Below are 72,089 nucleotides of genomic sequence, written 5' to 3'. Positions count from 1 at the left end.
CCATCTTTCCTTAGTTTTCTGACTACTTGGTTGCCCTGTACCCTCAGCTTTCTGATAGGTTCAGTAAAAATTATGATTTTCTTGTTATTAGGGTAGCAGTGACATTCTTTCTGCCTTTCTTCATCTAAAGCAGAAACAGAATTCTGGGTTATCCATTTTGAATGGGAAGGAGCAACTGAAACTGAGGAGAAACCAGAGTGGAGTCAGACTAGGAGATTTTTCACTAATGGAGAAGAAGGATGTACCAGCAGACAAGGATATGGTATTCCAGGACAAGGATGCGGGATGTCTGCTAAATCACAAGAAGCAGAAAGGTATGATTTAGTTAGCAATTAATATGTATAGCAATTCACTGAGACAGACAGAGCCATGCACTGGGGCTAATTCTGTATGTCAGCCACACAGGGTTAGCCTGTTGGAGTTGACATGGTGAAACCATGTCCCATAGGGTTAAAGGTTAAAACGATCACCAGCAAAAGCCCCACTGACCCCTCCTTCTTCTTCACAGAAATGTTAACCCAATCTTTTAGAGCCAAACAACAGAAGGAGCTCTGGCTGGCCTAGAGCAATTGGAGCTTGACCACTGACTCACACCTGCATAGATGGACAACGGAGTGCCCAACAGTTACCTCTACTTCGTTATAATGTTAAAATCTCCACTCAAAAAGGAGCACAAGCCTCATTAACATAACATAGGGTACATGTAAGGGCATATTTCCTAAGTACACCATGCAAAAACATTATGGCCCCCATTTATATGTGATGACAAAACTCCCATTGCTGAATATTCATCCTAATGAATAAAAGAAACCCACTCACCCTCACTCAAGGAATCATGGCCTTGGAAGTTATTCCCCATGATCTCCATTTGTTGCAAATAAAATTTCCTTTGACAAGTCCCCCTCTTGTAGTCTCTATCACCAAGGAGCAAACTCAGTTTGGTTACAGTGGCAGGAGACTGGTCCCCTGATATGCCCAATGAATGAGAAAGAAGTGGGCAAGTACTGACCTTTGCACAACGAAGGGTGGCTGGCATACAGTACTACATCCCCAAGTGCTCAGCAAATGAACCCTAAAATGTCTTCTCCCCAGCAACTCTGAGACTGCTTTGTGCATGGGGAAATTTCCATCTCATGATTTCAACCACTTCTGGATTTCTGCCTATTCCTCCCCCCAAATATTTTTCTTTCCGTACTCATTTTGGACTCCTTCTTGTCTCTCTGCTTATAATCTCCTCTCTCTCCTTCAGTCCATCCTATGATTCAGCATCACAAAACGTAAAGCATCAATGTCTCCCTCTATTCTCACAAAATGTCAGCAGCTCTCCCTTGCCTGGGCTACAGTCACAAACTCAAATGCTTATGCTGACCAGGCCGGAAGCATGACTAAAAGAGGAAGGTGGGACTGACCAAGAGCACTACATATGCTTCTCAACTCTAGGTTACCCTTGCCAAGTGAGAATACAGGCCATGTGGACAGGTTTTCTGATTTCCAAGATAAGCAGGAAATGTGGATTTTTGTATGAATTTTCCAATTTGTAATGTTGGCAACTAATTTAAAAATTTGTCAAAATAGTGTGTGGGCCAGAGAAAACAATCTGTGGCCAGATATGCCATGACAGCTGCCGGTCTACAACCCCTGGCTTGGAAAATCAGCTCCATGTTTTTCAGCCTGATATGTGAGGCACCACTCACCCCATCACCCAGGCCTATATTTCAAGGCTTCATGACCTGAGCCCATAGACCAGACAACTTTATCTAGTCCAGGGTGTATAGTGGTTAGTCTTCAGACTCACCCAGTTGCTGAATGCCTCTGCTTGAAGAGACCTGCCCTGCAGTTCATATCACTCAACCCTCCCTGACTTCTAGAGGCCGTGTGCCTCCTCTCCCAGTACAGTATCTTCTTTGATAATTTCACAAACTCTCACCTGGCCTTTCTTTGTATCTTTAAATTTCGTTAATGAACTTACTCATTTTAAAAATAGCTTTGTTGGGTTACACAGACCAGATAATTTACTGAGTAAAGTGTACAATTCAACATTGTTTAGCATATTCACATTAACTAATTTGTTATTTATATCCTACTGACTTCCAAATAGGATTTGAGGTTGCTTACAAAATTAAACACAATATAAACAGGACAACTAATAAGAACAATACAGATCCCCCAAATTAGAAATAGACTTTGCCAGGCACCCAAATGAGTTACTCCACTTGAGCACTTATTTTAGCTTAAGTTCCCTAGCAGAGAAGAAGAAAGAGAAATGAATTGTATAATTCTCATTGTCTGACAACACAATGCAGACAAATTTCTCAGGAGAGATGTTCTTTCCTGGCTAACAGTCCAAGGAGGATATTTGCATAAAGAGCCATTATTGGTGACTTTTATTGATACGTAAATGACTTTCATTCAGAACAATACTGACATTTCTCCACTTAAATTATTGAAACAATAGACTGGTTGGCAGAAATAAAGTGTTCAGTTTAACATTGCAGTTAAGAACACAAGCTTCGGAATTAGAAAAACTTCACCAATTATTAGCTGTGTGACTCTGCGCACGTTACTCGGTCTCTATAGGCCTTAGTTGCCTTATCTACAGAATGGGGTTAATGACAGTCTTTCTTTTTTTTTTTAATTTTTTAATTTTTTTTATAAACATATAATGTATTATTAGCCCCAGGGGTGCAGGTCTGTGAGTCATTTACACACTTCATAGCACTCACCATAGCACATACCCTCCCCAATGTCCATAACCCCACCACTCTCTCCCTATCCCCTCCCCAGCAACCCTCAGTTTGTTTTGTGAGATTAAGAGACTCTTTTCTATCAGAGGATTTTGGCATGAGGATTAAATGAGAGAGTAAGGTTAAGGTGGTGCCTACAGCATTTCTCCGATCTAAAGGTTCTATCTCATTCTCTGCTTAATTAATAAGTATCTTTTGAGGAAATACTTTGAGATTATGTAAATATCTTATTATGTCTTAAATTTTAACCCACTAATTTTTGTACTCATTGATGATTCTTATCCAATCAGTCATTACTATGATGACTGCCAAATGATGAAATTTTAATATCATCATTCCATTTGCAGTTATAAGCTGACTTCCTACAGTAAGAAAAAATAAGCTTTCTGAAATTAAAGATTGTCTAAATAAATGAAAAGATGCTCATGAGTCAGAAAACTTAGTATTGTAAGATGGCAGTCTTGGTAATACTCCCCCAAACTGATCTACAGATTAAACACAATCTCTATCAGAATCCTAGCAGACTGTTCCCCCCGCCCCCAGAAATTAACAAGTATTAAGAAGCTGACTCTAAAATTGACCCTTCTCAGGGTCCCAGGGCAGCCAAAAAAATCTTGAAAAGAAGAACAAAGTTGGAGAACTAACACTTTCTAATTTGTACTTCAGAGCTATATTAATCAAGACAGTGTGGTACTGGCATAAGGATAAATACACAGATAAATAGTGTAGAATTGAAAATCCAGGGATAAACTTTAACGTTTATGGTCACTTGATTTTCGGCAAGAGTGCGAACACAACTCAGTGGGGAAAGAAGTCTTTTCAAATATGGTGCTGGAACAACTGGCTAGTCATAAGCAAAAGAATAAAGTTAGATGCCTTTGTTTCCATACCATTCTCAAAATAAAATAAAATAAAATAAAGGAGCAAAGACCTAAATGTCTGAGTTAAAATTAGAACTATTAGGAGGTGCCGGCTGGCTTGGTCTTTGAGCGTCTGCCTTCGGCTCAGGTCAGGTTCGCATTGGGTTCCCTGCTCGGCGGGAGGCCTGCTTTTCCCTCTCCCACACCGTCTGCTTCTGTTCCCTCTTTCACTGTCTCTCTCTCTGTGTGTCAAATAAATAAATAAAATCTTTAAAAATAAATAAATAAATAAATAAATAAAATGATTAGAAGGCAACATAAGAGTAAATCTTCATGACCTTGGGTTAGGCATTGGTTTCTTAGATATGACATCAAAAATACAAATGACAAAAGAAAATATAGATAATTGGACTTCATCAAAATTAAAAACATTTGTACTGCAAATGATGCCCTCAAGAAAGTTAGAAGACCACTAACCCCCAGAATGGGAGAAAATATTTTCAAGTCATGTACCTGATAAGTGACTTGTATCCAGAATACACGAAGAACTTCTACAACTCAATAATAAAAAGGCCAATAACCCAATAAAAAATGAGAAAGATCTGGATGTCTCCAAAGACATATGGATGGGCAATAAGTATATGAAAAGATGCTCAGCATCACTAGACATTGGTGAAATGTAATTCAAAACCACAATGAGATACCACTTCACACTCAGCAAGACAGCTGTCATCAGAAAGACAGATAGTAACAGGATAAGGAGAAACTGGAACACTCATACATTGCTAGTGGGAATGTAAAATGCAAAATGTAAAAGTAGTGAAACTGCTGTGGAAAACAGTTTGGCAGTTCCTCAAAATGTTAAACACAGAGTTACCATATGTCAGCAAAATCACTCCTGGAGAAATTTACCCAAGAGAAATGAAAACATGTATCCACATAAAAATATGTACATGAATTGTCATGAGTTTGCACACATAAAAATTTGGACACATAGTTCATAGCATATTTATTCATAATAGCTAAATGGTGGAAACAATCCATATGTCCATCAAATGGTGAACAGATAAATAAAATGTGGTATATCCATACAATGGAATATTACTTGGCAATAAAAAGGGGTAAAGTAATGATACATGCTACAACATGGATCAACTGTGAAAACACAAAGTGAGAGAAGCCAGTAACCAACGACCACATATTGTATGAATCCATTCACATGAAATGTTTAGAGCAGAAAGATCTACAAAGAGAGAGAGAGAGTAGACCAGTGGTGGCCTGTGGCTGAGTGGTGCGGTGAGAAGTGAAGGTTGAGGAGAAGCGAAGAGTGACAGGGTTTCTTCCTAGGGTGATAAAGATGTTCTAAAATTAGAGGTGGTGATGGCTACACAACTCTGTGATTGTATTAAAACCACTTAGCTGTATACTTTAAATGGGTGTATTATACAGTATGTGTATTATGTCTCCATTAAACTACTGAAAAATCAATATATAAACATAATAAAACCAAACATATATAAAACAGGAGAACTTTTCCTCCCCCTATTATTTATTTATATCAATGTGGACTCATGGATTCGATAGGTTATAATAATGATAATGCCATTATCATTTATTTTGATGCTCAACTTGTCCCCTACTTTGCCACCAGGAACTCCTTCAAGCTAGCTATTGTGTCCTTTGACATATGTTGATTATACCTTGAGCATTTCTTTCATATTGTTTTCTTTCCCTCTTGGCAAATGATAGTTTAGGCTTATCTTGCATTTTTCCTTTCTAGCCTGGGGCCAGCCATTTTTCCAAAGGGCTCTAGTTCCTTGGTGGAGAACAGTATTTAGAAACCAAAATCTGGGCACTAGGTGTGCTCACTGCTGGTGGGGTGTTAGTACGTCTCTCAGCAAGCAGAACTGAGAGAGATATTTGAATCATCATATATACATACACACATGCATGTATAGATATCCATACTCTCACAATCTAGATCCATTTCTATTATGTAACTAGACTAAAACTCACAAATTTACACTCATAGCTCTAATTTCAACATAATATTGTAGGGTTCATTCCACCTTTCTCTCTTTCCATATTTGTAACTCCTTTCTTTGACAGCAAAAAACCTGATATCCATTATCCACAGTAAACTTACTTATTAGCTCAATCCTAGAATATTCAGAAAGTAATTTCAGAATTGCTAGCTCATGCCTCTGAGAAAAATGAAGCCTATCAATTAGAGTTCAATATTTATTTAGAGTTTTTTGTATTTAGCCCAAGGGTATTTACTCCCAATACTGTGTTCAAAAGTTAATTGGGTTAGTTCTTTTTCCTTCATTTCTGCGTGCTCATGTTATTTGTTTGAATTATGGTTCTGTTGTTTTGTTTGTATTCAGTTTTAGAATTCCTCCCCCATCCCTGATGATTTCCTTCCTTCCTCCCTTCTTTCCTTCTTTCTTAAGTTCTTTCTTTCTGTGTGAAATATTGAGGTTGTTCCAAAGGCAGGACTGAACAAAAAGTTACATTCAAGAAAGTGCCTTCTCCTTCTCATTCTGTCTACCCTTGTCTCTTCATTCCCAATCATACCCTGTATGTAACCAGTCTCATTAGTCTCTAGTTTATCTTTCCTGTATTTCTCTTTGGTCAAATGAGCATAGAGATACATATTTCCTAATTTACTCTCTTCTTTACACAAAAGATGGCATACTATAGATGCTTTTGTGTGCTTTACTTTTTTTCACTTAATAATACATCCTAGAAATTACTCTCAATCAATTCATAGAGATCTTCATTTTTTACAGCTGCCCAGTACTCCATTGTGTGAATGTACCCCAGTTTATTCTATCACTCTGCTTTGTGTACAATTAGGTTGTTTCCAGTACTTTCTATTGTAGGAGTGTATCTTCAGGGAAAATTCTCAGAAATGAATTGCTGTGTTACAAGGTAAAAACATACACAGTTTTGTTAGCTAGACAAATTCCCTTTATGAGGGTTGTAATGATTTGTACTCCCATCAGGAATCTGTAAAAGAGCCCATTTCCCTTCAGTCATACCAATAGTGTGTTGTTATGTTTCTTAATTTCTTTCAATCCATCAATGAAAAATGATATTTCAATGTAGTTTTAATTTGCATTTCTCTTATGATGAATGAGGTTGAACATATCTTTATACATATGAGAACCATTTTTATATCTTTTTCTGTGAATTGTTGGTTCATATTTTTGCCCATTTTTCTTTTATGTTTTTAAAAATTTCTCTCAATTTTAAATAGTGGTGTATATATTAGATATATTAACTTATGATCTGTGATATATGTTGAAATAATTTTACAAGGTTGTTAGTTGCCTTTTAACTTTATGTATATGAGGCAGTCTTCTTTCCTTCTTTCTTTTTTAGGAAGGGAGATGTCTTCTTTCATAAATTTTATTAATTTTTCTTCTATCGCATCTAGGTTTTGAGTCACAGTTAGAAGCCTTTCCCTACACCCAGGTTGAAGAGAAATCTATCCATGTGTTTTTTATTTTACTTTTTTAGTTTAATCCATATATATTTATTATAATATTAAGTTCCTGGGACGCCTGGGTGGCTCAGTTGGTTGAGCAGCTGCCTTCGGCCCAGGTCATGATCCCAGCGTCCTGGGATCGAGTCCCACATCGGACTCCTTGCTTGGTGGGGAGCCTGCTTCTCCCTCTGCCTCTGCCTGCCATTCTGTCTGCCTGTGCTCGCTCTCTCTCCCTCTCTCGCTCTGACAAATAAATAAATAAAATCTTAAAAAAAAAAAGATTAATGTTTATAAAAAAAAATATTAAGTTCCTTACTATCCATGTTTTATTTTAGTACCTGTAGGGTTTTATTTAGATAAATTTAGATTTATGTAGCTTTTTAATTTAAAAAAAAATTTAAATTTTAATTCCAGTATAGTTAACATACAATGCTATATTAGTTTTGTATTAGTTTACAATATAGTGATTTAGCAATTCTATACATTACTCCATGCTCATTATAATAAGTGTACTCTTAAACCCCTTCATTTATTTCACCACCACCCCCACCTCCCTCTGGTAACCATCAGTTTGCTCTCTGTAGTTAAGAGTCTGTTTCTTGGCTTGTCCCTTTTTTGATTTGTTCATTTATTTTGTTCCTTAACTTTCACAAATGAATGATATAATATGGTATTTGTCTTTGTCTGACTGACTTATTTCACTTGGCACTATACTCTCTAGCTCTATCCATGTTGTTGTAAATGGCAAGATTTCATTCTTCTTTATGGATGAGTAATATTCCATTGCATATTTTTATATACACCACATCTTTATTCATTCATCTATTGATGGACACTTCAGTGCTTCCATAGTTAAGCTATTGTAAATAATGCTACAATAAACATAGGGGTGCATGTATCTTTTCAAATTAGTGTTTCTGTATTATTTCAGTAAATATTCATTGGTGGAATTACTGGATTATATGGCAGTTCTATTTTTAATTTTTTGAGGAACTGTTTTCCTCAATGGCTGCACCATTTGCATTCCCACCAATAGTGTATGAGGGCTCCTTTTTCTCTACATTCTTGCCAACATTTGTTTTTTCTTGAGTTTCAGATAGCATTTTAGATAGCTGATCCAGTTGGAGTCTATTCTCATAAACGATATGAAGTATGAGGGATCTAATTTTATCTTTATCTTTAAAAAAATCTTTAAAAACATATATCTATTTTTTTAAACAGGTGTGTGACCTGTATCCTCGGGGATACCTATAACTTGTTTACATAGGTAGGTCCTGTATTTAAGTCCAATGTCACAGTGTTTCACAGCGATGCTCCCAAAGTCTGTGAAATGGGTGGTAGCTGTTTGCTTGCTTTATTAAAGATTATGTCTCCTCTCCTTCATGTTTTGTTATTCTTATTTTTGGTGAGTTTCAAGTAAAGGGGATAGAGTAAAAATTGCCTTTACTCTGCCAACTTTAACTGGAAGTCTGTTAAAATATATTTTCATTTTTATTTTATCTTTTAATTTTTAATTTTATTTATTTAAAAAATTTTTTTTTGAGAGCAAGTAGGGAGGGGCAGAGAGAGAGAGAATCTTAAGCAGACTCCATGAGGGCAATGTGGGGTTTGAGCTCATGACCTTGAGATCATGACCTGAGCTGAAATCAAGAACTGGATGCTTAACCAACTAAGCCACCCAGGCACCTCTATTTTATTTTTTTTAAGAGTTTTTTTTAAAGTAATCTCTACATCTAACGTGGGGCTCAAACTCACAACTCCAAGATCAAGAGTCACATGCTCCACCAACTGTGCCTGCCAGGGACCCCTTTTAAAATATATTTCTAAATATGACATTTTAATTTCACTAAAAATAATTAAAAGTACAGTTTGAATTTTTATGAAAAGTAGAAATTCAGTTGGGTGGGAGTAGGGAAGATGCCTCCTGGATTAACAGGGAGAGTGTTAAGTACAAATGAGAGTATTAGAGTGGGATAAGGCAGCTAGATTTATAGTGAAAACAGGCTTCAGGGAGTTCAAAACCCATGGAAGTATGGAAATTTCCAAGTTTCCTCCTACAGTCCTCCAACTGGCTGAGTTAGCTTGTGCTATTCTTCTCAAATTTGCAATATAACCAGACGGTGGAAATAGTAAATAATCACTGAGCAAAATACTTATATTTTTAAAAATTATGTTCTGAATTATAGGCTATCCTTCCAAAGACAAACCATGCAAAAAATATTAATAATATTCCTTTTAGTTAATATACTATGTATTTTTTTAAGATTTTGCTTATTTATTTGACAGAGATCACAAGTTGGCAGAGAGGCAGGCAGAGAGAGAGAGAGAGGAGGAAACAGACTCTCCGCTGAGCAGAGAGCCCAATTCGGGGCTCAATCCCAGGGCCCTGAGATCATGACCTGAGCCGAAGGCAGAGGATTTAACCCACTGAGCCACCCAGGCACCTCTAGACTATTTATTTATTTATTTATTTATTTATTTATTTATTTTTAAGATTTTATTTATGTGACAGAGAGAGATCACAAGTGGGCAGAGAGAGAGAGAGAGAGGAGGAAACAGACTCTCCGCTGAGCAGAGAGCCCAATTCGGGGCTCGATCCCAGGACCCTGAGATCATGACCTGAGCCAAAGGCAGAGGCTTTAACCCACTGAGCCACCCAGGCACCTCTAGACTATTTATTTTTAAAGAATTTATTTATTCATTTGAGACAGAGAGATACACACAGAGAGAGAACATGAACAAGAGGAGAGGCAGAGGGAGAGGGAGAAGTAGACTCCGTTGAGCTGGGAGCCCGACGTGGGGCTTCAATCCCAGACCTGGAGATCATGACCTGAACCAAAGGTAGACGCTTAACCAGCTGAGCCACCCACACACTCCAAAACCTTCTGTTTTAATAGAAATAACCATTGGGTGGGAAAGCATCCTAACTTTTGCTCATTTTTTGTATGAGCCTCTTATTCAGAAAGTCTGGCCATTGGGACCATTAGTAACCTGCTGGAAGTTACTCAAATTTCAAATAGGAAACCTCAAAAGAAAGAAATATCTTTTGTGTGTAAACTCTGTCAAACCCAGCCTATAGTGTGGCCAGTATTAGTCACTAAATCTTAATCTCTAAGACCATACTAACGATTATTTTGTCAGATCAAATGTGCCATCCAGGCAACTTGGGAGCAGTTGGCACAAGTGGGGTAGGAGGAAGACACAGTGAAAACAGGCAAATCTTTTTTTACAATTTTTCTCAATGTGGGCCTTCTCCCAGTTCCAGAAGGATTGTAATTTGTAACTCTTGTGGCACCAAAGAACCGGCTGTGCATCTTCTTCCTTCAAGAGGGGGTTGCCATGTACAGCAGGTTAAGAAGTGCAGGTGACCCTGAGTTGTCATTCTGCCTTTACTCTTCAGCTAAAGAAGGAAGTACGCTGGAGAAGAGCATGTAGAGGAAAAGGTCAAGTGTTCTCATTTTTATTTTCAAGTTTAAGGTGTTTCAGTGTCATCATCCAACCTTTGTGGAGACTTCCCATAATAGAGAGTAGAAAGGGTCTAAATTAGATGAGCAATTGTAGTTTCCAGACAGAGGAGAGGTCATCACTTGGTAACTGGACCCATCTCCCAGCCCACTGCATGACCTCATGGACCAGGGGTCCCCTGAGTTGTCTCCTTACCACTCGCCTGACAAATGCCTACTTTCTACTCTGTGTGCTTGGCCATGTACGAAGTGCCATAATCTTGTGGAAACAGTTTGGGGGATTTTTGCGATGCTTCTATGTCAATCTGCTCTAGCTGCTATGACAAAATACTACAAACTAGGTGGCTTAAATAACAGAAATTTGTTTTCTCACAGTTCTGGAAGCTGAGTCCAAGATCAAGGTGTCTCTGGGGCTGGTTTCTGGTTGAGGCCTTTCCTTCTATTGCAGCAAGTCACCCTCTTGCTGTGTCCCCACATAGCCTCTTTCCTGTTGACATGTGGAAAGGGACAGAGAGATGTGTGGTATGTCTTCCTCTTCTTATAAAGACACCATTCCTTTCAGATGAGGGTCCTACCCTTATGATCTCATTTAATCTTAATTACCTTCTCAAAGGCCTAATCTCCAAATAGTCATATTGGGGGCTTAGGGCTTCAACAAATGAATTTTGGGGGACACAATTCAATCCATAACAGTTCACTTCTGGAATTTTAAGGTTTCTTTTTTTCTTAAATTTGAGTCACAGATATTTTTGGTCTAAATGAGATTTTACTTATTGGATTACACATCCACCCTCACCTAAAGTCTGTGGGATGACTGGGCAGACTGGATTAAGGATTCCTATCCTTCCAAATACCTGGGTGTAAACAAAGAGGTGGATCCACACAGTAATCACACCTATAGGGCCAGACATCAACTTGTAGGGTGGAGAGTCATTTCAACAGTCCTGCCAGAGATCCCTTACACTCCCAGCATGATGCCTTGCACACAGTGGGCACTCCATCTGAATGGGCTGAATGAGGAAATAAACAAATGAGTAAGTGAACAATGATGACTTCTGCTGAATATGGGAAATGCCAAATATATAGGGTTTTAGTAAAAGGAGGCTTGCTATCTCCCTTCCGTCTGTCACTCACACAATCCTGAATTTGAGCCTGGAACACCTTATCTTGAGCTCTGGGTTTATTTTACTTCATGTGCTTCAGGAAGGGCAGGGCTCCCTCCAAGTCTTTGTGAAGTGAGCCTTAGATAAACTGCAGAGGTGTGAAAAGCACCTGTCTAAGAAGATCTCTAAGACGACTCCTGTAGGTCTTTAATCTTGTTCCTCCAGGGTGTGTGGCACTGGTGGTTTATGGAGGTTCAATCAAATACAGACAGGTGGGAATGGATTTCCTCTTAACGCAGCTGGTTAAGATGGTGAGTTTCTTTCTTTTTCTGTTTCACTTTGCACTGCTCACAAACATATTTTGAGCTCTAAGATGGTTGGGACTCCAAAGGATCAGACTAATGCTGTCTGATAATCAAGGAGAAGTTTATTTTAAAAATCTGTTTAAGGGGTGCCTGGGTGGTTCAGTCGGTTAAGCATCTGCCTTTGGCTCATGTCATGATCCCAGGGTCCCTGCTCAGCGGAGAGTCTGACTCTCCATCTGCCCCTCTCCCCTGCTCATGCTCTTTTTCTCCCTCTCTTAAAAATAAATAAATAAAACCTTTTAAAAAATAAAAATCTGTTTAAGGATTCTGCCAATTTAACTTTAAACTACGTATGAGCTGCATTGCTTGGAAAAAGTGTTCAGCCTAGGTCTACTTCACAATGATTATGTTAGTGACAAAATATTTCATAATTTTTTTAGCTATTTGGGATAAATTAAGCAAATTAAGTCTACCTTGCAAAACTGGAATTGAAATAAAGCTATTAAGAGTAGGATTCCTACTCTAGCAAAACCATATAATTAAATGTAGAAAACTTAATAAATATTTGATAAACTCAATTCAGCTTAACATCCACAGAGTGCCTACTATGTATGTATAAGGCATAATGCTCAATGCTACAAGATTTGCGAGAAAAGAATAAAATAATTTCTCAAGTTGCCTTGGCTTCCTAAGTATTTTATGTCACAAAAATATAAAAATATACAGTGTCTTTTTAAAAATCAGCTTGTGCATTGTTATCTTTAAGGACTCATGTTCCCCTATAAACAATTTTAATCCTACTGTACCTCAGAGGAGTTCTGTCAAAATGAACAATTATAAAAAGTTCCGACCTTAAGAATAGCTTGTAAAAATAGTACAGCTTAAGTAATGCTGTTAAAAACATTAATTTAAACAGGGTATTCTAGCTGAGAGCCAAAACAAAAGGCACAAAATTCATTTATGGGCTTCTCTGCCAGGGGTACACATACACACTGTCATTTGCTGATCTAATTCTCTCTTCAGCTTGAAATGTTTTCCCTAAGCTCACACAGAGAAATCTACCAAGAGGGAAGAGAGTTCTCTCACCTATAAAACTTAATCTGGATTCAAGAGCAGACGGATAACACTAGTTCCTCTCAAAAAGGCCCTTATTACTGATAGGATTCTTTCCCCACCCCCTTCCTGCGCTCACCAGAAGGCTCTATAGAAAGTCTCCATAATTTGCTCCTTTGTGTTTCTCATTAGGGCCTGAGAGGAACCCTATTGAGCTTCCCTGACATTATCTCGGTCCACCTGATGCCTGGGTGTTTTGAAATGTCATATTGTTTGAGGGATAATACCAGCCCTGATTATGTCAGTCACAGAGCTGGGCATGGAATAAGTAAGTGAAGAGGGACTACAAGGAAGAAAGTCAAGGTCATTCACACACCTTAAAGAAACTGGGCCCTCCATACTCTCCAGGACATTTGGGGCCAAAATGGCATTGGCAATACAATCCTAGGGTGAACTCTATGTATGCAATTGGCAACAGGCTCCTTGGCCCTGGTAAGAAGTAAGTTTGAGCCCCTTCATCACAAAGAGGGGGATCAGGGGCATTGAAGCCTTGTAACTATGACAACCACAGACAGCAAAAGAGAGCAGTGAGCTGGATCTGTCAAGGAATACACTAGCACAGTCAAGGCTGATCTGCTCCCAGGGGAATGGATTTGAAGACCACAGGAGCTCCCCCTTGCCTCAGTGGGTCACTACAACTGTAGACCCTGCCAGAAAGTACAGGCACTTGCTTCTGCAGGTTCTGACGCTTCCTTCCCGTAGCGTCCTGACCACTGTTCAGAGACTGTGAATGAGAGCTGGGACTCACATCCACTTCCACCTTCCCAGCCAGAACTCTTCACTGCTTCGCTCTCCTTGGCACTGTGGACTGGGCAGCACCAGGCAAGGCCAGCCAAGTGTCTATGATCCCAGGACACTAAGAACATGCAGGGTCAGCAAACCGCTCCAGTTCCCTTACCTAATCTGCCCTCCTAGAGTCTTGCATCTCCTCAGGGGACTCCAGGGGGGAAAAAACACCACTGACATTGAACCTCAGAGATCATTTAATCCCAAATCTGCAATCTCAAAAGCCTGCTGAGATATGTGTCAGGTGAGCATGTAAATGTGTAAATCAGGCTTACAGCAATAAGGAGGTGTGGGCCCTGTGTCTGAACTGGTCATCTTAAAGGAATACAAATTTAATACAACCCCTTAAAAACCAAAACAAAACAGGATGTACAGCCTCAAAATAAAACAAAACAAAAACCCAAAACACACGCGCACGCACACACACACACACACACACAGCCCTGTGAGCTTCCAGGGTCCCACAGGCCACTAATATGCAATTCCTAATCTGGTCTATGCCCTCTTCTTATGGATGGAGAGACCGAGTCCCAGGAGGAAAAGTTATTTGTTCCTGGGCAGGGCTAGAACCTGGGCCACCTAAATTTCCTTCTATAGTTGGTGAACTCACAAAGCCTGCCTCATTATTCATTGGGGGTTGGCAATGGACATTGCTAGACTTCTAAGTCCCAAACCTTCAGATGTGTGGACACTAAGCCCTGCCTGACCAGGACTGCCTGGGAAAGGCTGAGCCGTCCACTGTGGGCAGGGTTCCCACACAGACTAGATGGCCTCTGGCTCAGCTTCTACATCCGTCCTGGAGATGAAACTTCCCAATTTGTTTACTTTCTGTCGCGAGACATTCCTTCCATGAGCTTCCTTGCCTGGAGGATGGGGGTTCTCCAGTCAAGGCTGCTATTAGGGTGTAATGAGCTGATCATGCAAAGTCCTGAGAACAGTGCCTGATGCAGAGTAATTGCTCATTCAGAGTCTGTTAACATTGTGGGGTTCTTGTATTGGTGTTATTATTTGATGTGGTCTAAAATACTATTAGTAGATAAATGAATAAAGAAGATGTGGTAATTATATATGATGGAATATTATTGAGCCATAAAAATGAATGAAATCTTGCCATTTGAAATAATGTGGATGGATCTAGAGGGTATAATGTTAAGTGAAATCAGTCAGAGAAAGACAAATGCCATATGATTTCACTCATATGTGGGATTTAAGAGACAGAACAAATGAACAAAGAAAAAAAAGAGAGAGAGTAAGAGACAAACTAAGAAAGAGACTCTTAACTATAGAGAACAATCTGATGGTGACCAGAGGGGCGGTCGGTGGGGGTATAGGGGAAATAGGTGACTGGGATTAAGGAGCACACTGTGATGAGCTCTGACTAATGTACAGAATTGCTGAAGCACTGTATTGTATACCTGAAACTAATATAACACTGTACATTCACTATCCTGGAATTGAAATTTAAAAATAAATAAAATAAAAAAATAAAACACCATTAGTAAAATTGAAATGTTACACAGATGCCTAACTAATAGGAAATGACTCAAAAGATGCTTCGTATGTGATTCACACAGCATACCAGGGAAAATTGCAAGGAAAGAAATTACATGGCCCATCCAGGAAAAATAAAATAATGAAAACCAAGTAGTGATGCTATCCAGGGTAAACCTTTTCACCAGCCAGGAAGATAAGAATTTGGCAAATTTGTTCTCAAGAAAGATATGGCAGAGAGCTTTCTCTGAAAAAGAAAAATTGAACAATCTGCTTACTAAGTTCTCTTAGGAAAGGAAATTTCCTTCAGTAAATACTTCATATTCAGAATGATCATGAGCCACAAAAGGCATTTTTTCCTCAAGTGAACCGAGGGGCACTTTCCTCAAGTGAACTGAGATAAAGTTTCTTGTAAATTAAAAACTTTCCCAAAAAAATTGAAAGTGGAGGCAAATTCATTTTGAGCTATTAAAATGAACGTACCTTCCTGGCCATTTTAAGCTGTTTGTCGCAGTCGAGTTGCTGTGTGTAGGAAGTGTGCTGGGGAATGTGCACTTCCAAGCCTTTGACTCTTTCGTCCTCATCTGCCACAGTGGCTCAGTCATTTCTGCTTCGCTTGATGTCTGCCAGTGCTCTCTCCAAGCTTCCACGATCTGTCCTGGCAGTATGCTGGCACCTTCTCCACAAGAGTCGCGTGTGGTACATGGATATAGACGTGCCTCCACATCGACAAACTCTCCCTCATGCCGTCTTATGCCCCTCTCCCTGGGTGGTCCAGACCCTCAGGATCCAGTCCCTATGTACTCTTCTCCTGGAGACAGTCACTTTCCTCCTTCGGCAGACCTTCCACTTCCCCAGCTGGCTTGTGTTAAGACTTGACCCCTGATTTTTGTCCGGTGCTGGGAGGGAAGAGGTGTACATTCTGAGAAGGTTACACATTGCAAGGGAACCACTTCTGCATGGTCTTCCAGCTAACCTCCAGCTGGGGCGGGGGCGTGGGCCACCATAGCAGGGTCATGGGGTTTCAAGGGATCTGGGGTTTCAAGGTTTTCAAGTGTATCCACCAGAATGACCCCATCTCAGTTCTCAGGGTGCTTCTTCCCAGCTCAGGTCCTGAGTTGACAGAGCAGACTTGCTAGGGTTGAGAACTCAATCCATTTTGAAGGACTGGGGCTACTCCCATGATGAAGTCCTGGGCCTGACTTTTCCCATCTTATAGATGTGGGAGTTAAGAGTCTCTTCATATGCTGTTGAGGAGGCCCTATGACCTTCATACTCTGCTTTTTATAGTCTTTCTTCAAGGCATCAATGGCACCCATTAAAAAGCATCTCATTTCATTGGGATCATTCATATCACTGTAGTATTATTTTAGGCCCTTAAGCTCTCAAGAGCCAGAGATACTGGCCCTGCCAGGACTCCTCCCCCAACCAGCCCCATTCTCTTTCATGAAGGTCTCCCAGTTTTACCATGACAGCACATCAGATCTCCACCTGCCACTGATACAGCCTTAGGCCACCCCACTGGTCAGTGACTAAGGGCCAAAGTCCCACTTCAGGGGACTGAAGAGGGACCACTCCTGATCCCAGCAGTCTTAGGTACAGTCCCACCAGGGAACAGGCTCTGAGACTGAGATTTGCAATCAGGAAGTTTCCTGGGGAGCCCTAGAGTCCCACACATGTGGAGGACTGCAGGATGAAGGACTGGAGCTGTGATATGGCTGCAACAGGGGCCTCAGCCTATTCCATAGGAGCTCTGGAGCTGGACAGCCCTTCACAGTCATCCTATCCTGCCTTGAGACAAGGCCCAAACCCTGAAACTGTTCCATGGACCAATCACTGGATGTGGCTGCCCAGGGGAGCAGTATGACTTGAGATGAGGTGGCTGAAGACAGATCCTAGAGAGGTTCTCAGTTGAGAACTGAGGAAGGTCACCTCCCCGAGCAGCTGAGGGACAAGTGTCTTGGGCCTGGGGGTGATGTGGAGAGGTGCACACACAGGAGGTGCACACATGGCATACTCTTCTTCTTTTTTTTTTAAGATTTTATTTATTATTTATTTGACTGAGAGAGAGTGAGAGAGAAACCACAAGCACAGAGGAGGGGTCGAGGGAGAGGGAGAAGCAGGGAGAGGGAGATGTGGCACCCAATCCCTGAACCCTGGGATCATGACCCGAGCCAAAGGCAAATGCTAAATGGACTGGACAACCGAGGTGCCCCACACCCTTCTTTTGTTAATGAAGATGGTGCCTCATCACCTCCCTCTTCCCTGGGCCCCAGCATGCTGCAGCGAGGGACCTTTCCAAAATGCAAACCTGATCACACGAGGGCTGACCTGCCTAAAACTTTTTTATGGCCTCCCAATGTCCTCAGAATAATGTCCAGTTGCCCTAACATGGCTCATAAAATTTTGCACGATCCGACCACTGCTTACCTTTGTGGCCTCATTTTTTTTTTTTAAGATTTTATTTATTTATTGGACAGACAGAGATCACAAGTAGGCAGAGAGACAGGCAGAGAGAGAGGAGGAAGCAGGCTCCCTGCTGAGTAGAGAGCCCGATGCGGGGCTCGATCCCAGGACGCTGGGATCATGACCCGAGCCAAAGGCAGAGGCTTTAACCCACTGAGCCACCCAGGCGCCCCTGTGGCCTCATTTTTCAGTGCTTCTCTTGAATGTCTTGCTTCTGACCTTAGGAAGAAAAGAAAAAGAAAAGTTTATTTCTTTTAATTTTTATGGCTGCACCAGGCCTGTGTATGTGTGTGTGCTCATGTGTGTCCGGGGTGGGGGGAGGTGAGGGGTGTCTGTCTGGGACACTCTTTTTATCCCCGCTTCCTCCCTTCCCATGACCACTCCCTCAAGCACCTCTGACTGGCTCCCTCTTCCTTATCCTTTACTCCCTACTTCTCACTTTCTCTTAGAAATCTTCTCTGATTCCCCAGTGTCCGTTAGGTGTTCCTCTTCTGTGTTCCTCAGACTTTCTGTACTTCTCCAGCAGCCATGCTGCTCATACTGTGTTTTGTTTACTACTGAGTCTTTCTGAGAGGACAATGACCATGGCTGTCTTGTTCACTATTGCATTTCTAGGTCCTCACAGGATGCCTGGCACATAGTCTCCTAAACAACTGAATAAATATATAGCAGCCCGGGTGGGGGGCATGTGGACCACTCAACAGAAACAAAAGATGGAAATAAACCACTGAAGGTAATTACACTTTTGGTCAAACGGGCCTAGAGAGAGAATGGAACTAGTTCTCAGTGCAGGCTCCCTCTGAGCACGAAGGCCAGTGGTATCTATCAAGCACGCGAGGAAGGTGAACTCACCCAGCGGAAATGGGATTCAATGTGATGTTTACAGAAGAGCTCGGTGTCATTCTGGATACAGGAATTCAGGGGGAAAAGGCCAGAGATCTGGAAGGAATCTCAAAGAAAGCCAACCAAGTAGTCAGGGAATTGAAGTGATTCCTCCAGAAAGAAAGAGAGATTGGACAGTTTAGGACCCCAGCTTAAAAGGTTTAGGCCAAAGGGCACAGGTTTAAAGTCTCCAGAAGAATACAGGATATGAACACAGACTAATGCACGGAGGCTGAAACACTGGAATTAGAGGTAACTTGGAGGCCTACACGACACTGACATACAGATGTAAGGAAACTTCACATGGCAGGAAGCAGATATAGAGATTTCACTTTCAAGAAGTGCCAGAGGCAAAAATGTGCAGGTGCTTCACGTGGAGAAGGCCTGGATAGTCGCAGCACTATGTCACCTCTCAACAAAGTGGGAGGCATGGGATGGAGGGATCACTCTTCTCCCAGCAGAGCTGCTCCTCACAACAGCCCCACATAGTCAGGGTTGCATCCACAGTAGGCATCTAATTGGTGTTTGCTAATAAGTCCTTCAGTTCCTAAAAAGACATAGCTAATTTGGCAAAGTACCTTGGCCTTGAGTAGGAAAGGAAAAAAAAAAAAACCCTCAAAGTAGGATCCTTTAGAGCACAGAACGCCTTCTAAGGTAACATAACCTCTCTGGACCGCCATCTATTGTTTTGTGCCCATTTCCGTCTCTGTAAAATTAGACTGTGACGAGGATTAAATAACTTACTATACCTAATAATGCAATCTTGGTCAGCCATTTACCTCTCTGACTTCTTCATCTGTAAGAAAGCAAACAGTGATGCCCCACATGGTGTTGTTATGGGTATCAAAGGACAAAGCACCTAAGAAATTTCGGCAGATGTTTTAAAGTACTGTCTGTGAATTAGAAGATCAGGGTGTGTGGGGGGGGCGGGGGAGTTGTTGGAGTATATGTGTTCCTGTAAGCAGTTTATGCTGTATGTCTGTTGTCTTTTAAGAATAACTTCTCAACACTCGAGTGGTGTCTGGTATGTGTCTCCTGAGAGGGGATGAGTGAGCGGTGGGATGCCAAACTGGTTGGATGAGCCCATGTACAGACCCTGAGGTGGGGGCAGCATTTCCACCCACTCTGTGGAGCAAGGGCATAGCAATCTATTAAAAGAGGAGCGATATCACCTCTCTTGTCTGTCACCATTCCCAGTCTCTCAGGCCGTCACTGTTGTCCCCCACCCGAGGACAACAGCTGCGCCCTGCCACGTGCCTCTGTTCTGGCTGACATGGAATCCTTCTCTTCATATACCAGGGGGCAGATGACAAGTAAACACAAAACTGTATGCTTAGATGTGCTCAGTCTTATTTGGGATGTTTTTGTTACCTCTTGACATCAGACGTTTTTATCTGAATTGCTTCCATGACGTTAACCAGGTATTTTGCCTGAGATGTTTTCAGTGTTGCAATGCAATAAAGGACATACTCCAAAGCCATGAATTGCCGTGAACGTATAAGATCATCTCCTAACTCATGCTCCCTCTCTGCTCGTCTCTTAATACATATGCCTGGTATAGACAAATCACACCTATAAACTGTGTACTTGAATCTTTTCGAGATGCTGTAAGTATGATGTTAACAATGAGAAATAGAAAGAGAAGGCTTTCAAACCTCGAAGCTGTGTTTCTGAAATAGTTACAGATAGAGATGTAAGCTATTAGGCCTCTTTCTGAAAGAACATGAGTAGAATGAAAAATCTATCTCAGTATGGATGGAAAAATATTATAGGTTGTCTGTTTTGTTTTGTTTTGTTTTCCTTGAAGAATATTGGTATTATAAGGCGCAAACTGAACCCTGAGCATGTACATGTCTTTGGCATTTATGAGCTACCAAATCCAAGTTGCTCAATGACAACACTTTATTAGACCTCTTCATTTTATTGCTACCACCACTAGCACTAGTATTAATATTACTATTACTACTAATAGTGCCTGTACCAGGCACCATGCCCTTGGCTTAACATATTTCATTTAATCCTCACAACAACTTCATGAGAAGATAGTATCATCCCATTTTACAGGAGTGGAAGTTAAACCTCAGCCATTTGGTAATTGACCCCAAGTTAGAAGAAGGTAGTGATGCCACCAGGATTTGAACACAGGCTATGTGATCTAAATCCAGGATTCTTCAACTCTATAAAATGTCACTGCTTGCTAAGGGCTTTCTCTTTCAGGATCACGTTCACAATTTAACATAGTTTTTTTAAAAAATTTATTTATTTATTTATTTGAGAGAGAGAGAGAGAAAGAGAGCAGGGGAAGGAGCAGAGGAAGAGGTTGAGAATCTCCAGCAGACTCCAGGCTGAGCAGGAAGCCTGACACAGGGCTGATCCCAGGACTCCGAGATCATGACCTGAGTTGAAATCAAGAGTCGGACCCTTGACCAACTGAGCCACTCAGCTATTTTTCAAATTATGAGACGTGCTGGATTCATGGAGACAGAAAACAACAGAGCCCCCCTGAGAAGTGGAGGTGAGCCACTGCCTTGTCTCCCCAGCTAGCAGACTGCTGCACACTGGCTTCAACACAACCATCAGTCACACTTTGGCCTTAACAAAGCGAGATGTATAATGTTACAGACTTTCAGAGTAAAGTTTTTGTCTCCTTATTCACTTGGCCATAAGCCAATGGGTTCCAGCCATTCTTCATCCTTATGCTAGGTAGAGTTCCAGGCTGGAAATAATATTTTCCTTAGCATTCTAAAGGCAATGCTTCACTGCCTTGTAGAGTTAACTGTCACTACTGAGAAGTATGATGCCATTCCAATTCCCGATCCTTTGTGTGTGAATTGCTTGTTTCCTTGAGAGTTTTGCTTCTAGAGATTTCTCTTTGTCTCCGGTATTCTGAAATTATGTGATTACATGCTTAGTGTAGGTCTATTTCTGTACTGGGCTTTTTTGGTGGTCTCCTCAATCTGAGCACTGAGATTTCTCGGGACATTTAGAAAAATAGCTTTATTGAGACATAATCTACATACCATAAAATATACCCACTGAAAGGACACAGTTCAGTAGTTTTCAGTATATTTACAGAGTGGTGCAGCTATCCCCATAATCTAATTTTGGAACACTTCCATCACCTCCAAGACAAACTTGTGCCCATTTGCAATAATTCCCTGGTCTCCCCTACAGCTCTAAGTAACCACCCATCTACTCTGGGGGCCATTCTTTTGAATTATCACTTTAATAACCCTCCCTCAATTGTCTTTGTTCTCTCTTTCTGGAACATCTACTACTCAGGTATTGGATCCCTTGAACTGATGTTTTATATCCATCTCTCTTTTTCTGTCCTGTTCAAGGGATAATTTTTCAACTAAACTTCCACACCCTTTATGGAAAATTGTATTTCCACCAGAATATTTTTAATTTGTGAGAGCTCTTTTTTTTAATTCTCTGAACATTTTTTGGGTAACATCTTGTTCTTTTTTTCATGAATGGAATATCTTCTTTTATCTCTGAAGATATAATTTACAGCTTTTGTGAAGTCTTCTTCTGCTCTTTGCGTTACTTATTTCCTCTGAGTTTTTTCCTTCTGTTGTTTCGGTCTCTTTCATAGTAGAGCTTCCTCAGACATTTGGTGACTGCCAATTCATCCTTAGGAGTGAAGCACTCAAAAGTGTTTCTGTGTGTGTGGCTATAGCTTATTGACTGGTGATCGGCACTAGGAGTGTTTCTCACCCCTGGCCATATGTTTTCATCACCTAGGTGCTTTTAAAACCAGTACAAATGCCAAAGCCACACCCTTGAAGCATCTGATTTAATTGGTTGAGACCTTGTCATTCATATTTTTAAACGCTTTCCAAGTAATTCTATCATACTATAGGGAGAACCTCTACAGAGGGTCAGGGGACTGACCCTTTTACTGGGGAGTCCTCAACTACCAGCATAGGATATATTTTTCCTCTGGGGTAATCAGATCCCTCAGAAAATAAACTTTCTATCTCTCACTTTGTGGGGTAGGCATCTGGCTGCTAACATCCTGGGACCCTGCTGGAAGAAGGGACTGAGGGTCTCCCACTCAGTATGTTAATTACTCATACAATCCTTGTTTTCTGTAGAGTGATTGCACACTTAACTTTGCCCTCATGCTCATGTCTGGAATCAGAGAGGAAATCTCTAGTCCAGTGATTCTCATGGTATAGTGTCCAGATCAGCAACACCTAGAAATTGTTAGAAAAGCAAATTCCCTGACCCTATCCTGACTTGCTCCACCTGAAATTCTGGGAGTGGGGCCCAGCAATCTCCAGGGGATTCTGATGCCTACTCACACTTGAGAACTACTCCTCTGGGCTTCTGTTGGTGGGGGGAGAGCATGCGGTTGTTCACCATACAACGATTTAGGAGCTCTAGTGCAGGCTCTCATCCATCTCTGGAGTTCCTGCACATTCACTTTTAGAAGTACCTGGGCCCCTATTTCCACAGCCTGAGATTCTGAATTGGAAAGCAGTGGTTTGGGGACTTTCTCCAACCTCCAGTTTTCATTGCTCTGGTTTCCTGAGACACTTGCAGCTCCTCTATTTGCTTTCCAGTTCCCAGATTTTATTGTTCTCTTCTCCTTTACTGTGCTCTTTATCCTTGCAGCTCATGTCCTTTTCAGTCCCTTGGCTGCCATTTTAAGTGAGGTTGCAGGAGGGTATTTAATCCACCAGGCTTAACTGAAGTCTCATGATATAGATTAAGTGAATAAAACACAGGGTGAAAAAAAAAATCCTAGTTTCTGTGTTAATAAAGGAAGGAAGAAAAAAAGAACAAAACCACAAGTGAATTCATATATTTGTATGTGCTTGTACATGTATTTTAATACCTGGTATGGACGGATATACTCTCAGCTGTTAATGTTACCTCAGGGAAATTGTGTAAAGGACGTGGGGAAGTGGGGACAGAGAGGAACACTATTGTATTTTTATTTATTTACTCCTGAATTATTTCAATTATTACAAAGAATAAGTATTACAAGTAAAATAATTTTTTTAAATGTTGAAAATGTATTTGCTTTGTACTAACTGACCTTTTAAAATTTACTGTCACTGCTGTGACCTGTGTGACCCATCCAGGGGTTGGAGGGTCTGGATCTCAGGAAAGAAACTATCTACTCCCAGATATTCTGTTAGATTTAGGCTGGGCCTGAACAAAACCATCAAGATCCAAATATTCAAGTACCTGAAGTACCTGCTTCTATCCTTATATTTGGCATGGAATAAAAGAAGTGTTATCACCCCTAACTGCATATTAGACTTGCCTGGAGTACTGAAGAGCAGGAGCACAGCAGAAAAAACAAAACACCTCACTGCTCCACCCCTGCACTAATTAAATCCCCAGGTGATTCTAATGTACAGCAAGGGTTGAGACTCACTTCTGGAGATATGATTTTAATCGCTTTTTAAAATCAGAAATATCAGCTCTCTGATGCCACTCAGATCTTAAAAACAGGTTGCTTTACTAGATTTTTAAAAACTCTTCAGCTTTCTGACATTGCATAGCACAATACCAGGGAAGTTTTTTAGTCTGTGTTTTAAAATACTGCCTGGTTTTGGCTTTGCTAGAACCACAGCAATCAACTGAGCAGTATATCTCATAGCATTTGCAAGCTGGATGCTCTCTCATGGGCCTTAGAGATAATGCAACTCTTCATTTTACAGATGAGGAAATGTCGCCCAGAGGTATTCCTTTACAAATTTACTGTATTGGGCGCCTGGGTGGCTCAGTGTGTTGAGCCGCTGCCTTCGGCTCAGGTCATGATCCCAGGGTCCTGGGATCGAGTCCCGCGTCGGGCTCTCTACTCAGCAGGGAGCCTGCTTCCCTTCCTCTCTCTCTGCCTGCCTCTCTGCCTACTTGTGATCTCTGTCTGTCAAATAAATAAATAAAATAAAAAAAAAAACAAATTTACTGTATTGGGGGGAGGGCAGAGAAAGAGAGAATGTGTGTGTCTGTGTGTGTGTGATAGAGAGAGAAAGAGAGATGGAAAGTGAATGTTGTAAAAGACTTGTATTACTTTTACAAGTTTATGTAACTGGTTTATTCTATATTATGACAGGAACATTCTCTAAGGATCAGTTTTGCTTAACCTTGAAAAAAAATAAGTCAAGATCCAAATGACTTGAAAATTGCTCATCTATTCTTCCTTGTGGATTTGTACTAACTCAAGTCCTGGCCTTGGCCTCTTGCAGAAAACAAAGAATAATTTTCTTTAAAAATATTCTATGTCTTTATCCAATGTGCTTCTCTAAGCTTCTTCTTTGCAGCTTTACTGAAAGTATTTTGTTTCAGAGAGAAATCCTCTTGGCTTAACCTGTAGTGTCCCAGAACAAATGGTGTGCTATATGAACATTAGATTGCCAGCTTCTGTGTCTGAGAGCCATGGAAGGCTTGAGGTCACAATGTTTTCCTTAATTGAGGTCAAAGTGAATAAGAAGAAAAGATAGTTCACAGTAGGAAACAGGTTACTCATGTCATGAGCTAGGACCCTAAGTTCAGGGAGGAGGAAGGAAATTCACACTCACTGGATGAAAATATATTCTTGGGTTTTCTCCATTAAAATCACATTATGTTTCCATGATGGGGCATTACAAATATCCTATCATGTGATATGTTATCTCAAATGTATATTTATGGCTTCTCACGTATATCTGTTAACCTATATTTATACTTTTTATCAGAAGCTTACATTATTTAGATGTACATATTCCCACATGTACAAAAGTATGATCTCATGGACATGATTTCATGACGTGATCTCACATGCACGTTTGTGTTGTTCACATGTGTACATGATCATTGGCATCTTTATTTTTTATTAAGTTTTATTGAGGTATAATTTACACAAAATAAATCTCATGTATTTGAACTGTACAATTTGGTGAGGTGTTTTGTTTTGTTTTGTTTTGTTTTGTTTTGTTTTGTTTGTGGGGGGAGGGGCAGAGGGAGAGGAAGAGAGAGAGAGAGTCTCAAGAAGGCTCCATGCCCAGTGCGGAGACTGACTCAGGCTCGATCTCAGGACCCTGGGATCATGACCTGAGCTGAAATAAAAGAGTCAGACACTTAACCCACTGCGTCGCCCAGGGGCCCCTGGTAAGTTTTTACATATGTATACACCCATGAAACCGTTACCACAATCAAGATAATGAAGACATTCATTATTCCCAAGGATCTGTAATCCTTCTCAGCCCCTCTGCACTCCAATTCCCTCTGCTGACCTGTTTTAATTTTGCGTTTTGCAGAATTTGATATAAATGGGGTTATGAGTATTGGTCTTCTTTCTCTGGCTCCTTTCAGTCAGCATAATCATTTTGAGATTCACCCATATTGTTAGACATAAGGACAGTTCATTCCATCTTGTTGCTGAGTGTTTACCACAATTTATTTATTCATCCACTTATTGATGAACATTTGGATTGTTTCCACTTTCTGGCTATTATATAAATTTTTTTAAGATTTTATTTATTTATTTGTTAGAGAGAGAGAGAGAGAGAGAGCATGAGCACAGGCAGACAGAGTGGTAGGCAGAGGCAGAGGGAGAAGCAGGCTCCCCGCCGAGCAAGGAGCCCGATGTGGGACTCGATCCCAGGACGCTGGGATCATGACCTGAGCCGAAGGCAGCCGCTTAACCAACTGAGCCACCCAGGCGTCCCCTGGCTATTATAAATAAAGCCACTGTAGACATTCATGTACAAGTCTTTGTACGAACACAGCTTTAATTGTCCTTTGGTAAATACCTTGAAGTAGAGTAGCTGGTTCATAAGCTAGGCATAAGTTCAACTTTTTGAGAAACTTTCAAGGTTCCCCACAGTGGTGGTATCATTTTATACTCCTACAGAGGTACACGAGAGTTCATCCTGGCCAACGCTTGTTGTGGTCAGTCTTTTTTAACAGACATTTTAGTGTATGTGTAGAGGCATCCTGTGGTTTAAATTTGCATTTCCTCAATAACTGACTATGTTGTCTATCTTTTCATGTGCTTATTAGCCATCTGTATATCCTCTTTGGTGAAGCATCTGTTTAAATCTTTTGCCATTTATTAATTAGGTTGTTTGTTTTCTTATGATTAAGTTTTAAGAGTTTTTATATACTCTGGATACAAGGACTTGGTCGGATCTATAAATCTGAAAATACTTTCTCCAATTCTATGACTTTAAAAAAATTCTTTTAGCAGTGTCTTTTAAAGAGCACAAGTTCCTAAATTTTTTGAAATATAATGTATTACTCTTAAAAACTGGATTGTGCTTTTGGAGTCATATCTAAGAAATCTCTGCCTAATCCAAGGTCACTAAGATTCTCTCCTATATTTCTTCTAGAAGTTTGATAGCTTTAGACTTTATATTTAGATTTATTCCATTTTGGATTTTTTTTAATATGATGTGAGATAAAGGTCAAAGTTCACTTGCTCTGGGCATAGATACAAAATATTTTCTAAAAGGCCTTCCTGGGGTGCCAGCGTGGTTCAGTCGGTTAAGCACTGGACTCCTGGTTTCAGCTCAGGTAGTGATCTTGGGTACTAAGATCAAGCCCCATGATCAAACATAAGTTTCTCCCTCTGCCCCTCCCCTCTCTGTGAGTACACTCTATCTCTCTCAAATAAACAAGTAAATCTTAAAAAAAAAAAAAAAAGACTTCTCCACTGAACTTTGCACCTTTGTCAAAAATCAATTAACTATGTATGTGGAGTCTTTTTCTAGACTATCTGTTCTTTCCATTGGTCTATTTGCTTGTCATTACACCAAACCACATTATCCTGACGACTATTGCTTTAAAATAAGACCCCAAATCACATAAAATAAGACACAAAATCATCCAACTTTGTTCTTTTTTTCGAAAGTGTTTTGGTCATTCTAGGTTCTTTGACCTACAACTAGAAACTTAGAACTAGATTATCAATTTCTACAAAATAGCATGCTAGAGACAGCATGCTCAAATTTTTATTAGGATTACATTGAGTCAGAGGTGCCTGGGTGGCTCAGTTGGTTAAGCATATGCCTTCAGCTCAGATCATGATCCAGGGATCCTGGGATTGAGGCCCATGTCAGGCTCCCTGCTTAGTGGGGAGTCTGCTTCTCCCTCTCTCCCTCTGCTGCTCCCCCTGCTTGTGCGATCTCTCTCTGTCAAATTAAATAAAATCTTTAAAAAAAAAAAAGTATTGAATTGACTCTATAGGTCAATTTGGGGAGAACTGACATCTTAACAATGGTGAGTCTTCCAATCCACAAACATGGCATATTTCTCCATTTATTTAGGTTTTAATTTTTCTCAGCAGTATTTTGTAGTATTTAATATCTAGTCTTGCACATCTTTTGATGTATATATTTCTAAGCACTTCATAGTTTTGTTGCTATCATATTCTTTTAAAAAATATTTTATTTATATATTTGACAGACAGAGATCACAAGTAGGCAGAGGGGCAGGCAGAGAGAGAGGAGGAAGCAGACTCCCCGCTGAGCAGAGAGCCCAACGCTGGGCTCGATCCCAGGATCCTGGGTTCATGACCGGAGCTGAAGGCAGCCGAAGGCTTTAACCCACTGAGCCACCCAGGAACCCCTCATATATTTTTAAATTTCAACTTCTAACTCCTGCTAGTATATAGAAATAACACAGATTTGTGTCTGTTGATCTTGAATCCTGAAGTCTTCTTAAACTCACTTATTTGTTCTAGTAGGTTTCGCAGATTCCATAGGATTTTCTCAGTAGACAATCACGTAGTCGCCATAGTTACCATTTCTGGTGTTCATTATTCCTTCATAGATCCATATTACCTCTTGGTGTAATTTTTCTTATGCATGAAGATTACCTTTAGTATTTCTTATACTGTGGATCTTCTGGTGACAATATATCCATCTATCCTTTTTTCTTTTCTTTCTTCTTTTCTTTTTTTTTTTTTTTTGTACGTCTGAAATGTCATATTTTGCTTTTGTTTTTGAAATATATTTTCATTGGGTTATAGAATTCTACATTGACAGATTTTCTTTCAGTAATTTAAAGATGTTCTGGCTGCTTTAAAGATTTTTCTCTTTATCAGTGGTTTTAAGAAATTTAATTATGATGAACTTTAGTGTAGTTTCATTTATGTTTATTGTGCTTGGGGTTCACTGAGCTTCCTAAATCTATGAGTTTACAGTTTTCATCAATTTTGGAAATTTTTAAGCCATTATTTCTCCAAGCCTTTTTCCTGTTCCCTTTCTCTGTCCTCTTCTTTGGACTCCAGTGACCTCACTGGCTTATTTTAGATTACCTAAAAAATAAATAACTGTAGCTCATAGATGGGACACAGAAAAGGTAATGCAACTGATCTTTGATATATCATTGCAGATGAGATGGAGAAATAAGTAATCAAGGTGGGATGGGTAATGTGCTGGGTGAGAAGTCAGAAGTTAACTATACAACTTCAGGTTAGCCTCTTTATCTTTCTGGACCTCAATATTCTTAATAGTGAAGTCTGGGAGGTGTTCTAAAGGACACCTGATATTCTCTTCAACTCACTTCTTTTTTGATTCTGGGTAAATTTTGGTGGAAGGAAAGGGAGGAGAAAGGACTGCATTCATTCTCATATCCTCACATCTGCCTAGTATCCATTCATTTTCTCCTTTCTTATGTAACGAGTTTGAGCAATTTGAGCTCAACAGAGTTGGGGAACTTGGTTATTTGGATCAATCCTTTGGTTGAAAACAACTAAAAGCTGGATTTTTAAAAATTCCTTAAAAACACCAAAGAGCCTCACAAGGTTGTATGAAATTACTAGGGAAATTAGGAACTTAGAGAAATAAACCATATGCTAAGGCCACACTTGCCTACCCAGGGAATTGATTTGTTATTGGCCTAGATCTCTGAAGACAGAGATGTTCCAGTGACTGAGAATTTGATGACATAATTTATCTTCATTTAATGGTTGGGATAATGACCTAAGGAACAGGATCCATCTCCACAATGAATTCCTTATTTAATATTTGTTGTGTTCAAGGATTGGATGTTCTGTCTGGACGAAAAACTGTCATTATATAACAGGGTTCAAGATGAGCTTTTAGATCATTAAACTACTTGACATGACTTCTAAGTTCTTATTTCACAACCAGAAATTCTTAAGCCATATTCCCTAGTCCTCCCACAGGTACTAGAAAAGATAAGCAATTTCGTTGGCTAGGTTCTCCCCTTCATTCTGCTGTTTACTTTCCCGGTTGCTCTCATTTCTTCCAACAGTAAGGCACATTGTGAAACTGAATTTCAGTATCATTCTTTTCCAATCCATCAACTCAGATACTAAACATGAAACAGGTCAACGTGTTAGCTTTTAACAAAACATTTCTGTTTTAGATTTGTCAAAATAGCCTCCTAAAGGTATGTGCTTATAATGATGATTGATGGATGATTCAACAAAACTTCATCGGGGTCACTTCTATCTCCCAGTTGCCAATAATGGCCCACAGGGGTGGGAGGTGTCATAGAAATAACTCCTGTTCAACCCAGGTCAACCCAAACATTTCCCAAGTGCTGTGCTTGAAGTAAACATTATAGCTCTAGAATTATGGCAACCAGGATACAAGCAACGCTGGAGGTTAATGTTCTCCTTCTTTTGCTTTGCATTTCCAAGATTCCATTTACAATGTCTGTTACATGTGTATCTCTGTGGCTTAGATGATGACTGAGGTTCCGTAAGTCGTGTTAATTGCAGTGATGTAGAGAGAATAGTTGAAGCTTATCCCAGTAGAAAAGTCTTTTCAGGCTTGTTCTGTTTTCTGCTCCTTTTCCACAAAGAATGCCCTTTTAAAGTTTTCATTCTCAGGAGCGAGGTTATTCTTCCATTCTCTACTTCCCTAAGAAGCAGTCAAAATCAGGAGGGCTTTTGTTTCCGTTGTTTCTCCTGGACACACATATTTCTAATGTATAGTTAAAACTGCAATATAGTTGTCTTGCCTGTAGTTTTCAGAAGCAAATTAAGCTATCAATAAACCTTCTGGTTTATTGATCAAGAAGTTAGGAGTCTTTTACTCTAAATTGGCATACCACCTATTCATGGGAATGACGTCTGTGGGGCATCTACAACAATACATCTTCCATAACAAATACTGACTGTTTACAATGTGCCAGGCACTATTCTAGAGCTGGAGATGCAGAAGTAAATAAAAACAAAGTATTTATCCTTTATCATTATCAGTTGAAATAGTATTTCCTGGCCAGTTTACTCTGTGAATATAATCTTCAGCAAGACTTGAAGGATTGCGAATTACATTTATGTAATAATCTGAGGATTAATATTAAATTCAATTGCAGAGGAAATGGCAATCTTCCCAACTCACTACCCTCCCCACCACCACCTAGCAAACACATATATTCTTTATATTTCCACGTTTAGGTGCTTTCCAAACCAGGACTCATGCTACTGCTTATTTGTTTAAAAATAAAGATTAAACATCAAAACATTAGCTGCAGTTTCAAGTAGCATACTCAATGCATATTTATTTTATTACAGGGTTTGGAAATTGAGAGAATTCTTTTTAGTGCCAAAATAGCAAAGAAAAATATGAAACACAGTAAAAAGAATGAAGTCTAAGCTTTGACCTAAAATGCTACACATTGACTCCGATTCTTTTTGCTTTCATATACCATGAGAGGTTTTTTTCTTTTTTTTTTTTTCTTTTGGCATTAAATTGACCTTATCTGTCAAATCTGAAGACTCAAGGCTGCAATACAGCATTATGCCTTTGTTCTCATAACCCTTTTATTACCTTATGTAGTTTTCAGGAAGCTAGACTTAAAAACCAATCATAACATAGAATCTCTTTCCACCAAAGATTTTTCCTTTATTTTAAATGAGTTTTTAAATATTTTGTGATGAATTCCAACTGGAGTTCATTTTAGTTGGGCAGTGAAAGAAAGATCACTTAACTGGCTCTTGTTGAAGAGGAAAGAAAATCTTAATAGAATTTATTTATTTGGGCTGCTTATATTTAAGGGAAATGTTCTCCACCCCCTTCCACTCAGATGGGCTGTTCATTAGCTAGACTGAATCACATAGCAAAAGAAGAAAGAGTCTGGCTGGAGGAGGCTGCCACCTCTGCAACAAAAGCAGTGACATACATGAGGGTTTAATTCACTTCATGTGGTCTCGGGCTGAGTGGAGATGGCAACAGGACATCTGGGACATAGAATAGTGCAGTTCCTCTCTGATTAGCAACCTAAAACATGCAGTCTCTTTGCACCTTTCATTCAGCTAAGGTGAGGCTGGTCCAGGTATGAACATTAAGATTCCTGGGGGAATAAATAATTCAGCTGAGATGAAAGAGGCAATAAGAATTTTAGCTCAAAGCTCAAGGAGGCACTGAACCTAACATGGTGAGAATAAACAACACTGGAAAACTTGTTTTGGCTCTGACCCTCTATTATCAATTGCTCTTAGGGCTCAGACATCTGATAGTACTCAGAGAGAGGTTCATTCTTTTAAAGTTCACCTTAACCCCCACCAAGTGGTGTTACAGAGCCAGCAGAAAAAAATGCTAACCCTCCTTCCACCATTTCTGTAACACTTCCATCTGGGTATCCATCTGGGAGAATTTCAGAAAGTCTGGAATGTGTAGACGTTTCAGACACAAATTCCCACTTCCCTTTGCTCAATTAAAACAGAACATTGTTACTACTTACACTTGTTCATTCTTGCAAGTAGCTACTCTGGTCACTTGGCCAAAATAATGACCCTGTCTTTCCCTATGGAGGCTAGGTGAGTGACATCTTCTACCAGAAATGAGATAAATTTATCTTAAGGTATCCTTGGAAACAGAGAACAGATTTGGAACAGAGGACTAAAAGTCAGCCATTACTAACTGCATATCTTGTTTTTCTCCAATGGCTTCGACTTTTCCTTCTCTTGCCTGCTCCTTCAGACACCCAACATTTCCTATCAAGTACCCCTTCCACTATCTTCTCTAAGGGCCAGTTTAAACCCCAACTTCTCCATGAACATGTCCCCTGCCAATCTAACATAGTGACTTTCTTCCTGCAAAATCATAGAATAAATCATACATTGAGCAAAATCTCTGTTTGTCTTCCACAGCACTATCACTGTTGTGCACATCCAACAAGGTATTTTTTTAAAGGAGAATGTACATCAGACCTAGGTGTTGCTCTCAAGGAGCTTGTAGTCCAGTAGAGAAGATAATTATAATATAGACTGAAAGTAGTAAAAGAAATAAAGAATGCAAAGATAAACAATTGTCCTTTACAATGTTGCTTCAGATGAAGCAAAATCAGGGTAAACTTTGTGAAGAAGGTAACATGTGCAGGGGTGTGAAGGATGAATAGGCTATGTGGTTCCAGAATTGGCAGAAAGGTCATTCCACATGTAGGAAACAACCTGAATCCTCCAAATCTGGAGGATGTAAAGTGTGGATCATGTGTGAAAAGCATAAATAGTTTCCTTGAATTAGTGTGAAGTGATGAAGGAAGATAGTGGAAAATGAGGTTGGATAGGAAACTGGGAGGCATGTAATGGAGACAGAAGAGTTTACAAATTTGCATAGGGAAACATGGAAGTTTTCTGTGTAGAGATGCTAAATGCTTCACGGTTGTGGTTCAGGAAAACTGGCCCGGCAACAGAATATATGTTGGAATGGAGATGGTAGAGTTGGAGAATCTAGCTAGGACGCAGTTGTATCTTTTAGAACAGGAGTAATGAGGTTGTGGCAGTGAATGTAGAGTTGACATATTGTAGAAGTATAACTGGAACTTAGAAACTGAGCAGAATTTGAACAGACTAGGAGGGTGGGAAAGAAGACACAGGTAACTCCACAAAGTTTTCAATTTGAATGACTTGGAAAGCACTAATATGTCACAACAAGGAGTACAGGAGGAAGGAAAGAGGAATGAGGAAGAGAACAACGAAATTAGTTGAGGACATACTGAGTTAGAAGTGGTGGCAGTATTTCCTTGACATGTCTCTCCAGCATGCAATTGGTTTATTATGTTCTGGAGCTCTGTACAGATCAGTGTTAGAGTCATTAACCTGGAGATCATAGCTAAAAGCATAAAACTTGTTAAGGTAGAATAGTGAGAGAAAGGAGAGAGATAATGACAACTCAATTTTGGGCACATGTATTGAGGAGGTGGGTAATGGAAAAAGATGAAAGAAAGAGAAGAGGAGAAAAGAAAAAAAGAAAGAAAGAGGAAGGAAGGAAGGGAGAAAGAGGGAGGGAGGGAAGAAGAAAAAGACAGAGAAAGAGGGAAGGAGGGAAGAGAGAAAGAGCTCTGAAAGCAAGGAAGAAAGCCAGAAGAATACAATTATCATAGAAACCAACAATGGAAAGTTTTAATTAAAAAAAAAAAAAAGCCATACCCAACAATGTTGCATGTTGTAATGAGTTCCAAGTGAATCACAGAAAAATGGTCATTGGATCCGATGTGGCAAATTGTAGATTTTTAAGAAAGTTGTTTTTGAAGAGATAAAGCATTTTAAAGGGTTATTAATGAGTAAATTAGGGAGTGGTACAGAGGAAAGAGTCCTTAATTGGGAACCAGAGAACATGAGTTCCAGCTTGGTCCTGCTGTTAGATAGCCATGTGACCTATTAACCTCTTTTAAGCTGTTTCCTAGAATTCAAAATTCTATATTTTAAATTCTATATTCTATATATATCTTCTGACTCTCATTTTCAAAGATTCAAACAAGCTAAATGTGTGCTTAAACCAAACGGAGAAAGGGGGCTACATACAAATCCTTACTGGATAAAGGTAAAGTTCATTACTTGTGAAACTTGTGTAAAAGCAAGGCACTTTCCAAGTGTTTCCTAATATAGAATAATTCAGACTATGTTCTTCAATTATTTTCTCCACGCAAACTTCCTCCACCCCATCTCCACCCTTCCTCCCTCCCGTCCCCAGTCTACTAGTCTTTACTCTTAAAAAACTAAGCTAATATTTCTAATTTATCCAGCAACTTGTTCTATTGCTTGAAATTAGAGAGTGCCACCAAAACCCTTTTTGTTTATTGAAATCTATTGGGTAGCTTTATCAATCAGTCCCCAAATCACGGCTTTCCTGCCACATGTGATCGTATACTCGTAAGGAACACTGTCTGAAACTCAATGTCTCCTATCACATACTCCCCAAATTAAACCAGAAATACGTTATTCAAGAAGAACCCAGAGGCACTGAAGAAAAAACATCTGCTTTATTTGGGGGCCTTAAATCTATTGGGATCCCATAGCAATACAAACTCAGAGTCACTGAAATGTTAAGGACTATAAATCTTTTAGTTGGGTTCAGGTACATGGCCTAGTGATATAAGCTAGTGGAGGTGTGAAATAGTTTGGGAATCCTATGATTAAACACAATGCTTTATTTTAACACACACACACACACACACACACACACACACTAGGACAGGATAACTTTCTCCGAGATGCCAGTAAATTTTTCCAGAGTTCTCATCCCTTGCCTTTTCTCCAAAGAGGCTGGCCTGCTCTCTCAAGAATTCTTGCTTTCATTTAATTACAAATGGATATTGTGGAAAATAAAGGAAAAATTTAAACTTTGTTTCTGAAAGAACTTATATAATACAGCTCTAAATTCAGTGGAGAAAAGGAGAAAAAAAAGGACAATTAGCGTCTATTGTGCACCTGCTATATGCCGAACATGTTCACATACATTATCTCACTAGGCCTGACAATAACATTTTGTAGTAAATTTAGCTTTGGTGTTAGAGATAAGAAAAATGAGACTCAGAGAGGTTAAGGTATCCTCTCAAGGTCAAATGGCCAGTTATAAAACTACGTTTGAAACAAGAGCAGAAACAAGATCCCAAAGCTCGAGCATTTTCTACTCTACCATGCCGTTAGTTCAGTCTAGTGAAAAATTCACACTCGAAAAGGTCTTAGCATTTTGGGCATAAAAGAGTATTTGTTATAATTCACTAGAGCCTCCAGATTCTGTTGTACCTGCACTGAATCCTACAAAAAAGAGGAAAAAAGAAAAACAAACCAACAAAACACCCCAAAAACATCACACACTCTTAGTTCCTTTTCCAACTGAAATTCAGCAGTGAGGACAGTTCCTGAGTCATGTTCACAGAAAGCTGTCCTTGGATTCTGTTATTGAGCTCACACCCCCATTCTTGACTTCCCAAGTGGCACTGAGAAAGAGAAGAGGAAATGTAAGAAAGTATAAGATGGGATCCTCTGACACCATGGTGGAAATTAGCACATTTCCCAGAAGACCGAGATAAAAATGCATGTGAGAAGAACAAGGGAACCAAACAGATGGGGCAATAAAATGGAGGCGGAATGAGCTCATCAGGATTTCCAGCACACGGCTGAAGTCCATACTGGGCTCTCAGCTGACCTGGGAGCCAGGAGACATAGTGAATGAGTGGGTGGTTACTATGCTGCAGCATCAGTTACACTAAGAGATTAGGTGGAGCTGATTCACTGCTGCAAATCTGCACGACTTTTGTGGAGGAAAATCTGTGGGCCCTGGTCTCTGCCACTCACATAACCATCCTTATGGATAGCATGAGTCAGATATGTAGGATCCTTCAGGTAGACAAGGTTGTTGCGCTGTGAGTAAACCAAGGACAAGCTTTCGTGTCATCGACAGCAGGTTTTAACCACGGCTACAGCATATCTTTGCGTGAAGGTTAACCTGCTATATACACAAACACCCCACCTTCCCAGACTCCTCCTTGCTTACATGACAGAAACAGAAAGGACAAGGTTCTAGAACGTTCATCACACTGAACAGTGATTCTAACTATCAGCTCTTGAGCATAGCCAGGGGCGTCTTTGGAGAATCTAGTCTAACCCCCTTAGGTTATACACTGGAAACGGAGGTTCAGGGAAAAGAAATGACTTGCCCCAAAACACTTAGCTAGTGACAGAGATGGCATTAGGACTTGGTCCCTGTTTCTCAGCCAGCAGACTTTCCCACTGCACCAGGAAAACAAAATCAAACCCTAAATAGCACATAATACCCTTGTGAACTGAGCCCTCTAATTATACTGCCTCCAAAGGAAATAACATCTTAAATGCCTCAGTCTCTCCATCTTCGGCGATTTCACTGATCATTTCTCATATTAGAATCCCTTTTGAGAAATTTAAGAGTAATTATTTTGGGATATATGCTTTGTAATTTTTATGGCTTCTTATACACTGCTTTCTTTGTTCAGGAGAAAATTAGAATTCTGGAAATACACTTGGCTTTATTTAATTATTAAAGGAACAATTATCTCTTTCAAGTAGTTGCAAATATAAATGTATCAACCTGTGTCAAGAATGGATATATGGAACAATAAAGGCTATGTTACTCTATTTTCACATCCAATTACAATCCACCTAGATCAGGGAAAAATAAAAACAAAAACAAAAACAAAACTCAAAGGAGACCTATGAGTGAAAACTGAAAAGTGAAATCCTTATCTGGGTAATTCTGAACATGTCTGGATATGGTGCCTTATGGAATCACCTAAAATGTAATATTTTATAAAATGCTTTGCAACCTTACTGCTTTCATTACAGCAGTTTGTGTGTATATGGGCTCACTGGAACTTCTGGGGCTTTCCAAAGAACTGACCTAAGGATGCAGGAGGAATGAGCCTGTTCAAGGTCATATTTACTACGTGAAGCTGACACCTCCTGGTGTTGCGGACCAACAGTGGCATTAGCCCATTACCCGCTTCCCTCCACCCCCACCTCATATCTTTCCTATCAACGAATATTCTTACCTGAACCACCATCACTTCCACTGTCCTCTGCGTTAGGTGTTGTATAGACCAGGTTTTCCGGTCTCTGATGTTTATCCATAAAAAGATTTTCATGAATAGAACTTTTCTTGTAATTTACATAGTCCTTGAAAACCCCACAAGTATTTACATAACAGAAAACTATTGTTTGAAGTGCAAAGCAGGTCAAAATTTGGTTTCTGGAGATTAATCACTGCAGTCTATTTTATATTATCATAATAATTTCATTTAGTTTGATACAATTTGTTTTCAGAATCAACCTCAGCTTCTGTGCACAAGCGACAAATCCATTTCGTTTCTGGTATAATGGATAATGTGATTAATGACCTTGCCACCGGATTTCTTAAAAACACCGAGAAAAAATAAAGTTTCCATTTATAATGTGCAGTAAACCAGCTCAATCTGTAGCTGTGCACCAAAATCTCTCTGAACTTGTTGGCAAGCCACAGCCAAGATTTTGAAACAAATTGGCTCCTCCTGCCTTTTGGGGTTTCTGTCCAAATCCGGGCTCTCCCAAGAATGTGAGGGCAGCGGCCTCACATTGGGAAACTGAACCTGCGGGCAGCCGGCTTACGAAGGTGGGGTCCGGCTTTCCTACGTGGTATCTCCGGGATGGCTGCGCTCCGATGGACCTGCGGAGCCCAGGGCTGGCTGAGTAAGTTCACCACCTGCTGGGCTGTCGCCAGACCAGCACGGAGAGCTGCGCCGGTGGCCTCGTGACGCCGGCCCCCGCGCCATGCCCTCGGCGGAGGCGATGTGCGCGCGCCCCCTCCGCGCAGTCGGAGTCTGGCGCGCGTTTCCGGTCCCCGCGGACCTAAGTCTTGCCCACCGCGGCGGGTGGCGGTGGGGACCGGGGAGGTGGACGTGCACGCGGGGGGCGGCCCGGGGGGGCGGTCGTCGTGCATCTCCTTTCCGTCTTCAGGGCGAGGCGACCGCGGCTTGACGAGGAGGCCCTCGCGGCCCGCGGGGGTCTCTCGACGGCAGCTCTGGGTTGAGTTCCTCCCGGGGCTCCTCCTCACTTTTCCTCGCTTGGGAAGTGGGGGGTGCCTCCCCACGGGGGCGGCGGTGGCCGCAGAGCGAGGCGTCGCGCCGAGCCGGAAGCTCCGAAGCCGCCCCGGGGAAGTTGCCGGCTTCTCTTCAGCCCCCGATGCCCACGTCCTCGGGTGGGTCTGAGGGGCTCCTGGACACGCGGCCAAGGCTCTCGAAGGCACCCGGGGCGGCTTTTTTTTTCCCCTTTTCCTTTTCTTTCTTTTTTTGCTTTTCTTTTTTCTTTTCTTTTTTCTTTTTTTTTTAATCTCAGTTCTCCCTTTTTGAGAGCCCCGGGACCCCGCGCTAGCGCCCCCGCCTCGGGCCCACACACGCGCCCGCCCGCCGAGAGAAGGCGCCCCCGCCCCGCCCCCTCGCTGACGCGCGCCCAGCCGGGCCAATCAGAGCTCGCGGCGCTGCGCCCCACGCGCCGGCCCCCCCACCCCCAGCTTAAGAAAGGGCGCGCGGACCGGGTCTGATCAGAGCGGTAAGCGGAGCGGAGACAGCGGGCTGCGGGAGGCAGGCGGTTCCCTTAGCTCCCGCGCTCAAGCTGCCCTCGAGCGGCGCGCCGGGCCTTAGCCCGCAGCGGAGACGCCTCCGCCGCGCGCCCCGACGGCGCCCGCCCGCCGGCTGATGCTGGAGTGAGCGCTGCGGCGACGGGATGCTAGCTCTGCTGGCCGCCGGCTTGGCGCTCCTCGTGGCCGCCGGCGCCCAAGACGGCCCGGCGCCCGGCAGCCGCTTCGTGTGCACTGCGCTGCCCCCGGAGGCGGCGCGCGCCGGCTGCCCGTTGCCCGCGATGCCCATGCAGGGCGGCGCGCTGAGCCCCGAGGAGGAGCTGCGGGCCGCGGTGCTGCAGCTGCGCGAGACCGTCGTGCAGCAGAAGGAGACGCTGGGCGCGCAGCGCGAGGCCATCCGCGAGCTCACGGGCAAGCTGGCGCGCTGCGAGGGGCTGGCGGGCGGCAAGGCGCAGGGCCCGGCAGCCACAGGCAAGGACACTATGGGCGATCTGCCGCGGGACCCCGGCCACGTCGTGGAGCAGCTCAGCCGCTCGCTGCAGACCCTCAAGGACCGCCTGGAGAGCCTCGAGGTAGCGTGAGCGCGGGGCTGGGTGGGGGGTGATCCTGAAGGGTGGGAAAGATCCGAGGCGCGGGGCAGTGGTGGGGCGCGTGGTTCTGCCAGCCAGACAGTGCGGGACACAGCAAGCTGGGCTTGGGGTCGGGGGTCGGGGTTGGTTCTCTGTCGGGTTCGCGAACTTACCTGCGGGGCTCGCATCCAACCCCCACCCCCCACCCCCATCCCCCCGCTTCTTGCCGAAAGGAAAGGGTTCACACACACACACACACACACACACACACACACACACACACACACACACACACACACACCCCACCCCCCCGCGCCCCGCACCGGGACTGTCCGCCTTGTGGCCAGTCACTTCCTGGGATCCGGTTGAGCGGACCGGGACGGCCTCTTCTCTCTAAATGTCCGAGACCCCCGGGCCCGCACGCGCTCGCAGAGGCTGTGCCGGGTGACTTGCGGCTGCCGAGTGGGGTCAGCTGTCCCGGGCGTCCCGTGTTTCCTTTTATAAATCAGGCCGGGCTGGACCCGAGCGGGCGGAGACCCCAGGGTCGCGGCGGGGAGGCGAGCGCGGGCGGCTCCGGGGCCACACGCGGGTTGGCGCCTCAGAGGAAACCTGGTTTTAACTTCAAAGATGCTCTGCCCGGGAATTGCGCCTGTTCTAAGGTGCCCTTCCAGGCTGTTTTGGGGGAAGGGACCTTCTTACGTTTCTCTCTTGGAAGGTGTATGCAGTTTGGAACTTTGTGAGAGAAATCCTCATTTAACTTCCATCTTTCCTTTTGAACCCTATTTAAGAAGTGTGGAACGTTTCTGTTAAAAACGTTTACCAGAATGCTCATTAGCAAAACTAGGTTTCAATTACAGGTGGTAATTATTGCAAAATTATTTGAGGATTTCCTGTGGCATGATGGCTAAATACAGTATTTCCAGCATCTGTATATCCCTTGATTCGGTATGATTAATAGCAGCTAACATTTCTAGTTTACTAAATATATGCCAGGCGTATTATCTAATTTTAACCCTTCCAACAGTCCTTTGAGGCAGATCCTCTTAGCTGCATTTTACAATTTGGAATGCTTAGAAAGGGGGTACATAGCTTGCCAAGGATTCATGGCTAGCCAGTGGCAGACTGCCTCCAGAGCCAGCATGATGGTAGAGGAGGAGAAGGCACAGGAAATGAGGATTTAGCAACAGCATTCAAAGCAAAAATTCCTGGAATTCAGAACTGTCACATTTTAGGTCTCTCATTTTCCAGTAACATCTCTGCAAGCATAATTATTCACCTTTGTGCCATATTGGGACTCGGGGGCTGTTTCCACTTCTAGATGAAAGCTCATCTGCTTTAGTACCATTTGGTTAACTTTTTTTTTTTTTTTAATCTTCACTGTGTTGTGGTCTTTACCCAAGGATGGTAGATAGTGATTAAAATTTTGAGTTTTTAGCAAGAGAAGGAAAATAGCTTTCTGAGAGAGGAAAATGGAATTCGTAAGTTTCAAAGATTGCAGCAAGGTAATTCTTGTTTGACTTTGAAATCCTTTCCATACAAAAAAGAAAAAAGCGTCCGTGAAGTGCTCCCCTTCGTGCCATTGGCACGATTTAATACTCCTGTTTTGGAAGCTTCTCCCTGTGTGGTTGGGCTTTTAGAGCTACATTTCACAATTTCTTTTTAAATGGCCTTAATACTTCTCCCTCATATGTCCCTCTCTCCTTCTAAAAGCACCAGCTCCGAGTGAATGTGTCCAATGCAATGCTGCCCAGCGACTTTCGAGAGGTGCTCCAGCGGCGACTGGGGGAGCTGGAGAGGCAGCTGCTGCGCAAGGTGGCAGAGCTAGAGGACGAGAAGTCCCTGCTCCACAATGAGACCTCTGCTCACAGGCAGAAGACAGAGAATGCCCTGAATGCTCTGCTGCAGAGGGTGACTGAGCTGGAGCGAGGTGAGTTCTTGACTAGCTTCTCTGTCGCCCTCTGGCTGACATCCCTCTCAGCCCCCCCACCCCCACCCCCATTGTCTTGGTGTTTGGCTGCAGTGTAAGGGAAGCTGGGCTTAGTAAGGCAGAGCCGACAGAGGGGGGCTGGCCCCATAGCCACCCATTTACAGACAGGCCACTAGGGCCCTTGAGAGAGTCGTGACCCCTGCTTGCTGACTGTTAAGCACCAGGCTCTGCTCCTGTTTGCTGGGGTTGGCTCTGAGGCTGCTCTTGGGTCATCTCTGAACCTACCTGTCCTATGTGCAAAAAACCACAGCATTCTCTACCATCCCAGCAGGTCTCCGCCTTCCCTTCTCTGTTTCTCAAACGAAGTGTTGCTTTTTCAACTTGAGGCATCTCCCGCGGTGTGCAGGGGTGTAGGGTTTCTGCTTGACAGTTGCCCGGCTTGATGGCCTTGTTGATACATCTTCTGACCAGGTGGAGACTGAAGGGGCCTATTGCTGCTGGGAGAGGCCCGCTTTCCATCCCAGACAGTGACCCCCAGGGTGTCTGCAGTGACTGACCCTGCATGGAGATAGCTCGCAGCCCTTTGAGCAAACAGTAGCGTGATTGAGGATGGTCCTCTCAGGAATTAGCCGCCCCTTCCCCGCCCCCTGTTATCGGTGGGAAAGCCAGTGCCCTCAGGACCAGCGTGGGCAAACAACCCAACCCTGTCCTCCTGCCGTGTGGACATTTCAGTCACTTCCTAACCAGACCTTCAGTGGATTCTGAGTCTCTTTCTCTCCTCCGCTCACACTGGGGTGCATGAGTTTCTCCCATGGGGCACAGGAAGGGAAGGGGTCGAGGGCCCTAAGTAATTCAGACTGCATTATCAACCCCCAAACTGCCTAGTGGCCTGGGAGTGAAGTGTAAGTTTGCTGATAGTGGATATGAAATTGTAATCTTCTCAGATGCACCAGCCTGACTGACAGTTTCTCATTACTCGATTTCATGAACTGACAGGAGAAGGTCCAGCTGTGCCTTTAGTGACTCTGGCAAGGGAGGGCCGGATGATCAAGGGGATGGTGTGTCTGTTCCATTTTATTACAGCAGCTCCCCAGAAGTCACAGGTCTCCTTCAACACTTTCCTGCTTTCTTCCTCCTTATCCTTCTCAGAAAGGTGGGTGACTTGCCTGTTAGACTTGGATTCTTGAGTTTCTGAAAGAATTTCCTCTCTGCCTCACCTCTGCCGGGTGACCTCAGAAAATTCTTAGGTCTCAAGAGCCTTCCCTGAAGGCAGAGCAGCTGCGGCTGCAGCCTTTCTTGCCGACGGGGACAGAAAGGCAGCATCGGGTCCAAGGCGAGGGTGGCTGGCCTTCCCTTTCCCCAGCCTCACCCACAGTGGAACCTGGCAACATGCAGGCACACCACAGTCACTTAGTATCTTGAAGGGGGTAGCTGTAGAACAAAAAGAGAGCTCCGCCAGAGACCTTGCTGGCCGTATACCTTGCCTGGCTCAGTGGCTGAATTGCTACAAGGACGTCGGTTAATAGAAGCCTGCCGTGTTAGCGTGTGCTGAACACATCACCCCTGTGAGAGAGGACTTGACTTATACCCATTACACAGATGAGAAAAATGCCCTGAACTTTTGGCCAGAGGTGTATCATTTGGGGAGAGGGGACTGAGTGGGACCTGGGCCAACTGCTGGTGAGCAGCAGCGGCAACATGGCTTTGACCACCCAGCAGCTGGCTCTGTATGGCTATCCCTCCCATCCCCAGCCAGATTCCAGCATCCACACTCCTGATACCTAGGTTTTATGGGAAGCCCTCAGAGCTCATCTGGCACAGAAAGGAGGCTCATGTTCTAGCTAGCACTGAGCTCTACCGGGCAGGGCTCCTGATTGCCCTTCTTGTAGAGCCCCCAGGACCTGGTACTGACCTACCACGAGAACTCTAGAATCCTTCTGTGTGCTCCACCCAGCTCTGGAATGAATCTTTGAGGAAGGTGATCATCTGCCGACAAATTTGTCTTCTGAGTTTCTATCTGTCCTATTTGTGATGAGAATAAAGGAATATATAAACTCCCAGCCCCCAAATAAACCAAGAGTGGAAAATACATTCTGTGCCTCAAAGCATCCTGCTGAGCTCAGAGGAGATGGACGTCAAGCATATGCAAAGTGGGGGCTTTGGGGACTCTGGCCCTCAGTCCATCATCTCCTGCCCATTATGGGCCTGTTCAGAGCCAGACACCAGGCTGCGACTTCCACATTCCGTGTCTTCCGTAACCCTTGCAACCACTGTGTGAGGTAGGTATTAGTTATAGATGAGGGACTGAGTCAGAGAACCAAGTAATTCGTGCATTCACGGGTCCAGCAGGTTGCAGAGCTGGGGTTGAACTTGGTGGTGACCCCAGAAGACAAGATGCCCAGAGGCTGCAGCCTGGAGTGGCATGTGGGCTCCAGCCCCACTGGGCTGGAGGCTCCTGAGGGCCCAGGGGTGAGCATCCGATGCTCCATGCAGAGGCTTGGGCTGCTTGAGCCCACGGATGCTCATTTTCTCTGTCGTGGGATCTGCTCGTCTGCAGGAGCCTTCAGGTTCCGGGCCAGCCAGCCAGGGACAGCCCACCTTGGAGTTGAAGTAAACGTTGCCACTGAGAAGACAGAACCTGTCTCTCTTTGTCCCCAGCTGCCCCCCATTTTCACTTGTCTGCCACCTGCAGCCTCTGATTTATAGGTCAGGCCTTTTAATGCCTTAATTGGTTTTAACGAAGTTTCCTCTAAACCTCCAAGCTGTTTGATATAAATAGAGGGCACCAGCTTTCCGGGTGTGGGCCCCTCCTCTGCCCCTTGGCTCTCCCAGGTCTAATTAAACCTATCTGTTGTCACCTAGCTAACGATATTACCGACACTGAGTCTTATTAAATCAGCAGGCCTGCCCACCTGCAAGGATAGAAGCCATTTCTCTTTATTAGCTAATCATGCCTTCGTGAAGAACATGGCCATTTGCAGATTAAGAACTAGTGGCTGCGCGTAGTTAAGAGAGGGACTTCTGCTCCCTACTCTGTCCTTCATTAGCTGTGTGACCTGTGGTTGAGTCCCCTCGCTTCTCCAAACCTCGGTGCCTCAACTGCACAATCCACAGAATTGGGGACGGGGCTTTCTAGTCTCAGTTTTGCTTCCACCTGTACCCGGCGTGCCCCCCTCGTCTTCCCCAGGTGACCAAGCCTTCCCAGCCCTCGCTAGGTATTCAGTGACTCTGCAGACGGGGAGCTCAGGATGGACTGGACAAGAGTCCACAAGCAGCAGATTCAAGTAAATAGTACCCATAAGGCCCACAGGCTAGTCTTTCTCTGCTGCCTGTTCCAGAGGTTGAAAGGGTGATGCTGGGCCATGTTGCTTTTCTTTGCAGGTCTTCCTTGGGTAGGGGTGAACCATGGCACCAGAGAGCTTCTCTCACATGTTCCTGACTACGAAAGCAAATGAGTCTGGGGGATCGCAGTGGAGAAAGGTTCATCCGTTGTGGCCTCTGTTCCATAGAAGGGACTGATTCATGCACTCACATGAGACACAGGCCTGTCTGGTTCCATTGGTTCTGGGTCCATAGAGCCTGCATGTTTCTCATGGTGATGGTGTCCCTCCCGCCCCTTGTGGATGCCTAATAAATACTTGTTGAATGAGCGAAGGGTGTCTAGGTTCCTTCACCAGAAGCATCCGGTCCCCAGCTGAGAGGGAAGCTGCTGCCGTGACCACTCACAGAACTGGGTGGTACCCGGCAAACTTCGGAATCTGTGATAACTCGAGATGGGGACTTGCCTTCTGTGTGTTTATTTTTATTGTTAATTTGGAGCTTAAGTCAGAACTATTAGAAATTACTTAGACCCAGTTAAGCGTACTAGTAGCTTTCAAAGATTTTGGAAGCATCATTTACATGAGGACAGTCAGGGGCTTCTCTTCAGTCCCAGGCAGGCCCCAAGGGCTCAAGGCTCTGGCTGTGGGTGCTCACCTCAGCGGGGAGGGGCACCTCTGTACTTCTCTGTCTCTGACTGGCTCCAAACCGCAGGAAATCATCAACAGACACAATCTTCTCTTGAGGAAAAAAGGCAAATCATGAGCAAAGTGGTTCATGTGAGGTATTTAGTCCAAAAAGCCACTTCTGAGTTAAGCTGTAGTGTCCAGGCACCCATGTGGACTCCTTTGCTTGGGGGGCAGTGATTCTTCAGGGTGAGAAGTGACAGGGACTTATTGGCTTGACGAGTATCTATCAATCAGGTGTCCAGGTCCCTGTTAAGGACTTTATGCCTCTAAACCCAAGTCCAGCAGGGCCCCAACCCCGCCCTTGCTGAAGGAGCTAAAGGGGCTAGGATTTTAAGGAAAGAGCTGAAGAAGGGTTTTCTGGCTTAACTAGAAAATTAAATTCAACTTGTTCTTACCCGCTTCTTCAAGCTTTCAAGACCAAGGCCAGTCTTGTTTACTTCTGGGCTGGTAGCACTTTGCACCGTGGCTCCCCAGTAGCGGGTGCTCTGTTGCTGGAGGGGCTGACCTGGGGGAATTTGGGGTCCAGGTGAGCTGTGGCTCTGAGCTGCGCTGGTGGGGAGTAGGCAAACACATCATGGCCTCTCTTCTCCACCCCCCAGGCAACAGTGCGTTCAAGTCTCCCGACGCGTTCAAAGTATCCCTCCCCCTGCGCACAAACTACCTGTATGGCAAGATCAAGAAAACACTGCCTGAACTGTACGCCTTCACCATCTGCCTGTGGCTGCGATCCAGCGCCTTGCCGGGCATCGGCACACCATTCTCTTATGCAGTGCCCGGGCAGGCCAACGAGATCGTGCTGATAGAGTGGGGCAACAACCCCATTGAGCTGCTTATCAACGACAAGGTGAGGCCTGCTTGGATGCCCCCATCACAGCAGCAATGGTCAGCCTGTGCGGCTTCTGACAGCTGGCTGCGGGGCTGTCCTCCTCACAGTGGGGACAGCTCTGCACCAACTCAGTCCCACTCTGGCCAGCTGGCTGGGTAGGGGGCAGAGGCAGGCAGCCATGGCTGGTGGAGATCCAAGCTGTGAGTCTGGCCTAGAAGCGGCAAAGGGTCCAGGCCAGGTGCTGTGGGAGGAATAGAGCTGGGGTCTCTTGGGCCAGCCTGAATGGTCACAGGCCCTTGGGCCAATCACTCAGGGCTGTTCCCCCGGGCCATACTGATTAGAGGAAGGGGTCTATGTGTGTCTCTCTGTGTAGGAAATTTTTTCAGTGTATCTTTTTGGGGTGGTCTACTGAGGTATAAGTTACAGTAAAACTTAGAGTTTTTAGTGAACAGTCTTACCAGTTTTGAAAATGCATGCACTTGTGTGATTAGCGCAATTAAAATATGGAAATGTTTCATTTCTCCCCTCTTCCCCCCCCCCCGAAAACTCATTCCCCCTTTTGGTCAGCTCCTACCCCCCACCCCCCTCCATGACAACCCCTCCCTTTTTAATAGACTGGCTGGTTTCAGCATTCAAGAGTGTGGTCTTCTCAAGACCTCCGCTCTGGGCATCTGCAGGACCTCCAGGAGCCCCACTGAAACTTCCATTCTGAGGTCAGACTCAGCATAGCCAAAGAAAATGTGTCCTGACGTCCTTGCTGGAGCTGAGCATTGGAATGGCTGCTCCAGCTCCCTGCTGTCTCTGCCCTGGTCCCTTACTCTGACGTTACTGAACCATCTTGGATGGAGTTGAAGTGGGAGATGCTGTGGAATCTCCTCACTGGGCTCCTTCTAGTGGTGACCATGTCCCTGAGCCAGGGATTCATTGTTCTAAATAATGCCCTTGGACACAGCAGGGCCAGAACCCTGTTTTCCTCTTGGGTTAGGTGGCACATAAACAGCCAATTCCTGGGAGGAAGCAGGGGGTTGCTAGGATACCAGCAGTTAACAACAGGATGGCACCTGGTTGAGCTGGGCTGTAGTGCTCACGGGACTGCGCTCGGACGACGTGGGTCAGAAGTGCCCTTCCTCTGGTTCCATATGGGGGTCCCTGTGTGCACCCCCAGCACACAGTCCCACGTAATTGTAGGCCTTTTTTTTTTTTTTTTTTTTCTGCCCGCACAGGAGCACACACACACACACACACACAGTCCGCAAGTGTCGTGATGGATAGTCGTGAGCCTCTGTGTAGAGTGTAGATACCTGTTCTGACTGTTTTCCAAAGAGGCTGGCCCAGTAGGACCCTGACTTCCCTTCAGGCCCTCTGGCAGGAGGCATTCAGCACAGCAGGGATGGGGTCAGGGGCTTGTACCTAGGCTACGTGCCCCTTTCCTCTTAGATGACTGTGTCATACAGTGTCCCCTCCCCAAGGCTTTCTGAAGGGCGGAGTTGCCCATGTCACCCAAAAAGCAGAGAAGGGGAGACCAGCAGGGACCCTGCATGATGGAAGCAGTTGGACCTCCAGTCCGTCTGCAGGTCAGACTTCTGGAAACCCTGAGGGGGTGCCTCACCTGCACGTTGCTGTCCACAGGTTGCGCAGCTGCCCCTGTTTGTCAGTGACGGCAAGTGGCACCATATCTGTATCACCTGGACGACACGGGACGGCATGTGGGAAGCATTCCAGGATGGGGAGAAACTTGGCACTGGGGAGAACCTGGCCCCCTGGCACCCTATCAAGCCAGGGGGTGTGCTGATCCTCGGGCAGGAACAGGTGAGTGCAGGGTTGCAAGACGGGAGCCTGCTGCCAGCCGAGCGGCACAAGGCTACACTTGAAGGTTGCCCCTGGGCCCCCTGGTCAGCTGTCTGCCTGCCAGACACAGCCACTGAGGCGTGACAGTGCCGGCTCACCCCATGCTGTCTTATGGCCTCAGGTTGGTGTGGTGGGTTCAGAAAGATTCCAGAATGGAGTCCAACCCAGGTGAACAGGAGTGTCCCTGGGGTCATGCTGTCATGGAGTGACTTTAGGTTCTTTCCAGACATTAAGCCTCTGCCAGGCACAGCATCGATTCAGGATGCCAAGGACTGATATGGCATCTTCCAGGAGCTGCTGGCTCAGTGTTTTAGGGGACTCAGGGCATGCCTGTGGGGGTTCAGCACCCTGGTGGGAGATGGGCTGGGAAGGTGATTTCAGAAGCTGCCCTCAAGAAACTCACCCGGTGGGAGAAGGGAAATGTGCATTGCTTGTCTGCTCCTGGGCAGGTAAGAGTTGATGTTTCAGCCTATGCTTGAGGTTTGCTGAGGGCCCATTCTTCCCCTCATTTCCCTGGGAGAGGCTTGGAGTCTGGAGACCGGGAGCTAGTGCTAGCTTTGGGAATTTGGACAAAATGTCTTTCCACTCTAGCCTGGAGCACCGTGTTGTGGAGCCCCAGGATGTGAAGGAATCAGGGGTCCTAAGGTGTAGCCAGAGTTGGAGGGAGTCGGGAAAATGCCCCAGTCTCCCCATCTCTCTCCCAAGTTGGCATCCCTTCCCAGAGGCCATTCACAGTCCAGGAGAATTAGCAGACCTGTCCGCTTTTTGAACCTGCACTGATGGGGTTCTGTTCCCCCCTCCCCAGGACACCGTTGGGGGTAGGTTCGATGCCACGCAGGCATTCGTGGGGGAGCTCAGCCAGTTCAACATATGGGACCGCGTCCTCCGTGCACAAGAAATTATCAACATTGCCAACTGCTCCACAAACATGCCCGGCAACATCATACCCTGGGTGGACAACAACGTCGATGTGTTTGGAGGGGCTTCTAAGTGGCCCGTGGAGACCTGTGAGGAACGTCTCCTTGACTTATAGCTGCCTCCGGCTCTGTCTAGGCCAGGGCCGGGCTGTTCCTGTCAGAAGTGCAAGGCCACCTCCTCCCCCAGTTAAACTGTGTACAAAGCCCCCACCAGAATGGGCTGGGGCCCTCAAAGCTCATTCCCAGGGAATCTCGAAGGCCGAGGTTCTGTAGCGGCCCTTGTCACTGGATTCTTTGTTCCTTACCAAGATTATGTTGTTTTGAGGGGGAAAGTAGCCCTGAGCTTGCAGGTGGGGAGATCTCTGACTTCCTGCTGGGGGTGAGGGGCTGCAGAGCCCCTGCCATTGCTAGCACACCGCAGCCTTGTCCGCCCTCTTGGATGCTCGATGTCTCGTGTGTCCTGTCTGTCTGTCCCCTTTAAAGGCTGTGCGGCCCTCCTGCTGGAATATCTGTGTCCCTTGCGTATAGAGTATACCCTGCTGTCCCCTGAGCACGTGGCAAAGCAGCCCCTGCCGCCCACAGAAGGGCCTTTCTCTTAGTGTTCTTTACTAGGCTGTGAGGAACTCTTCAGCTCAAGGAGGGGGGCAGGCTGCCTGGACAATGCCCTGCCTTCTCCAAGATGGAGGGGGCGTCTGGGCCTCCAGAGGGGGCTGGGAGCAGGAATGCAGAAGGGAGTTCTGGAGAAGGGCTGTGGCAGCTGTCCCTCCCCCTCTGTCACCTCTCCCTCAGACTGATGCTTTGATGGAATCATCGCTGGGAATGGCTTCTTTGAAAAGCCTCTTTTCTCCACGGGTGCCAAAAGTTCAGCTGCAGCTTCCACAACCATTCGGTATGGTCAGGCGGGATTTATTTTTTCCCAACAGAGAAGAACAGCCATTAGCAGCCTTCCATTTTTAATGTCTCGCCCCACTGTGAAGAATGTGCTAGTTTTAATTCATGTTGATTCCTGTAAGCATTTGACTGTCTCAAGTATTTCCCCCAGAACTTTTTCAGGAAATGGGAGTCATTTGGCTGACATTTGCTTTGTGACTCCAGGTTGCTTAATTTATTGGACAGAAGTAGTAATTTATTTTAAGGACAAAGTGATGAAGTGGGGAAATTTATAAAGCTAAATATTATATATTTTATTTTTCATACATGTTTGAAGTGCAAATATGTGGAAATTCCATTTGTAGGACCAAGTTGACATGCCCATCCTAACATTGTATGCTACAAGAACTCTTCTGATGATGGAATTTTGATTAAAGTGCACTGGAAGATGCCTCCGTATCTGTTTACTCCATGTTTGGGGCTGAGGGTAGGGGGTGGGGCTTTGCCACAGTCCTTAGGTCTGGGGCCCGTGTCTGGCGGACCCAGGGGTACTGATGTGCTTGGAGGGAGAGGGGCGTGGTGCAGGGCTGAGCCCTTCCCTCCTCAATGCCAGGCCCAGACTGCGGATGTCCCACAAGCTCTGGCCAGCCTCCTGGTCTTCAGCCGGACCCTGTCTTCTCAACCAGGAATCAGACTTACTTCGATGACCCTCACCTCCCTATCCCAGACCTGACACCTGTTGGTCACCTACTCTGTGTTCTACATACATCTCATTCACTCCTCCTAACAAACCCCTGAAAGTGAATCCTGATTTATAGGTGAATGCTTGGAACAATTAAACAGTGACTTGGATCACACGGCTAGTTGAAGGCAGAGCTGGGGTCAAACTGGCCTATGGCTCTGGAGGCCCTGTCCCTGTTGTGATATCTCTTACGATGGCATGGCTGACTGGGAACCGTGGCTCGGTGCCACTGCCCAGCATCACCGGAGTCGTACCGCATATCACTCACCCAGGAAGAATCAAACTGCAAAATTCGAGATAGGTTCTACTAAATGTGTGTTGCTTTCACACCATCATGAAGTCAAAAAATTGTAAGTCAAGCCATTGTAAGTCAGGGACACTGAAAAATACAGAACATCAATATTTTTTGTTTTTCTATAGAACATAATTGAGAGAAAGAACACCTAAATAATTGGATTATTTAGACTTCATAGTGCCGGGATTGCCCTTGCGGACACCTGGTGGGGAAAATGTGGTTCAGGTGTCCAGAAGATAATACCACACACACCCTGAGAAGGTATGAAAAGGTTGATCATATAATGAGAACTTTCCGGGGAGATCAGGGTGGCACCCACACAGTTCTGAAATAGCTTGAGAGAGCAGAGAAAGAATATTGGCTTGGTTTTTTATGGTGGTTGTGTGTAGGACCAGACTGATGATTCCACTGAGTGGTTTGCACAACCCCCCACTCCTCCCAGCCCCCTGCACCAAAGAAAAAAGAATTTAGATTCTATTACTCATCCAGATGTGGAGCATGATGGGAAGAGGAGAGATGAGGCTTAAAACTGTCAGCAAACATCAAAAACTGTAGACACATTACTACAATTCCCCTCAGATGTTTGACGGATGGCTGACATGTGCCATGTTGCATTTAATCGAATTTGATCTTGGTAAAGTAAGTCATTACGAGGTCTATAGCTTGAGGCTGGTGGGGAGGAGAGAATTCTCTTCAATACCTGTTCAAGGGCCCAGAACTGGGTATTTCGAGAAGTACAATGTGTATCTTGGTCACGCTTAATAAGATCTGGAATTCTGAAAGAGAGGAGTACCTTGGTGAGGTCTTGTCTTACGGCTTTAGTAAGTAGTGAGATATATGAGATCTTGATTTATGGTTTGAGTATCTGTGGGACAAGAGATTCCCAGAGTTCTTTACCCCAAAACAGGCTACCTGGCTCAAAAGTAAAAAAAATATACGCATGGGTCAGTTGTTGGCCAGGGTGCCCGGTGCTAAGATGACTGTCTGAAATTTGGCCACTTGTGCTGACCCTTGGGTCCCACTATTCTTTGGGGACATCCTGGTTAAGGTATAAAAAAACAGCAGTTTCCCCATGGAGCACTAGCAGGAGTCATGGTGGTTATTCTATCTGTAAAGTGTGAGAACTCCCTTTGCTGTTTACCCAGCTGATGGCAAGTGGCTTCGAGGGGTCTGAGAGAGGAGTGCACCAGGGCATCTGGCAAGGGACTGAGGACAGGGAAGGCCACCCCCTGCTGCAGATGGGATGTGCCAGAGGCTCCAGCTCTATTATGTAGCAGAAAGGCCTTGGTGGCCATGCTGAAATTATTGCTGGGATGTTGCTTTTATGACCCAAGACCTAGGAACAGCTGGGTATGGGAGGTCTCAGGCCAGGACCTAGGACAGCTACTATTTCCAGGATCTAGTATGCAATCAGCAATTGCAGGTCTAATGACACATAGCTTGAGGCCAAGGAGCCCAAGGGTAGCTTAGATGCTCCAGAGGCTCCAGGAGGCATGGGAGGGGATTGCTGAGGCCTCTGTAGAGAAGAACCCTGGAGGCGGGGCACTGTTGGGAATGCCTGTTGCATTGCAATTCACACAGATTCTAGAGCCTTTTGTTGTGAGGCCGCCACCCGAAGTGGGCGATTTACAAGTAACAGCACAAGTGAGCTTAAAAAAAAGTTTGTAAATGCAGAATGCACTGCTTCCCGAACCCAAAGAAGTCCTAGAAGATGTTAGGCTTGTTTCAATGCTGTGGATGCTGAGAGAGAAGGTAACTATTTTTTGGCAGTGTCCATGATGGAGTGGCCTTCAGTTTACCAAAAGGAGGTACAACGATCTGTTAGAATTGAATCAAGACACGGATTCGGGGCCCCTGGGTGGCTCAGTCGGTTAAGTGCCTGCCTTCCGCTCAGGTCATGATCCCAGGGTTCTGGGATCCAGCCCCATGTCAGGCTCCCTGCTCAGCAGGAGGCCTGCTTCTTCTACTCCCTCTGACACTACCCCTGCTTGTGCTCTGTCTGTCAAATGAATTTAAAAAAATTTTTTAAAAGACACAGGATTCAATCTGACACATGTGGATAAGTCTGGGCCAAGACCTAAGGAGAGCCCCAATCCCACATTCTTGTCCAAAATGCCAACTATCTAAATTTCCAACTCAGATCAGTTATATCTATAACAGACTCCCAAGCTGGGCTGCAGTTGACTTGAAGGCAGGAAAAGGACACTAACAGATTTTTATGATCGGTTGAAGGTGAGGTTTCTGTATATAGTTTGAACTTCCCACCTGCACCAAGGAAGAGAGCACCTGGGCTTTCTCATCAGAATAAGGGAGAGATAAATGTCAAAAATGGACTCAGAGGACTTCTTACAATGGCAGTACTCCCCTAATGGATCTGCAGATGAAACACCATCCCTATTAAAAACCCACCTGACTTTTTCAGAAAATGACAGGCCAATCCCAAAATTGGTAGGAAAATGCAAGGGCTCCAGAAGAGCCAAAATAATCTTGAAAAGGAAGAACAAAGTTGAAGTTTCTTGATTTCAAAACAGACTCCAAAGCTAGACTAACAAGACTGTGTGGACCTGGCCTAGGGATAGATGCATGGATTAATGGAATGGTTTCAGAGTCCCGAAATAAATCTATACATTTATGGTCAATTGATTTTTTTAAAAAAATGCCAAGACCAGTCAATGGGAGGAGAAGAGTGTTTTCAACGAATCCTGCTGGAACAGCTAGATATGCACATGCAAAACAAATAAAGCTGGATTCCTACCTCACACCATATGTAGAAATTAACTCAATAGATCAAAGATCTAAATTTAAGTGCTAAAACTATAAACTCACAGAAGAAAACATAGCTATAAATATTTGTGACCTTGAATTAGGTACTGATTTCTTAGATATGACACCCAAAACACAAGCAACCAAAAGAAAAATTGGTAAGTTGAACTTCACCAAAAGTAAATCTTTTCTGCTTCAGAGAAGACTGTTAAGGTGAAAAGTCTACCAGAGAATAGGAGAAAATATTTGCAATTGTATATCTGATAAGAAACTTGTATCCACGGGGCACCTGGGTGGCTCAGCGGGTTAAAGCCTCTGCCTTCGGCTCAGGTCATGATCTCTGGGTCCTGGGGTTGAGTCCCGCATCAGGATCTCTGCTCAGCGGGGAGCCTGCTTCCCACCCCCCTCTCTCTCTGCCTGCCTCTCTGCCTACTTGTGATCTCTCTCTCTGTCAAACAAATAAATAAAATCTTAAAAAAAAAAAAAGAAACTTGTATCTGGTTTATGTAAAGAACTCTTAACCACCCCATAATAAAAATGGACAAATAACCCAATTTAAAAGTGAGCAAAAGATGTGAATAGGTCTTGCTCCAAAGAAGATAGACAAATGACCACTAGCACATCGTGAAAATACCCAATATCATCAGTCATCAGGGAAATGCAAATTTAAGTCACAATGAGAGATACCATTTCACATCCACTGGAGACAATTCAATTGTCTCTTAAAAATAAGTAAATAAATAACATGAAAATTGGAAAAATGGAGAAAGTGGAACCCTGTACATTACTGGTGGGAATGTAAAATGGTGCAGCCACCTTCAGAAAGCATTTTGTCAATTCCTCAAAAAATTGTAAACAGAGTTACCATATGACCCAGCAATTCTACTCCTAAGCATAAACCTAAGAGAATTGATAGCACATACCCCCGCAAAACTGACACATGAATGTTCACAGCAGTGTTATTCACAATAGCCCAAAAGTAGAAACAACCCAAAGCCTATGAGCTGATGAATGGATTAAAAAAGCTGTGATATATCCATACAGTGGAATATTATTCTGCAATAAAAAAGAATGAAATACTGTTAGATACTATAACATGAATAGACTTTGGGAACACTATGCTAAGTGAAGAACCCGGCTACAAAGGATCACATATTGTATGATTCATTTATATAAAATATCCAGAATGGGCAAATCTATAGAGACAGAAAGCAGATGAGTGGTTGACTCAGACTGAGGGTAGGTGTGGGATTAGAGGGAAGCAGGGAGTGACTGCTCATGGGTATGGAGTTTCTTTCTAGGGTAATAAAAATGTTCTCCAATGAGTTGTGATGGTTGCAAAAAGTCTGAATATTTTAAAAACTACTGAATTGTATACTTTAAAATTAAGGGTGAATTTTATGGCATGCAAATTATACCTCAAATTTAAAAAGAAAAAAATGAGGTTTTGAACCTGAGCAGGTGGTAGATGGCATTTTCTGAGATGGGGGAGGGCAAAACGCAGGTTTGAGAGGGAGAAGAATCAAGAGTTCTGTTTTGAGCATAGATCTGACACACCTACAATGCACTTTTATGGAGCTGTCTAGTGGGCACTTGGGTTTTGCACAAGGTCAGGTGTGGAAATTAAAATTGGGGTTAAAAACATGGTCCCCACCCTCTAGGCACTCCCGGCGTGATTACCCAGCCTCTGCTCTTTTTGAGAGTAAATGTAAAGAAACAGAGGTGTGCCCTTTCTTACTTGGATGACGTCTCCTCACTGGTGGGAACCATACTCATCCACAAGCCAGTTTAATTCAACATGTACTTATGGATTCTGTTGTGAGTCATATTTAAAAGGACGGAACATGCACAGCCTGTTACGAGACAGACAATTAAACCAATTAAGTCAAATAAGAAAATCATTGTCTCCAAAAACCTATGGCTGGCCAGTGCTGGGGGAGGGGCATTTCCACATTCAACTGCAAACTGAACCAACCCAACCATTGCCCTTAACCTCAGTGGCTTCTAGAGCAGCAGGTTGACTCTGCCTGGGGTTGGCGCTGGCCAGTCCTACAGAAGGGACTTGAGTGTTACAAGGGATTTCAATAGGATAGGGAAGTTGGTCAAGGACAAGGATTATGCAGGTTTGGTTATAGAATTTTGTCCTTGATGGGCTGCTGGCTTCCCAAGAAAACACAGGGCAAATTTACCAGGTGGTTTTACCCCTCTCTACAAAGCAGTCCTGCTCTCTGTAGTTGTCAGTGCAAATATTCACAAGTGCATTTTAAAACCCTGTTCAAGCAGAAATAAAACACAGAAGACTGCAGCTTGTGGGTAAATAGACATTTCCTTGTCACTCATCATCATGTACCAGAGAGCACATCCTGAGGGAATAACGCAGTCCTATCCTAGCTTTCTGTGCTTAAGGGAATGGCATTGATCACGCTCAAGATTCAGGTTTTGCAAGATATACTACATCCATTTTCCTCCAAGGCTATCATGAGACATCCTATTTACAACAGACTAGGTGTAATGCATGTGCGCAGTTTAAAAATAATCATAAGTGAACATTAGTGTACCAACCACTCAGTTTAAGAAATATCTGGGGGCACCTGGGTGGCTCAGTCAGTTAACTGATTCTTGATTTCCGCTCGATCTCAGGGTTGTGAGATCGAGCCTTGCACCAGGCTCCATGCTGGGTGTGGAGCCTGCTTAAGATTGTCTCCCTCTCCCCTGCCCATCCCTTGCTCTCTTAAAAAAATTTATTTCTGTTCAGGGCCTACTTTGTGCCGGATACGATTGTAGACACTTTGTGGACATCAGTGAAGGAAAGACCAAAAAATTCCCCTCTTGTGGATCTAATGTTCTGGAGGGAGGAGGTCAACAATAACTACCAGAGGCATGCGTAAGCGAATTATATAATTTGTGAGGAGTTGATAAATGCTCTTGGAAAAGGACAGATAGAGAGCAAAATACAGTGAATAGTGGTGTGGTTGTGGAGCATGGGCTTTGGTTTGTGGAACATGGGGTGGGCTTTATCGACGATGGAGCAAAGACTTGGAAGGAGGCAGAAGAAATCAGATCTTTACAGCATGATCGGACCATGCGCTCTTCTGTGACTTCTCTCTTTTTTTTTTTTTTTTTAACATTAATATGATGCTTTTGCTCTTTCTCCTGGATGGTATATGTAGCTGTAATTCTCTAATTTTCACCACTGTGTAGCTTTCTTTAATGTACATACTGCTTCCATCTCTCCATTCTGCTGATGAACTTTTGGGTAGCGGTTATCTACTTACTAGTGCAACCTGCAGGAATTTTCTCTAGGGCTAGAGCCCAGGAGCACGAAGGCTGGGCTGAAAGATAGGAACATCTTCACATTGGACCAAGTGGTACGGTTTGAATTGTGTCCTCCTCCCACCAAAAGATGTTGTATGCCCTCACTAGCAGCATCTGGGTGTGTGACCTTATCTGGAAATAGGGTCTTTGCAGATGATTGAGTAGAAATGCAGTCATTAGAATGAGCCCTAATCAAATATGACCTTTTAAAGATTTTATTTATGTATTTGTCAGAAAGAACACAAGAGAGCACAAGTGGGGTGGGGGTGGCAGACAGAGGGAGAAGCAGGCTCCCCACTGAGCAAGGACCCTGATACAAGACTCGATCCCAGGACCCCAGGATCATGACCTGAGCTGAAGGTAGACACTTAACTAACTGAGCCCTCCAGGCGTCCCATGACTGGTATCCTTATTAAAGGAGGAAATTTGAATGTGGAGACAGACAAGTGTAGAGGGAAGATGATGTGAAGATCCAGAGAATGCCATCAGTAAGCCAGGAACACCTGGAGCTTTCAGAAGCGAGGAGAAAGGCCTGGAACACAATAGCAATCACAAGTCCTACATTGTCAACTGTACTTCTGGCCGATGGGCTGCAATTTGGGGTCCCCATGACATGCTCCCTAGGTTTGGTAATTTGGTAGAATGGCTCCCAGAACTCAAGGAAACATTTACTTACATTTACTGGTTTATTATAAAGGATATAGTAGAGGATACAGATGAAGAGACACAGGGAAAGAATCTTGAGCTCAGGAGTTTCTGTCCCATGGGGTTGGGGTGCACCACCCTCCCACACGTCAATGTCTTCACGACCCAGAAGCTCTCCAAACCTCACACTTTGGGGATTTTTTTTTTTTTAAGATTTTATTCATTTATTTGACAGACAGAAATCACAAGTAGGCAGAGAGGCAGGCAGAGAGAGAGGAAGGGAAGCAGCCTCCCTGCTGAACAGAGAGCCAACGCGGGGCTCGATCCCAGGACCCAAGGATCATGACCTGGGCCAAAGGCAGAGGCTTAACCCACTGAGCCACCCAGGCGCCCCCACTTTGGGGATTTTAATGGAGGCTTCATCACATAGGCATGGCTAATTATTAATTCCATTTCCAGTCCCTTTCCCCTCTCTGGGCTAGAGGGGATGACATTTCCAAGCATCTAATCAGGACTTGGTCTTTCTGTGACCAGCCCCATCCAGGGGCCTCATTAAAACAAAGAATTGCCTCATTAAAACAGAAGATGCTCTATCACCCAGGAAATTGCCAGGGATTTAGGAGCTCAGTGTCAGGAAATAGGGTCAGAAACATATATATAAATTATTTCATAATACCTCACTTAGATTTTTAGACATACAGAACAGAACTTTGGAGACATAGTGAACAGTTACAATAATTATTTTAATGTCCTTGTCTCTTTATTTTACCATCTATATCACTTCTGAGCCTGGCTTCCAGGAGCCTTGCCCCTCTATCCAGGGACAGTGGAAGGACTGAGCTGTCTGCCCGAGGAGGCTGGTGGGACTGACTAGGTGGAGCCCTCTAATGTCCTTCCTCGGGGCACATGCTCCTTGTAGCCCTGCAGCCGCTGCCTTTCGGGAGCTGGCCCCCTGTGGCTGGGATGCCCCTGCAGATGTGTTCTTGCCCATGACCTTCCCCGCACGGAGCCGTCCCCCAGGGCCACTGGGCTGCTGCAGATATAGCCTTTATTGTCCCCGGAGCAATGGGTGTCCCAAGCCAGGGCCTCTGGCAGAGCGGAGAGGAGTGGGGGTCGTGTTGTCCTAGAGCCACGCCAGGTCTGCACTATACTGGAGTGGATGGATGAGCTCAGGTCTCCCCATGCTGTGGGTGGCAGAGCCCCAGCTGCGCCTTTCAACCCTCAGAGAGGAGCTTCCGCCTGGGACCTCTCCTTACAGCCCCACCTCCTGTCCTATTTTAGGAGTCTCCAGTGCAAGAAATAGGGAAATGGAATAAATACATATATTTGCATTCCAGCAGAGAGAGGAGGCAGAGTGTAGATGGCTGCAAGGAGACTCTGCGAACAGCGTCTCCTGAAAACAGATTCCCTGTTTACATGGGGCGGGGAACTGAGGCCCCAGCCTCCTAAAAGAGCCAGGACTCGATCCTGGACCTCTTGGTGGTGTATCCTCCATGCTTGGTCAGTGCATCTTATTCTCTTAACAATAAGATGGAATCTTTTTTACTTTTACTAGAATGTAACTTAAAAATAAATGCAGCTTTTGGCTTACTTGTCAGGTGCGTACACGGACCGGTTAACCTGCGACTGTAGGCGATGGGGACGGCCCGCAGGGAGAGCCGGGGTCCCTTCCTCAGGTTTCTGCAGGAACATTCAGCCCCTCCCTGGCAGGGCAGGACTCTAGACTCTGCTTTCCTGGCTCTCTCTGCTGAGACATACTTTGGCAGCTACTGTCCACGTGCCTGGCACACCCGAGCCCTGTCCCAGATTGTGGCTAAGCCCTGAGCACGTCCATGGGGTAGCATGCTGCCGCCATCACTCACGGCCGCTCAGCTGGCAACAGCTGGTCAAGGAGGGCCTGGTGCAGAGATGACAGCAGGGCTTGGTGACTGGGTTCTGGGCTCAGCTGCACTTGCCGGTGGCCTTGAATGAGCCACTTCCCTCTCTGGGCTATCTGGAAGGTGGCCCAGAGATCTCAACAATCCTGGAACCCAGCCGGGGTGGGGATGGGGGGTTCTTCACAACATCATGAGCATGTTCCAGGATGTTGGAATTCACTCAAGCCATGTGACATCCCTGAAAAGGCCGGCAGGTTTGTTACTCCCCTTTCACAGATGAGGAAACAGACTCAAGCAAAAGAAGGGGCTTGCTGATGCAGAAGAGCTCCCCACAGGATCTGGCCTTGAACCTCTTGTCCCAAGGGCATATTTCACACAGAAACTCAGGAAATGGGGGCAGGAGGTGGGACACGTACCCTTGGGTATTATTGGAGACATCTTAGTGCCCCCAACCCCAGATGTGGGGACAGCCCCCAGCCATCTGCAGACCCCCAGACAAAGCCCCACTCCCATATCCTCAGGTCCCTTTTCCTTCCTACCTGGCTCGGGCTCTCTCCTTCTGCAAATATTTGCTATTGCTCCGTGAGGGGCTGCCATGGTTACAGGCATCCCAGGAGCTCAGGGTCCAAGTTGGACTATAAACCTCTTTAAAATTCAAGACCTAGAGTAAACAGCTACTTCTTGAAAACTCGGTCCCACAGGTGACTGTGTACCCATCGCTCCAGGATGGGAGCCCTTTGCCGACTGAGGGGTTGAGAACAGTGGAGGAGAGACTCCCAGGTTCCACAGGTCTGGGAGGGGAGGGGAAGAAGAGCTTGAGGCCACACAGTCCTCCCTTAGAGGGACACCCAGGCTTGATTTCTTCTCTGATGAGATGCCTCCTCTGGGCAGGAGGGATCCAGCTTCCAGTGACCTCAGGGGACTGGGGCCTGGGGCCTGAGTTCCAATCAGGCACCCTCCTTCCCAGCTGCATGAGCCTGGACAAGTCATGATTCTCTGAGTCTCTGTTTGCTCATCTATAAAACGAAGGCAGTTATCTCCCCGAGGCTTATCTTGAGGAGTACAGCCCTCGGATGAGGACATGCTTTCTGAGTAGGAGTGTGCTCGTCAGTGGACGGAAAGCCCGGTGGTCTGGTTGTATCAGAGGTAAATAGCCAAGCCGCTCTGCACCAGCCTCCCCTCTGGGTGACTTGAGCCATGACTCCACGTCTCTGAGCGGCCATGTCCTGCTGTGGAATTGAAGAAAAACGCACAGCACAGAGTTGTTCCAAGGATTAAAGGAGCTAAGATGGGTGTATCAGTTATCTGTTGCTGTGTAACAAATTCCTCCAAAACTTCATGTCCAAAGCCTGCAACTATTTCTTGTCTCAAAATTTCTGTGGGTTGGGAATCTGAGAACGGCTTAGCTGCGTGGTTCTGGCTCAGGATCTTTCATGAAGTTGTAATTAAGATGCTGGCCAGGGCTGCATCTCTGAAGGCTTGAATGGGCTGGAGGGACCGCTACCAAGATGGCTGTTGGCAGGCCTCAGGTCCTCACCACTTGGGCCTCTCCAAAGGGCGGCTCACAACAGGGTATTTGGCATAATATAGTGAGTGATCTGATGGCACGTGGTCTCTGATCTCAGGGAGGTGACATGCCATCACCTCTGCTGTGTTCTATGGGGCACACACACCAACGGCAGAGATCATGGAGGCCGGAGCATCTTGGATGTAGGCTACCACTGCAGGAAAGGACTCACCCAGTGCCAGCACATAGGGCATGGGAAGCAGTACAGTTGTTATGCGGGATGAATTCTCTCTCTCAAAACAAAACAAAATAAAACAAACCAAGCCAGAGGGAAAATATATAGGACCACACACATACCCTATGTAACATAACAGGGCATGTGAAGCAGAGACATGGTAGATAAAAGCAAAGACCTAGACTTTCCTTCTACAGAGAAGAATCACAAGGTCTGAGGTAAACAATGAATTCTATATCCGGTGACTTCAGGAATGAAAGGGAAATAAAGACATTGTCAGATAAAACTAAGAGATTTTGACATTAGCAGACTGACTGAGAAAGACTGACAGAAGGAAGTTCTGCAAGTGGGAAGGAAATGATGTGAGGAAGAATCTCCGAGCTTCTGGGAGAAGGAGCACTAGGAAGGACATATGGGTAATACATGGTAGACTGGCTGTGCCTTACCTCATGAGTTTTCAAATCACATTTGATGATTGAGACAAAATTATAACACCATCTGATACACTAGGTAGTGACATCTAAAAGCAGGGAAGGTAAAGGGACCAAAATAGAAGTAAGGTCTTCACACCTCACTCCAAGTGGCAAGCTGTTGGTACCAGAAGACCATCGTAAATTACACATGTATATTGTTTTGTTTTAAGATTTATTTATTTATTTTAGAGAGAGAAGGAGAGAGTGAGAGCGAGCAGGGGGAAGGGCAGAGGGAGACACAGAGAGAGAATCCCAAGCAGATTCCCAACTAAGAATGGAGCCCGACGTGGGGCTCAATCTCACAACCCTGCGGTCATGACCTGGGCTGAAACCAAGAGTCAGACACTCAACCGACTGAGCCACCCAGGCTCCCCAAAATGCGCATGTATATTATAACACCAGAACAACCACTGCAGAAGTTATCCACAGACACTCAGAAGCACTGTGAATAAATCAAGATGGACTATCATGCAGGTCTTCAAAACAATCTGATGTATCAATATGCAGGCAGGCATGGAAAAGACATGTGATAGTAAAATGAAACAAATTCCACAGTGACATATATCAATGCTTTTGTGTAAAAGTTGCATCTGTGTGTATGTGTTATCTTGGATCCTCTGAGAAACAACCCCAGCATGGGATTAGACAGGATCCAGGTGCAAGAAATGTATTGGGGACATGACCGTGAGGGAGGACTGGGGTGCTGGTCAACCCCAAGGAAGGGGGGGGAAGGAAGAGAGATTAGGTAGGACAGGGGGTTGCATAGTGTCCCCTCAAAAGATACAGCCAAGTCCTAACCCTTGGTACCTGTGAATATGACCTTATTTGGGGGTCCTATTCTGGGTCTTTGCAGATGTCAAGAAGTTAAGGACCTGGAATGGAGATCATCCTGGATTAAGGGTGGGCTGTAAATCTCATGACAGTGTCCTGCAAAGAGAAAGGAGAGAGACTTTGAGACCCAGGGGGAAGGCCACGATAACACAAAGGAAGAGGTCAGCATTATACCGCCATTGGAAGCTAGGACACAACCATGGAACAGACTCCTGCCGGAGGTCTCCAGAGGGGACCACCCCCCCACCTGCCCACACCTTGATTCCAGGCTCCTGTCCTCCAGACTAGGAGAAAGCAAATCTCTGTGGTCTTGAGACATGCAATTGGTGACACTTTGTCACCACAGTCCTAGGAAACTACTACAGGTGGAAGAAGTCTCAGAAGGGCAAAATTCCCCCAAAGCAGATGGGGTGTCCGGAAGTCACACAGTAGGCAAGTGGGAGTCCAGCTCCGACTTGCAGGAGGTTACTATTGATGTCAGAAAAGCTTTCCAGTATGATGACAATCTGTATGACCCAACTGCACCCCCCCTAACCCCGCCATTCATGTGTTGAAGCCCTAACCCAAAATGTGGCCATATTTGCAGATATGGAGACTTTAGGAGGTAATTAAGGTTCAGTGAGGTCGTAAGGAAGGGGCCCTCCTCTGTTAAGATTGGTGTCTTAAAAGAGGAGGAAGAGACACCAGAGCTCGCTCTCTTTGCAATGTGAGAGAGAAGAAAGCAGATTCCTGCAAACCAGCAAAAGAGGCTTTAGAAAAAAACAAAACAAAACAAAACCTACCGGGCTGCCACCTGGATCTTGGACTTCTTGCCTCCAGAACCATGAGAAATAAATTTCTGCGTGCAAGCCACCCAGTCAGTAGTATTTCATTGTGGCAGCCTGAGCTAAATGAGCTGAATGAGATGGCGATGACTTCAGCTAACTTTCTGGGACACTCATTAGGTGCCAGGCACTCTTTAGATGTTGAGGATGCAAAAGGAAATAAAATGAGAAATTCCTCCTTTCATGGAGTTTATATTCTAGTAAATAGATATTATATGGGGGCGCCTGGGTGGCTCAGTGGGTTAAGCCTCTGCCTTCGGTTCAGGTCATGATCCCGGTGTCCTGGCATCAAGCCCTGCATTGGGCTCTCTGCTCAGCAGGGAGCCTGTTTCCCCCTCTCTCTCTGCCTGCCTCTCTGCCTACTTGTGATCTCTGCCTGTCAAATAAATAAATAAAATCTTAAAAAAATAGATATTATATGTAGTAAACAGATAGTATATCTACAGAATCTATATGGTGTCTTCCAACTATCTATTGTTTTTCTATCAATAATATATATATAGCAAAATATATATAATGATTGTACTTGGTGGGGTTCTCTAGAGAAGCAGAACCAACAAAATACAGAGGCAGAGGGAAGGCAAGTGCATTGACCCTGATGGGAGATGTTCTCAGACTAACACATGGTAGGTAGGACCCATGTGGCAGGAAGAGGAGAGTGGTGAGATAAGGTCTGCCGGCCCACAGCCTCTGGGACCTCGCCATCCCAGTAAGGACTTTGGCTTTCATTCTGGTATCATGGGAAGCCACTGGAGTATCCACACCACAGCACAGTCCAACTTTGGTTTTAACGGGAGCACCCCAGCTGCTGCAGGAACAGGTTGTAGGGCCCCGGGGAGAGGGCAAGGAGGACGGAGAGCCTGTCTGGCAATTCAGAACAGAAATGGTGGTGGCCAAGCCCGGGGGGGGGGGTAGTAGAGTGGGTGATAAAGACTTAGCTTCCAGATTGACTCAGAAGGTCAAGCCACCAGGTTTTCCCGAAAGGTTGGCAGTGGCTGCGTGAAGAGGGGTGGTGAGGATGACTCGGGTTTGGGCCAAAGCTGGGGTGTGGTGATGATATGTGCTGATGTGGAGAACAGGGGCAGTGGGTTTAGGGACATGGCATGGCTGGTGTGGGCACTGGAGCTGGAAATGTTTGTAGGCATCTGGTGGGAATGTGGGTCTGAGTCCAGAGACCAAGAGTCAGGTTGGGGATAGATAGCAATGTGGTAGCCAAGGCACAGAGATAAAACACACCATCCCCTTAGGGTTGACTGTCAAATACAGGAAGCCCAGCAAAATCAGATTTCAGATAAGCAACAAGTAATTTTGTAGCATAAGTATATCCCATGCAATAGTTGGGGTATATTTATGCTACAAATTCTTTGTTGTTTATCTGAAATTCAGCTTTCATGGGACATTTTGTGTTTTTAATTGCTAAATCTGGCAATCTTTCACTTGCTAAAGCTTGCTTCCCACATCTAGGATTTATGGCCAGGTCTTAGGAAAGAGGCCATCCAACCACCTCTCAGCTAGACAAACACTGTATCATCCCCTCACCCACCTCACCTCTCTCCACTCCCACAATTTGGATCCTTGTCTGCCGTGTGCAGAAAGCTCTTTCCTATTACACCTATGTCCCCAAATATGAGGAATCAATAACAATTTTAGGAAGAAAATACAGTCGTCGTGGGAAAAAAATGGAGTGAATTCAGAGTTCATTAGGCAAGTTAATCAAATCGTCCAGCCATGCCTTGCTGCTTCTTGGAGCCATATGGACCTCCTGATCAATGCTGGGCCCGGTGGGAGGTGTTTTGCAATAGAGGAGGGGCCCCGAGATGCCAGCAGGTGACAGGACAGGAGGCCCTGGAAGAGCCCGGGGACCCAAGGAATGCATCATCCCACGCAGGGCAGGGAAGCTCTAGTCAGAATCTCCCACCAACTCCCATACTCCTTTTTTCTTGAGCTCCATACAGAGAAGAGAATCAAAAGACTGCTCTTGGCCAAACAGCATCTGCTCTCCCCACCATGTTTCTTGGGCTCCTGATCTAGGACAGCCACCCTCCCAGGCAGTGAGCCAGCCAGACCAGGTTCCTGACCTCACAGGGCTGATATTCCAGGCCAGCAGAGGTGGTCAGTATTGGAGCAAGGACTTGTAGAATGACCACCTTCTTGAGCTTCAGGGCAGAGATGCCCCTCACCAAGTCCCCTGGCAGGTCCAACCCCCTCATTCAGATGGGCGAGCCATCTGCTGTCTTGGTGGGTGCCAGCACCAGGCAAGTCCATAATCTGCTTTGCTCACATGTCAGACCCCAGGTTCAGAAAGCAGGCTCGCTTGTCCGCCAGAGCTCCCCTGCTCTAGATTCTCAGGAATCCACTCTCACTCCACTTCTCCCTGCAGAGGATACTGTCTGGACTCAGATCCCAAATGGTCACCCAGAAGTGAGGGCTCCGCTGTCACCGTCCTGTGTTCTCTTCTCTGTCTGTGTCTTAGTTTGGGTTCCCCAGAAGCAGCCCCGAACAAGGACTCAGGTGCAGAGTGTTACCGGGGAGACGCTACAAGAAGCAGGGTTTAAGGAGCAAGGAATCTGAGAAGGACATGTTAATGAGCAGGTTCCCATGGGAACTGGGACTCACGACTGTCCCACTGAGAGATGATTTTGCCACCCTGTCCCATTCCCCCAGAGCTGATGCTGAGTTCAGGAGTCTTAAGGCCCCAGATGTCTGGGCTTCCCCACCCACAGCCTGAGTTCCCTCCCAGGCACCAGAGGGGAAGCTGCCAGCATGTCCAGGGGCTGCCCATGAGTTCAGACGAAGCCAGGATCAACTTCCCAAAGTGAAATTCTGTCCCCATTAAACACGAACTCCCCTCCCCCCTCCCCCAGCCCCAAGCAATTACCATTCTACTTTCTGTCTGAATTTAACGACTCTAGGGCCTTCATAGAAGTGGAACCATAAAGTACTGAATTTTGACGACTGGCTTCAAGGTTCATCCATGTTGTAGCAGGTGTCAGAATTTTCTTCCTTCATAAGGCTGCATAATATTCCCCTGTATGTATACACCACATTTTGTTTATCCATTGATCTGTCTACACCTGGGTTGCATTTACATAGTTTTAGCTACTATGAATAATGCTGCGATGAACATGGGTGTACTCACCAGGAAATTTTTTGAAGAGACTTTTGAATGAAGGCTGTGTGTACAGACTTAAGGGCAAGACTGAAGGAGCAACAAAAAGTGGTGATACACCCAGAGACTCCTAAGAGTGGAAAGTCATTACCACCTCCCGGGCTGATGGACAAGTTCAGGGAAAGTTATTACCAGAGTCCAGGGCCTGTTTGGGGCTACACAGCAGGAACCATAGCTTCTAGAACCACAACAAGGCAGAGAGGGAGCAGGACCATTGGTGAAGGGGCAGTGATATCCTGACCCTTCCCCCAGCTATCGGATGTGGTGGGTCCTTTCAATGGACCCTGGGTGTACTGGTCAGTTCCAGTCATTATCATGCTGGTAATAAACAACCCCAGCCATTATTCAGTGGCCTCAGACAACAATCATTTGTTCTCATGTTCAAGGATATTCAGATCAACAGGGCAGCTCTGCTCCAACTGTCTCACATCTTCTGTGGCCCAACTGGAAGGGCCACAGCTGCCCAGGGTGGGTCCTTTTCATGGCTGCACGAGCACGTTCCAGTCTGTGTTCCTCATGTCCATTAGCCTCTCATTGGCCAAGTCATTGGTTAGGGAAGATCACTCTGCCTGCCACCAAGCCATGGCAAGGGTAGGGAGGTGTATTTCTGCTACTGGGGAGTGAGGAATCATGACCAATAACCCATCCACTAAAGAGGCGGGAGTGGTCTTCGGAGTCAGGCTCCAGATGCCCAGGGAGAGGAGAATGTTGAATAAGCAGAGAGTAGCTAGCAGGCCCCATCCCTTAGCAGCCTCATCCCACCTCCTCTCCTGCACCATCCCCCTCCCTGCCACCAGCACACACGTTCCCCAGAGGAAGTTGGCCCGTGATACTCTCAGTTACCCAAGTCAGAGGCCAGGAAGGGTTAACTGGAGAAGTGCAGCAAATCATAGAGAGAGACTTTTTCAAAGACTCGATAAATAAATCACCACTCATGTTTAATTCAAAGGCCCCGTTGCCTACAGAGAACACAGGGAAGAACCGATCTTTCAATTAAAACAGCTCTGAGGGGCTTCTCCTGCTCTCCTGGGGCTTTCTGGCCTCCCCCTCTGCCTGGAGGCCCCAGCAGGGAAGGCCAGAGTGATCCTGCAGTACTCCCAGGACAGCTTTGAATAGAATGCAGACCCCTCATTCAGGCCGGCCTCACCGGCCACCCTCCTCCCTGATCTCACCATTCCGGATTCCCCTTCTCTTCTCCATAGCTTTTGTCCTTACGTGAAGTTTGTGCAGGCTTTGCTGGTTTCTTTATCATCCGTCCCCCCAGCTAGAATGTCATCTCTGTGAGAGCAGAATCTGGGTTCATCTCACTCCCTGCTGAATCCCTAGCATCCAGAACAGTGCTTGGCACACAGTAGGTGCTCAATAGTTCTTTGTCTATGTTTGTGCCTTTTCTCTTTGAGGCTCAGCACCCTCAGCTCTTCTGGTTTTGAGCATGGGGTGGGAGGCAGAACATCTGCTTGGCCCCTTTTGTTTCTCAGAGTTCAGGTTTCTGAGGAACAGCGAGAAGGCTGGAGGAACGGGGGGCAGGGACCCATATTTACAAGGGCCTGCAACAGGCCAGCGTCTCGCTGAGCACTTTGCATGGATGGACCAGCTCATCTTCACCAGAGCCCATTTTACAGATGAGTAAACCTAGGCACATTGAAATAAAGTCACTTTTGTCAGGTGGCACCATTAGTGACTGGTGGAGATGGGACTTAAACCCAGGCCCAGCTTTTAGAATGGGCCCCCTGAGTCACTCTTCTAGAAAATGAGAGCTTTTTATAACCACTGGGTGCTGTGAAGGATGAGTTACCGTACACCTCAGGAGATCCCGGGTGGCAAAAAGTCAGGCTCAGTGACGACAGAAAGACCAGCTATTCTTGTAGGCTGAGCTTAAAATAAGCTCTCAATCAATATTTTGGGCTTAAAACCTATTCTTTCATATTTGTCAAAAATATATCCTGTTCCCAGTATAGCACTCTTTTTTAGGAGTAGGTCTAGGTGCCAGCACTCAGCACACCTTGGGTGATTTATCTCAGCAATATCATTCAATTGATATTTTTAATCTCCACTTATAAGAAAACCGAGTCCCCAAAAGGCTGAGTAACCCAGTGAACCTGCTAGGGAGCGTTGGGAGTTCTGACCTCAGAATCATGTTCTCTCTGCAGTGATCCCACTGCGACCGTGCTGTTCGTTATAATCGTCATCGCCAACACTGAACGGACACTTCCTATGCGCTGGGCCATGTGTTCAACAACTGAGCCTTGGTAATGCAATGTAATAATAGTAAGAAATGAATTATGAACTCATTTGATCCTCATTGCAACCCTGGGAAACAAATACTAATTTTATCCCCATTTTAAGGATGAGGACAATTAAGGTCCAGGTGGTTAAGGAAATGTTTGAAAATGTAGGTTGTATTATCATTCTGGTGTGGTGAGGCCAGCCGATCGGGACACAATTGCCATTGAAGAGATAGTTTGTCACTCGAAGTTCCCAAGAGGTAGGGGTACGCCACGCTACGCCCCCTCGCCACACCGCCACGCCACGCCCCCAGGCTAAGTCCGACACGCCCGTCACGTCACGTCACGTCACGTCCCACCCCCCCATGCCACGTCACGCGCCCACACCACGCCCCCCACGCCACGCCACGGCCCTCCGGTTACACAGGGAAGTACCCGCATCAGTCAGGACGCAGAGAGAGGGGAAGACATGGATGAGAGACATGACTGTGGTCTGCGCAGGAAGGCAGGCTTAGGACTGGTTAGTTTGAATAATTGCGGCGGGCCCTGGAATGTAGGGGGCTGTCGCTAGCTGTCTGGCAATTAGGGCAGGGGGTAGTGGCCCAGAGGGTGAGAGCCTGATAGAAAAGGGGGTCGAAGGTATGAACTCCAGATTGGCTGGTCTGCGGGTAAACGACACACTTGCAAGGTGAGCGTTTTATTTACTGGGTCTAGGAATTGGCTAGCCCTGGGAGGAGACGTCTCTCTGGGGTCAGGAGGTCCAGATGTCAAAACGTCAGCAACATGTGGTTCCCCCAGGTCACCCAGAACAGGCCTGGAAACTTAGGGCAGCTTGTTCCAGAGCCCTTGCTCCTAGCCACTCTATAAGGAGATTTCCTCTCTGTTCGCAAATACTTGCGAATACAGCATGGGAAGAACTCAGGGTAGTTACGACAAACACCAGTGTTGAATGAGGTGAGCCCAGGCGGAGGCAGCAGGTGGGACCAGGCAGGAGCCAGGAAGGCTGTTGGGGGCTTTCTTCAGCTAGATCTAGAGTCCCTGAGAGGATGTTGTGAGCTGGTATCCCTGTTGATTCTATTGCCATTTCCATTTGGGAGAAAACCAGCGCCACCTGACAGAAACTTGACTCTTACCCCCATTGCAAAGAGCCCAGATTAGATCCAGCGGTCCCCACTGCATGGCTGGGCCACGTCCTGATTGTGTTCTGACACAGGAGTGCCACCACCCTGCATCCAGATTATTGAGATAATACGCCTTATTTGGGTTAGGCAGCTGGAAGCGGAGGCACAGCCTGGACGGAAATAGCAACATCTGTTGGAAACTCCCAGGAGAAAAATTCTCCTTTTGTTGTATATTAAGTCATTAAAACACACAAAGAAGAAAAAGGGACATTAATTTCCCCACCATATGCAGACAGTATTTTAATGCAAAGGTACCGAGGGAAGTACCGCCTGCTTCAGGCTGACAGTCTGTGGGAGGAGAGTCAGTCCTCGAGTTTAGGGGGGATGGAGGGGTGACCCTTCACAGGAGCCAATCTGGCCCCTGCAGGGAGGCTCCAAGAAGCCTGGACCAGCTCTGCCCAATCCCATATTCCTAGTTTCTTTCTACTTCCCAGGGCTGAGCTTGGCTTCGAGCCCCAGGGACCACACAGGGGTCTTGGCCTCGTGCTTACATCCTCGTCCCAGATCCTTTTAGAGGCCATAGTGGGCACTCATTTCTGCTGAGCTGGACATCTGCCCATTGGGTTTGGATGCCCAGAACAGCTTCCCCAGGCATTTCCAGGCCAAGGCAGACCTTGGCAAAGTCTATTTGCATCTTGTGCATAGACCCCCACGCAGCCACTGCCTTTCACATGCCTGGGATGGCCCTCATGAGTGGATCAGAACCAACAGGGTTGGCGAGAATGTGGCAGCTTCCAGCTTCCCCAGAGTGGGAGAAGGGCAATGGTGGCAGCAGCCCACCAGGTCATAAACTGAGGTCAGTCCAAGACTCCCAGTTCTCCTGCAGGGAGCAGCTTCTCTGCAGAGACTTCAGAATCTTTGACCTCAGTAATGACATGGTTGACCCACCAAGGAAATGGAAATTTCCACCGCTAAAATTCTCTGGACACTCTGGTGGTGTTTTGTGGGTCAGAGTCCTTGTTTTTTGACAAATTGAAGTTCATTCTAATGTTGTTTTCCTGGGCCCAGTCCAAAGCCTCCTTGATGGGCAGCCTCGAAATTTTGTAGCACCATGGGGTTTGAGGGGGCCAGGTGTCAATTATTTTTGTTTGCTAGTAAGAAACTACAAAACCCAATAAATGGTATATGAAATAAGTAAGAAATGTTTTTAATTCATGAAGCAAGGATCTGGGGAAGGCAATCCGCTAATGTAAACAGAAACCCAGGTTATTTCTACCCTCCTACTCTGCCATCCTTGGCATGGGGATTTGACCACGTGGCTACAGGATGGCTGCTCTGTTTCCAGGTATCATACCCGAGCTCCAGACAGAAAAGAGGACAAAATTTGAATTGCTGAATTAGCCCTAAGAGCTTCTGCCAGGTCCTTTTCGCTTACGTGTTGATGGCCAAAACTGGTTGCTTGGCCATTCTAGCTGCAAGGAATTCTGACAAAATGAGTATTTTATCTTTCTATTCTCTTTAGAAGAGGGAACGCAAGTTAGGAATGGCTTTGGGGTCCGATCCTGTCTGGCTGTGGGAGGCAGGCAGATCTGGTAATATCACTTAGAATGACCTTGCACAAAGTATTTATTTGAACTTCTGTTTATTCATTTGGAAAATGAGAACACCAACAGCAACCTTCTTCCCAGGGTTGCCATGTCTGGAATACAGTAAGTGTTTAATACATGGCAAATATTATTTTAATTATTATAACGGGAAAGCAATATTTACGTAAAAGGCAGGCAACAGGCCCAGTTAATGTATTTCTGGAAAATTACTGAACTATCCCAAATTACACAGAAATATATTCCAGAAATCCCTGTAGAGGTAGCTTAAAGTTCTGTTTGAAGATGCCTGAGGGGTGAGGGTGGAAACGGCTAACCTGCTTTCTTTCCTTCCCAGCCTGTAGGGAAACAGAGCCAGGAGGAAGCAGAGGGAGAGTGTGCCCAGCGGGCTCCCCTGGGCACAGCTACCAGCCTGCCTGGCCCATGCGGGACTCAGAACCAGACCACAAGACAGGCAGAGTGATGGAGGTGGGGTAACCCAGTGGTGTGCCCGGCCCGCCCTTC

General features: G+C 45.0%; 1 protein-coding gene across 1 annotated transcript; it reads left to right on the top strand.

The window, feature by feature from the left end:
• Positions 1-39,141: 39,141 nt before the first annotated feature.
• On the top strand, positions 39,142-50,404 carry LOC111146002 (neuronal pentraxin 2). Its single transcript, XM_022501365.1, has 5 exons — positions 39,142-39,567; positions 41,275-41,491; positions 46,098-46,342; positions 47,954-48,133; positions 48,978-50,404. Exons 1-5 carry the CDS (start codon positions 39,142-39,144, stop codon positions 49,203-49,205), a joined length of 1,296 nt encoding a protein of 431 aa, XP_022357073.1. The 3' UTR covers positions 49,206-50,404.
• The last annotated feature ends 21,685 nt before the right edge of the window (positions 50,405-72,089 follow it).

The sequence above is a fragment of the Enhydra lutris genome, unplaced genomic scaffold (assembly GCF_002288905.1).
Source record: "Enhydra lutris kenyoni isolate GAN:26980312 unplaced genomic scaffold, ASM228890v2 scaffoldscaffold13, whole genome shotgun sequence".
Classification (NCBI taxonomy): Eukaryota; Metazoa; Chordata; class Mammalia; order Carnivora; family Mustelidae; genus Enhydra; species Enhydra lutris.
This window is presented reverse-complemented; position numbering and strand designations above follow the sequence as displayed.

What these genes read in the sequence shown, in the direction of transcription:
- LOC111146002 (XM_022501365.1), top strand. Translation starts at nt 39,142, where the DNA reads ATGCTAGCTCTGCTGGCCGCCGGCTTGGCGCTCCTCGTGGCCGCCGGC. An exon ending in GGTGACTGAGCTGGAGCGAG is followed by an intron (nt 41,492 to 46,097) that starts GTGAGTTCTTGA and finishes TCCACCCCCCAG; the next exon opens with GCAACAGTGCGTTCAAGTCT. An exon ending in AGCTGCTTATCAACGACAAG is followed by an intron (nt 46,343 to 47,953) that starts GTGAGGCCTGCT and finishes TGCTGTCCACAG; the next exon opens with GTTGCGCAGCTGCCCCTGTT.